This window comes from Lolium rigidum, chromosome 5 (genome assembly GCF_022539505.1).
Source record: "Lolium rigidum isolate FL_2022 chromosome 5, APGP_CSIRO_Lrig_0.1, whole genome shotgun sequence".
In the NCBI taxonomy this organism is placed as follows: domain Eukaryota; kingdom Viridiplantae; phylum Streptophyta; class Magnoliopsida; order Poales; family Poaceae; genus Lolium; species Lolium rigidum.
The window spans coordinates 156,345,647-156,417,735 of record NC_061512.1 but is presented as its reverse complement, the minus strand read 5'-3'; the positions used below and the strand labels follow the sequence as shown (position 1 = coordinate 156,417,735).

Here is a 72,089-nt window from a genome sequence, read left to right as displayed (position 1 = left end):
AGCGGCTCTATATTATATTCTCTAAATAAATAGACAACCCCAGCGGTCATTGGCTGCGGAGGCCCCACAGAGCGGCAATATATGATTTTCTATAAATAAATAGACGACCCCACTGGTCATTGGCTGCGGCAGCCCCACAGAGCGGCAAATATATGTCTTTTCCTGAAAAATAGACGACCCCACTGGTCATTGGCTGCGGCAGCCCCTCAGAGCGGCAATATATGACTTTTCCTGAAAAATAGATGACCCCACTGGTCATTGGCTGCGGCAGCCCTATAGAGCGGCCCCATTTGTCAGCACGAGACGGGTCAGAGAGGAACTGCCCTCTGTGCAGCCCCACCCGTCAGATTAACGGTAACGGTAAGACCTCTGACCTGACGGCAACCCTCCCGTCCGAGCGTCTGCGAGGGGTTTCAAACTAAAGGGAGGGGAAAACTAAGGAAAAACTAACGAGCTGGGGAAAACTGAGCACAACTAAGGACCCAAGGGAACGAAAATAGAAATCCCTATTTTTAATGCTATGGAAAAGTCTAAGCTTGTGGAAGCTGGTTGTGATATTTTTAGTCCCCCAAGCATGGAGGAGAAAATTTACTTTGATGATACTTTACCTCCTATATATGATGATTACAATGATGACTATCATATTTTTAGTCCACCTACTATTGAGGAGAAAATTAATTATAATTACAATATGCCTCCTATATATGATGATTATGGTGATGAGAATAATAATGATAGCTATCTTATTGAATTTGCTCCCACTACAATTAATAGTAATGACTATGCTTATGTGGAGAGTAATAATTTTATGCATGTAGCTCATGATAAGAATGTTTCATGTGATAGTTATATTGTTGAGTTTGTTCATGATGCTACTGAAAATCTTTATGGGAGAGGACAATATGGTTGTAGGGATTTTCATGTTACTAAAACACCTCTCTTTTTGCTTAAAATCTTGAAGTTGCGCTTGTCTTGTTTTCCTATGCTTATTGCATTATGCTTACATGACTTGTTTATTTACAAGATTCCTTTTCATAGGAAGTGGGTTAGACTTAAAAGTGTTTCTTATTTGCTTTTGATGCTCTCTTTTGTTTCAACTCTTATTTCTTGCGAGAGCATCATTAAAATTACTGAGCCCATCTTAATGGCTATAAAGAAAGCACTTCTTGGGAGATAACCCATGTTTTTATTTTGCTACTGTTTTGTTGTGTCTTGGAAGTTGTTACTACTGTAGCAATCTCTCCTTATCATGGTTATTTCGTTTTTGTGCCAAGTAAAGACTTTGATAGAAAAGTTGATACTAGATTTGGATTTCTGCGCAGAAACAGATTTTTAGCTGTCACGAATTTGAGTTGATCTCTCTGTAGCAAACTCGTAAAATGCTGAAAAAATTCATGCGTGATCCTCAGATACGTACACAACTTTCGTTCAATTTGAGCTTTTTCATCTAAGCCTGTTAGGTGCCTCGAAAAAATTCGTCTTTACGGACTGTTCTGTTTTGACAGATTCTGCATTTTATTTCGCATTGCCTCTTTTACTGTGTTGAGTGGATTTCTTTTCTCCATTAACTTTCAGTATGTTTGGGTAATATCCAGAAGTGTTGGGAATGATTGTGTCCTCGCTGAACATGTGAATTTTTGATTATGCACTAACCCTCTAATGAGATTGTTTTGAGTCTGGTGTGAAGGAAGTTTTCAAGGATCAAGAGAGGAGGATGATATGATATGATCAAGAAGAGTGAAAAGTCTAAGCTTGGGGATGCCCCCGTGGTTCATCCCTGCATATTTCAAGAAGACTCAAGCATCTAAGCTTGGGGATGCCCAAGGCATCCCCTTCTTCATCAACAACTTATCAGGTCACCTCTAGTGAAACTATATTTTTATTCCGTCACATCTTATGTTCTTTACTTGGAGCGTCTGTTTGTTTTTATTTTTGTTTATGTTTGAATAAAATAGGATCCTAGCAATCCTTGTGTTGGAGAAAGACACGCTTCGCTTTTTTATTTTAACACTTGTGTTCTTCGTTTTTAATATTCATGGCGAAAGTTGAAAGTCGCTTCATTTATTGCTATTTGGTTGGAAACAGAAAATGCTTCATGTGGTAATTGGTATATTGTCTTGAATAATTTGATACTTGGCAATTGTTTTAAGCTCTCAAGTAGATCATGTTTAACCTTTTGCATCATGTAGTTTAAACCTATTAGTGGAGAACTACTATAGAGCTTGTTGAAATTTGGTTTGCATGATTGGTCTCTCTAAAGTCTAGATATTTTCTGGTAAAAGTGTTTGAGCAACAAGGAAGACAGTGTAGAGTCTTATAATGCTTGCAATATGTTCTTATGTAAGTTTTGCTGTACCGGTTCATACTTGTGCTTGCTTCAAACAACCTTGCTAGCCAAAGCCTTGTACTGAGAGGGAATGCTTCTCGTGCATCCAAAACCTTGAGCCAAAACTTATGCCAATTGTGTCCACCATAACTACCTACTATGTGGTATTTCTCTGCCATTCCAAAGTAAATTGCTTGCGTGCTACCTTTAAAAATTTCATTCCTTGTCTTTGCAATACATAGCTCATGGGAAATTAGCCTAAAAAACTATTGTGGTAATGAATATGTCGCTTATGTATCTTAGTTCTTATAAGTTGCTTGTTGAGCGGTAACCATGTTTCTGGGGACGCCATCAACCTGTTACACCTTTGTTGAATATCATGTGAGTTGCTATGCATGTTCGTCTTGTCTGAAGTAAGGGAGATTTCTCATGATTAAATGGTTTGAGTATGCATATTGTTAGAGAAGAACATTGGGCCTCCGACCAAAGCCATGTATCTTGGTGGAAGTTTCAGCTTGGACATTAATCCTCAAATCTCTTATGAGAATATTACCTGTTGTTGAATGCTTAAAGCATAAAAGAGGAGTCCATTATCTGTTTTCTATGTTGTCCCGGTATGGATGTCCACAAGTTGAGATCTATCAAAATTTAGAAATCAAATGCGATCTATCTCCTTGGGCCTTTGTACAGGTGGCATAGAGGTACCCCTTTGTGACACTTGGTTGAAACATATGTAATGCAATGATAATCCATGGAAGTCCGAGCTAATTAGGACAAGGTGCAGGCACTATTGATATTCGATGCATGAGGCTTGCAACTTATAGGAGGTTTTATGCATAACACATATGAATTATTACTACCGTTGACAAAATTGTTTCCACGTTTTTAAAATAAAAAGCTCTAGCACATGAGTAATCCCTGCTTCCCTCTGCGAAGGGCCTTTCTTTTACTTTATGTTGAGTCGGTTTACCTACTTCTTTCTATCTTAGAAGCAAACACTTGTGTCAACTGTGTGCACTGATTCTTACATGTTTACTTATTGCACTTGTTATATTACTTTATGTTGACAACTATCCATGAGATATACATGTTACAAGTTGAAAGCAATTGCTGAAACTTAAATCATCCTTTGTGTTGCTTCAACACCTTCTATTAAGAATCTATTGCTTTATGAGTTAACTCTTATGCAATACTTGTTGATGCTTGTCTTGAAAGTACTATTCATGAAAAGTCTTTGCTATATGTTTCAGTTGTTTAGTCATTACCTATTTGTTAACAAACTATAGACCATTGCTTCGAATCACTTCATTCATCTCATATGCTTTACAATAGTATTGATCAAGATTATGATAGTAGCATGTCACTTCAGAAATTATCCTTGTTATCGTTTACCTACTCGAGGGCGAGTAGGAACTAAGCTTGGGGATGCTTGATACGTCTCAAACGTATCTATAATTTCTTATGTTCCATGCTAGTTTTATGACAATACTCACATGTTTTATATACACTTTACATCATTTTGATGCATTTTCCGGTACTAACCTATTAACAAGATGCCGAACCGCCGGCTCCGTTTCTCGCTGTTTTTGGTTTCAGTAATCCTACACAGGAAATATTCTCGGAATTGGACGAAACAAAAGCCCACGGTCTTATTTTCCACGGAGCCTTCCAGAACACCGAAGAGGAGACGAAGAGGGGCCATGAGGTGGCCACCCCACATGGCGGCGCGGTGGGGCCCCTGGCCGCGCCGGCCTATGGGGTGGGCCCCTCGGGCGCCCCCGACTCTGCCCCTTCGCCTATTTATTCCTTCCGTCGCGAAAACCCTAGTACCGAGAGCCACAATACGAGAAAAGTTCCAGAGACGCCGCCGCCGTCAACCCTACCTCGGGGGGTTCTGAAGATCGCCTTCGGCACCCTGCCGGAGAGGGGAATCATCACCGGAGGGCTCTACATCACCATGCCCGCCTCCGGACTGATGCGTGAGTAGTTCATCCTTGGACTATGGGTCCATAGCAGTAGCTAGATGGTTGTCTTCTCCTCTTGTGCTATCATGTTTAGATCTTGTGAGCTGCCTATCATGATCAAGATCATCTATTTGTAATGCTACATGTTGTGTTTGTTGGGATCCGATGAGTATGGAATACTATGTCAAGTTGATTATTGATCTATCATATATGTGTTGTTTATGATCTTGCATGCTCTCCGTTGCTAGTAGAGGCTCTGGCCAAGTTGATACTTGTGACTCCAAGAGGGAGTATTTATGCTCGATAGTGGGTTCATGCCTCCATTGAATCCGGGACGATGACGTAAAGTTCTAAGGTTGTGGATGTGCTGTTGCCACTAGGGATAAAACATCAATGCTTTGTCTAAGGATATTTGTATTGTTTATATTACGCACAGTACTTAATGCAATTGTCTGTTGTTTGCAACTTAATACTGGAAGGGGTGTGGATGCTAACCCGAAGGTGCACTTTTTAGGCATAGATGCATGCTGGATAGCGGTCTATGTTCTTTGTCGTAATGCCCTAAGTAAATCTCATAGTAGTCATCATGATATGTATGCTCATTGTTATGCCCTCTCTATTTGTCAATTGCCCAACTGTAATTTATTCACCCAACATGCTATTTATTTTATTGGAGAGACACCACTAGTGAACTGTGGACCCCGGTCCATTCTTTTACATCTGAAATACAACCTACTGCAATCATTGTTCTCTCGTTGTTCTTTGCAAACAAACATCATTCTCCACACCATACGTTTAATCCTTTGTTTACAGCAAGCCGGTGAGATTGACAACCTCACTGTTAAGTTGGGGCAAAGTATTTTGATTGTGTTGTGCAGGTTCCACGTTGGCGCCGGAATCCCTGGTGTTGCGCCGTGATACGTCTCAAACGTATCTATAATTTCTTATGTTCCATGCTAGTTTTATGACAATACCTACATGTTTTGTTCACACTTTATGTCATTATTATGCATTTTCCGGAACTAACCTATTAACGAGATGCCGAAGTGCCAGTTCCTGTTTTCTCGCTGTTTTTGGTTTCAGAAATCCTAGTAAGGAAATATTCTCGAATCGGACGAAATCAACGCCGCAGCATCTTATAATTGCACGAAGCTTCCAGAACACCCGAGAGGGACCGAGAGGAGAGCCACAGGGGGCCCACACGGAGGTGGCGGCGCGGCCCAAGGGGCGCCCCTATTGTGTGGCGGCTCCGTAACCCCTCCGACTCCGCCTCTTCGCCTATAAGAAGCCCCCTGACCTAAATCTTCGATACGGAAAAGCCACGGTACGATAAACCTTCCTGAGCCGCCGCCATCGCGAAGCCAAGATCTGGGGACAGGAGTCTCTGTTCCGGCACGCCGCCGGGACGGGGAAGTGCCCCCGGAAGGCTTCTCCATCGACACCACCGCCATCTTCATCACCGCTGCTGTCTCCCATGAGGGGGGAGTAGTTCTCCATCGAGGCTAAGGGCTGTACCGGTAGCTATGTGGTTAATCTCTCTCCTATGTACTTCAATACAATGATCTCATGAGCTGCCTTACATGATTGAGATTCATATGAGCTTTGTATCACTATTCATCTATGTGTTACTCTGGTAATGTTATTAAAGTACTCTATTCCTCCTTCATGATGTAATGGTGACAGTGTGTGCATCATGTAGTTCTTGGCGTAGGTTATGATTGTAATCTCTTGTAGATTATGAAGTTAACTATTACTGTGATAGTATTGATGCGATCTATTCCTCCTTCATAGTGTGATGGTGACAGTGTGCATACTATGTTAGTACTTGGTATAATTGCAATGATCTATTATGCACTCTAAGGTTATTTAAATATGAACATCGAATGTTGTGGAGCTTGTTAACTCCGGCATTGAGGTGCTCTTGTAGCCCTACACAATGAATGGTGTTCATCATCCAACAAGAGAGTGTAGAGTGGTTTTATTATGTGATCAAAGTTGAGAGTGTCCACTAGTGAAAGTATGATCCCTAGGCCTTGTTTCCAAGCACTGAAACTCCGTTTATTTACTGTTCTGTTGCATGTTTACTCGCTGCCATATTTTATTCAGATTGCTATTACCACTCATATACATCCATACTACTTGTATTTCACTATCTCTTCGCCGAACTAGTGCACCTATACATCCGACAAGTGTATTAGGTGTGTTGGGGACACAAGAGACTTCTTGTATCGTGATTGCGGTGGTTGCTTGAGAGGGATATCTTTGACCTCTTCCTCCCCGAGTTCGATAAACCTTGGGTGATCCACTTAAGGGAAACTTACTGCTGTTCTACAAACCTCTGCTCTTGGAGGCCCAACACTGTCTACAAGAATAGAAGCACCCGTAGACATCAAGCACTTTTCTGGCGCCGTTGCCGGGGAGGAAAGGTAAAAAGCACTCATACTCCGGTCCCAGGTAACTAAGTACTTTTCTGTTGCTGTTGTGTGTGTGTGCTCGAAGCTATTTCCTTTAGATCCTGCAATTGCATCTTTTTGTTTCTTGTTAAACACTAGTAAGGCATAATGGAAAACATCTGTGAGCTTTTTAAACTATTTCCTGAGTCAAGACATGAATGGTTTAATGCGAAAATTAAAAAAACCTATGGAACCTTATTTGCATGCTAGTAGTAATATTAGTATGAACGCTTTGAACACCATTGTTGATAATGATATAGAAAATTCTAAGCTTGGGGAGGTCGGTTTTGATGAAAATGATCTCTTTAGCCCTCCGGGTATTGAGGAGAAAGTTTATGTTGATTATGATATGCCTCCCATATATGATGATTATAATGATAGTGGTCTTCTGGTGCCGCCTACTATGGAGGATAAAGTTTATTATGATGATACTATACCTCCTATATTTGATGATGAGAATAATAATGATAGCTACTTTGTTGAATTTGCTCCCACTACAACTAATAAAATTGATTATGCTTATGTTGGGAGTAGTAATAATTTTATGCATGAGACTCATGATAAGAATGTTTCATTTGATAGTTATATTGTTGAGTTTGTTCATGATGCTACTGAAAATCATTATGAGAGAGGAAAATATGGTTGTAGAAGTTTTCATGTTACTAAAACACCTCTCTATATGCTGAAAATCTTGAAGTTGCGCTTGTCTAGTTTTCCTATGCTTGTTGCATTATGCCTACATGACTTGTTTATTTACAAGATTCCTTTTCATAGGAAGTGGGTTAGGCTTAAATTTGTTTTGAATTTGCTTCTTGATGCTCTCTTTTGCTTCAACTCTTATTTCTTGCGAGTGCATCATTAAAACTGCTAAGCCCATCTTAATGGCTATAAAGAAAGCACTTCTTGGGAGATAACCCATGTTTTTATTTTGCTACAGTACTTTTGTTTTATATTTGAGTCCTGGAAGTTGTTACTACTGTAGCAACCTCTCCTTATCTTTATTTTATTGCATTGTTGTGCCAAGTAAAGTCTTTGATAGCAAGGTTCATACTAGATTTGGATTATTGCGCGTAAACAGATTTCTGCTGTCACGAACTTGGGCAGGGTTCTCTCGTAGGTAACTCAGAAAAATCTGCCAATTTACGTGCGTGATCCTCAGATATGTACGCAACTTTCATTCAATTTGAGAATTTTCATCTGAGCAAGTACAGTGCCTCTAAAAAATTCGTCTTTACGGACTGTTCTGTTTTGACAGATTCTGCCTTTTATTTCGCATTGCCTCTTTTGCTGTGTTGGATGGATTTCTTTGTTCCATTGAATTCCAGTAGCTTTGGGCAATATCCAGAAGTATTAAGAATGATTGTGTCACCTCTGAACATGTGAAATTTTGATTATGCACTAACCCTCTAATGAGTTGTTTCGAGTTTAGTGTGGAGGAAGTTTTCAAGGGTCAAGAGAGGAGGATGATATATGATCAAGAAGAGTGAAAAGTCTAAGCTTGGGGATGCCCCCGTGGTTCATCCCTGCATATTTCAAGAAGACTCAAGCGTCTAAGCTAGGGGATGCCCAAGACAGCCCCTTCTTCATCAACTTATCAGGTTTCTTCTATTGAAACTATATTTTTATTCGGTCACATCTTATATACTTTACTTGGAGCGTCTGTTTGTTTTTGTTTTGTTTGAATAAATTCATGCTTGTGTGGGAGAGAGACACGCTCCGCTGTTGCGTATGAACACATGTGTTCTTAGCTTTATTCTTAATGTTCATTGCGAAGGTTGAACTGCTTCATTCATTGTTATATGGTTGGAAACAGAAAATGCTGCATGTGGTAATTGGTATAATGTCTTGAATATTGATACTTGGCAATTGTTGTGCTCATATAGATCATGTTTAAGCTCTTGCATCATGTACTTTGTACCCATTAATGAAGAACTACATAGAGCTTGTTAAAATTTGGTTTGCATGATTAGTTTCTCTAGAGTCTAGATATTTTCTGGTTAAGGTGTTTGAACAACAAGGAAGACGATGTAAAGTCTTATAATGCTTACAATATGTTCATATGTGAGTCTTGCTGCACCGTTTTATACTTGAGTTTTCTTCAAACAACCTTGCTAGCCAAAGCCTTGTACTGAGAGGGAATTCTTCTCGTGCATCCAAATCCTTGAGCCAAAACATATGCCATTTGTGTCCACCATATCTACCTACTATGTGGTATTTTCTGCCATTCCAAGTAAATACTTCATGTGCTACCTTTAAATAATTCAAAAGCTATTATCTCTTATTTGTGTCAATGTTTTATAGCTCATGAGGAAGTATGTGGTGTTTATCTTTCAACCTTGTCATTTACTTCTGACAGACTTTCACCAATGGACTAGTGGCATATCCGCTTATCCAATAATTTTGCAAAAAGAGCTGGCAATGGGGTGCCCAGCCCCAATTAATTAACTTGCATTAATAATTCTCTTCACATGCTTTGCCCTGATCTATCGTTAAGCAACTTAATTTTGCAAATAGACACTCCTCCATGGTATGTGAATGTTGGAAGGCACCCGAGGATTCGGTTAGCCATGGTTTGTGTAAGCAAAAGGTTGGGAGGAGTGTCATTCATCAATAATGAAACTAAAATACATGTGTAAACAAAAGAGAAGAGGGATGATCTACCTTGCTGGTAGAGATAACGTCCTTCATGGGAGCCGCTCTTGAAAGTCTCGGTTGATAAGGTAGTTAGAGTACCCATTACCATTCGTTGACAACAACAAACACCTCTCAAAACTTTACTTTTATGCTCTCTATATGATTTCAAAACTTAAAAAGCTCTAGCACATGATTTAATCCCTCGCTTCCTCTCGCGAAGGGCCTATCTTCTACTTTATTGTTGAGTCAGTTTACCTACTTCTTTCTATCTTAGAAGCAAACACTTGTGTCAATCGTGCATTGATTCTTACATGTTTACCTATTGCACTTGTTATATTGCTTTATGTTGACAACTATCCATGAGATATACATGTTACAAGTTGAAAGCAATTGCTGAAACTTAATCATCCTTTGTGTTGCTTCAATGCCTTCTACTTTGAATCTATTGCTTTATGAGTAACTCTTATGCAAGTCCTATTGATGCTTGTCTTGAAAGTACTATTCATGAAAAGTCTTTGTTATATGATTCAGTTGTTTACTCATTGTCTTCATCATTGCTTCGAATCGCTGCATTCATCTCATGTGCTTTTGTTGACGTCAGAAACCCCCTGGCGGGCAGAGACGGGCAACACAGTAGAGCCGGGAACAACTAGGGCTGCGGCTGGCCCCAGTCCCTCAGAGCGACGGCCCGCAAAGCCTCCTGGTCGCACGTCCGATGCTATCGCAAGGGCGTGCCACCTGACCTATACCCGGTCGTGAAGGTGTGGATGATGCCTCGCTTAGTTTCCTGCATGGCATACACGTAAACATTAAATACGAGCCTCGATCGGCTCTCGAGTTATCTCGTGAATCGGCTCAAAGAGCCGATCCACCCATGATTCGAACGAGGTGTCCGAATATATGGTGGTCTTGCTTGATCAAGATAAAGCTAATTAGATCTACGACGATTTAGGGTTTTCACCGCATAATTGGATCATCCTACTCACGATTGGGCCTCGCGCTCGCGCACGGTGACCGTAAGCCGATCCTAGACAGGGCCTAAAAACCAACACGAGGTTGATCCCCGGAACATCCTTTCTAGGGCTAGCAAACGTCACCCTACACGCCGCTGGATCCTCCAACCCTTTGTAAGGCCTAACTATTGCGGATGTTAAACTAATCCTTGATGAAACAAGGAGCAATCGTAACGGATCAGATCTACTAAACTATGATCAAGCGGGTGCCGCCCCTACACCTAAGATAGGTGTAAGGGCGGCTAGATGTGCAAGGGTTGCATAACGAAAGCATGTAATTCGAAGAACAATGCTAACCCTAACGCATCTAAGATAACTACGTTGCTCGCCATCAAAAAGGCTTCAGCATGAGCAACGCATGAACAACGTGGGCAGGCTTGTGCTGCCTAGATCGCAAGATGCGATCTAGGCAGCATGGTGCTTACCGGAGAAACCCTCGAGACGAAGGAGTTGGCGATGCGCCGAGATTTGTTTGTGTTGAACGTTGGTTGTTGTTTATTCCATAAACCCTAGATACATATTTATAGTCCAAGGGACTTTCTAACGTGGGTGTGCACCTAACCGTGCACGGGTAAAACTCTAACTCTTAACCGACACGTAATCTAATATGTTACGTATACAAGGGCAAACTAGCCCAAACTTTGCATGTAAGGCCGATTCACGTATTTCTTCCATATATATATTCTTCGAGTCCATCTTGATCGCGGCCCACCTCTCGACTCGGTCAAATTCTCGGTGATAACACATGCTCCCCTCGGTTTTGGAAATGACATTTCCAAAATCATTATGCTCTTCTTTCGTCGGGTCATGTCGTGGCGGAGCGGAACTGCCGCAGAATCTTCCATCATTACGCCTCGCCTCCCGGGCTTCTCCGTACGAATTGACAATTTCGGCATCACGTCCTCGAGAACCGTCATGGCATTAAATCTCCACTACACTCTCTTTATTTATCTGTGCCAAACGGTTCACCACTCCATCCCCTTGCTCTGTTCTGTTCACCAAACCAAAAAACCCTCTTCCCCTGCGGCCATGTCTTCCTCTTCCTCCTCCGCTTCAGGCCTCTCTCTCCAATCGTCGCCGAAGAACAAGGAAGAGGACGATCCCCGCTCCGGGGCGAACCCCATATCCTCTGTCAAGGAGAAGAAAGAAGGAGAAGCGGAGAGGACCAAGGCCTCCCCCTCCACCAGGCTTCCGCCGAAGAAGCGCTCCCGCATGTGGGCGGACAGCGAGGACGACGATGACGACGAGGAAGAAGAAGATGAGGAGGAGGAAGATGATTCCTCCTCCTCCGCTGGGTATCCTCCAACGAATCGCTTCCGCAGCTCGGGCGGATAGCGAGGATGATGATGATGACGAGGAGGAGGAGGAAGCTCCAGCCGACGGCCGGGGCAGCAGCGGCGAGGAGCTTCCGGGAGCAGCGCCGACGACCTCGACGACGGCGATGATGAGGACAGCGACGACTAGTAGAGTAGGACTAGCAGTAGCAGTGCACTAGGTACCAGATCCCTCTTTTGAGAGCCATCGGCTCTTCTTGTAAAGCCGCTCCTTTGAATTAATGAGAATTGTTCTTTCAATTTCTCCTTCCATTAATCCAATTTCCATCCTTCCGCTTGCCACACCAAGACCGATAGCAACGAATCGGACTATTATTGTTTTTCTTGACCGTGGTATTTTGCAGTCCCGCAGCCGATGACTGTTCATCGGCTAATTTGAGAAACCAGTCTCCTTCCTTTTCTTGCAGCACCAGCGCGGTCCAAACCTCGTACAAGACGACGGCTTTTCCTTCCCAGCTCCTCCCTGAGAAGATCATGATGCAGTGTCAGCCAACGCAACTCCAATTGGCTCTCAAAAATAGCACCTCCCAAGTTAGTGGCCCTCCGAGCCTTAGTCAAGGCGAGAAAGGTAGCGAAATAGCCAATCATGTCGCCATTAACCTCACGTCACAGCCAGCCGATTCCAACAAAATCGGCTCCCCAGAGCAGAGAACCTTCAGGGTGAGCTGCCCCCCGAGCTTCTTCAGTGTACCCCTTGCGCCTTGTTGATTAGATCGGCTCCTTTCCTTCGGTGGATCCGAGGCAACCCACCCTTGGCCTGATCTGCGCATCCACGCTGCTCTCGGCATTGTTCTTGAAGAGAAGATCCGAGCCATTGAACCATTGAACCACTCCATTGAGGAGTTCTCCCATCATAGTCTCTCTTCGTGGTCCACTTCCTGCTCCATTGATCCCCTGATCGTAACAGTTATTCCTCTTGAGTCGATAGCCATGCATCGGCTTTTAATTTTTCGAATTTTTTGCATTTTTTTTACGGCCGACTTATGCCTCGGCCCCCATACTTCAATACCCATCACCAAAGGATGAGACGCTTCCACTGCATATCCTCGTGTTTTATCCACCTGGGTGCCCCCCGAGCCGATTCTGTCAAGAGAATTGATGGTATCGGCTCGTTGGATTACATGTTGAACCCGAGCGTGAATGAGTGGTGAGGATAATTTTGGCCGATTGCTGGAGTCGGCCTCCGCGTTGCTTGCTCGGTGAAGGTTTTGTGAGGTCCCTTCATAAATTTTTTGGGGCCGATCACAAGGATCAGCCTCGCCACGTTTGCTCATTGACGTGTTCTTGCTACTCGTTCAGGCCGGTAGATAAAACCAGCCCAATCTCTGACTTTATCATGTTGGTGGGCTTGCTGTCGTCCACCTTGAGTGCATCGTATAATCGTGGAGCACTAAGCTTCATCGGAAGAACGAGCACCATGTTTGTGCCAGCCGATGTTTCATCATCGGCTTTCCTTTGCTTGGGGCGCCACTCCATTTTCCGTGGACGACCCTCTTCATCCAGGGTTCGCTGAACCTTCGCAGCCAGATCAGGCCTTGCTTTCCTCAATGTGTGCAAGTATAACCTCTCGGCTTCCTCCAGGCCGCGCAATCGCTGAACCCTGCGTTTCTGGGAACGGCTGAGTCCATCAGGGCACCACCTTGGCCGGTGGTACCTGTCTTCTTCTTCTCCCTCGTCTTCTGAATCTTCGAGATCTTTCAACCGAGGGGACTCAGCTCGCTTGCTTTGTGGCGGGAGAGGCCCTAGGCGCTTGAATACGGACATGTTGGCTGCCTCCTTTTTCTTCTGGTTGCATTCTGGGCAATTGCCGATTGTGGGCAATCGGCTCATTCCTGAATCCCAGCAGTGCCTAAAGAAGGGACAGTCCCAGTGCCTATCCTCGTCGACTCGCTCCCCCAACTTTTCCTTGGCACGGCGCTCGTGCTCCTCCTCATCACGATCATGCTGACGACGTCTCCTGTCGTCCCTAGCCAGACGATCCTCTTCATCATCGCCGTTGTATCGCCGGCGTTGGTCATACTGACTCACATACTTGTTGAGGAGGTGGTCAGAGAGAGGTCGTTGATACCTTATGTTTTTCACCTCTCCCTCTGTGACGTAGCGCTTGCCGTCTTGGCGGAGCCGATCGCGTGGAGCGGCTTCCTCTCGTATCTTTGCTATGAGAGCAGCTGCCCTCATCTCCGTCCTTACCAGAGTGGTGTCCAGGTCCTACCATGTTGATATTGCACGAGAAATCCGGCTGGCACCTTCCATGGTAAGTATACTCCACCATGTTTACGGCGGGGAAGGGGTGTGTGTCGACCTTCATGGCGTATTGGTTGAAAATCAACCGTCCGTTTTCTATCGCCATTTGGATCCGCTGCCGCCACACCCTGCAGTCGTTGGTGGTGTGGGTGAACGTGTTATGCCACTTGCAGTATGGCTTTCCGTTCAGCTCTTGCACCGTGGGGATCTTGTGGCCTTCGGGTACCTTTATATGCTTCTCCGTGAGTAAGAGATCGAAAATCTGCTCGGCCTTGGTCACGTCGAAGTCGAACCCTTTTGGAGGGCCTTGTGGCTTCACCCATTTGCAGGTCACGGGGCCTGTCGCTCGAGTCCATTCAGCCACCGCTACCTCTCGATCTCCCGCAGCACCTTCATCCTCGTCTGCCTCAACCAGGGTCACCGCACGCTTGAATTTGTCCTGGTAAACATCTGGGTGGCGCCGCTCATATGCCGACAGCCTCTCGCACCATGTGCGCCAATGAAGGGTAGTCTGCTTGGGAGGCCACGTCCTTAATCGATGATGAGAGACCCACCACCGCCAACTCGACTGCTTCTTTTTCACTTATATGAGCCGAAAAGCATCGGTTCCTAATGGTCCTGAAGCGCTGGACGTATTCTGACACCGTCTCCCCGCGCTTCTGTCGTACTTGCGCTAGATCGGCAATACCAACATCGGAAGCCTCTGAGTGATACCGCTCATGGAACCGCTCTTCCAACCGCTTCCAAGTCCGGATGGAGTTCGGTGGCAGCGATGTGTACCACCCGAAAGCCGATCCCGTGAGGGACCGTGCGAAGAACCTCACACGCAACTCGTCTGATGCTGAGATCGTGCCCAGCTGTGCCAAATATCGGCTCACATGCTCGATGGAGCTGGAACCATCTGATCCACTAAACTTTGTGAAGTCCGGGAGCCGATATTTGGGTGGTAGCGGGATCAGTTCGTAGTCGTTGGGGTACGGCTTGGTGTAGCCGAACGTCTTCCTTTTCGGCATCATGCCGAACTGATCTTTCAGGATTGCACAAATCTGATCCGCTGTGATGGCTGAAGGTGTCGAACCCTGAAGATTCGTCGGGGTGGCATACTTAACCAGCCATGCTTGCTTTTCCGGTTCTAAGCCAACTGCAGGAGCTGCGCTCTGGAGGTTTGACGGAGTGGCGTACTTAGCTAGCCACGTTTGCTTCTCAGGATCGGCTCCCGACGTTCCTCCAGCCGTTCCAGAGGCCCCTGATGTTGCAGCCTGGTTCGAGAGTGCCCAGGTGTTGCAGTCCGGTACGTATGCGCACGCGTATCCGTGCGGGATCTCCTTGGGTGCCTCAGGTAGGAATTGGTAGTCGCTAGGATCACCACCAATCTTGTAGACGACGTATGCCGATGAGTTCGGCAGTTCCGGTGCTGCCCATGCGAACGGCCGGGGCCGGAGTGGCATCTCTCCTTTGAAAGTCCCCGCAGCTGGTCCCGACGGAGAATACCGGTGGCTCATGATTTCTCGGACCACGCGCGAGCGACACGCTCCAAAGTGTTCACCAGGCTCTCGCAGTGGCGGTGCAGCGAATGAGCCACCATGTAGTTGATTTCCTGCCGCAGCCGACTCGGTGCGTTCTTCCGACGGGGCGGACAGGTCCACTCCATCGAGTGCGCCTTCAGAGTGAAACCCTTCCACCTGACGCCATGGGAGCGGGTTCGGTGGAAAGAGCCGATGAGTTCGACTTCGAGGGTTGCCTTGATCTCGTCATGTTTCTTCTTGAGCTCATCGGGCAGATCCTTGTACTTGACCGGAGTGCCTTCCGCCATCTCGGATGTAGATGGCGATGTTGCGGATGTCGAAGGTTGTCCCACCGGGCGTGCCAGAATGTGTTGACGTCAGAAACCCCCTGGCGGGCAGAGACGGGCAACACAAGAGAGCCGGGAACAACTAGGGCTGCGGCTGGCCCCGGTCCCTCGGAGCGACGGCCCGCAAAGCCTCCCCGGTCGCACGTCCGATGCTATCGCAAGGGCGTGCCACCCGACTATACCTGGTCGGGAAGGTGTGGATGATGCCTCGCTTAGTTTCCTGCATGGCATACACGTAAACATTAAATACGAGCCTCGATCGGCTCTCAGGTTATCCTGTGAATCGGCTCAAAGAGCCGATCCACCCATGATTCGAACGAGGTGTCCGAATATATGGTGAACCTGCTTGATCAAGATAAAGCTAATTAGATCTACGACGATTTAGGGTTTTCACCGCATAATCGGATCATCCTACTCACGATTGGGCCTCGCGCTCGCGCACGGTGACCGTAAGCCGATCCTAGACAGGGCCTAAAAACCAACACGAGGTTGATCCCCGGAACATCCTTTCTAGGGCTAGCAAACGTCACCCTACACGCCGCCGGATCCTCCAACCCTTTGTAAGGCCTAACTATTGCGGATGTTAAACTAATCCTTGATGAAACAAGGAGCAATCGTAACGGATCAGATCTACTAAACTATGATCAAGCGGGGTGCCGCCCCTACACCTAAGATAGGTGTAAGGGCGGCTAGATGTGCAAGGGTTGCATAACGAAAGCATGTAATTCGAAGAACAATGCTAACCCTAACGCATCTAAGATAACTACGTTGCTCGCCATCAAAAAGGCTTCAGCACGAGCAATGCATGAACAACGTGGGCAGGCTTGTGCTGCCTAGATCGCAAGATGCGATCTAGGCAGCATGGTGCTTACCGGAGAAACCCTCGAGACGAAGGAGTTGGCGATGCGCCGAGATTTGTTTGTGTTGAACGTTGGTTGTTGTTTATTCCATAAACCCTAGATACATATTTATAGTCCAAGGGACTTTCTAACGTGGGTGTGCACCTAACCGTGCACGGGTAAAACTCTAACTCTTAACCGACACGTAATCTAATATGTTACAGATACAAGGGCAAACTAGCCCAAACTTTGCATGTAAGGCTGATTCACGTATTTCTTCCATATATATATTCTTCGAGTCCATCTTGATCGCGGCCCACCTCTGACTCGGTCAAATTCTGGTGATAACAGCTTTACAATAGTATTGATTAAGATCATGTTGAGAAATTATCTTTGTTATCGTTTACCTACTCGAGGGCGAGTAGGAACTAAGCTTGGGGATGCTTGATACGTCTCAAACGTATCTATAATTTCTTATGTTCCATGCTAGTTTTATGACAATACCTACATGTTTTGTTCACACTTTATGTCATTATTATGCATTTTCCGGAACTAACCTATTAACGAGATGCCGAAGTGTGAGTTCCTGTTTTCTGCTGTTTTTGGTTTCAGAAATCCTAGTAAGGAAATATTCTCGGAATTGGACGAAATCAACGCCCAGCATCTTATAATTGCACGAAGCTTCTAGAACACCCGAGAGGGACCAGAGGAGAGCCACAGGGGGCCCACACAGGGTGGCGGCACGGCCCAAGGGGGGGGCGCCCCCCTATTGTGTGGCGGCTCCGTAACCCATCAGACTCCGCCTCTTCGCCTATAACAAGCCCCCTGACCTAAATCTTCGATACGGAAAAGCCACGGTACGAGAAACCTTCCAGAGCCGCCGCCATCGCGAAGCCAAGATCTGGGGGACAGGAGTCTCTGTTCCGGCACGCCGCCGGGACGGGGAAGTGCCCCGGAAGGCTTCTCCATCGACACCACCGCCATCTTCATCACCGCTCGCTGTCTCCCATGAGGGGGGAGTAGTTCTCCATCGAGGCTAAGGGCTGTACCGGTAGCTATGTGGTTAATCTCTCTCCTATGTACTTCAATACAATGATCTCATGAGCTGCCTTACATGATTGAGATTCATATGAGCTTTGTATCACTATTCATCTATGTGTTACTCGGTAATGTTATTAAAGTACTCTATTCCTCCTTCATGATGTAATGGTGACGAGTGTGTGCATCATGTAGTTCTTGGCGTAGGTTATGATTGTAATCTCTTGTAGATTATGAAGTTAACTATTACCGTGATAGTATTGATGCGATCTATTCCTCCTTCATAGTGTGATGGTGACAGTGTGCATACTATGTTAGTACTTGGTATAATTGCAATGATCTATTATGCACTCTAAGGTTATTTAAATATGAACATCGAATGTTGTGGAGCTTGTTAACTCCGGCATTGAGGTGCTCTTGTAGCCCTACACAATGAATGGTGTTCATCATCCAACAAGAGAGTGTAGAGTGGTTTTATTATGTGATCAAAGTTGAGAGTGTCCACTAGTGAAAGTATGATCCCTAGGCCTTGTTTCCAAGCACTGAAACTCCGTTTATTTACTGTTCTGTTGCATGTTTACTCGCTGCCATATTTTATTCAGATTGCTATTACCACTCATATACATCCATACTACTTGTATTTCACTATCTCTTCGCCGAACTAGTGCACCTATAAATCTTACAAGTGTATTAGGTGTGTTGGGGACACAAGAGACTTCTTGTATCGTGATTGCAGGGTTGCTTGAGAGGGATATCTTTGACCTCTTCCTCCCTGAGTTCGATAAACCTTGGGTGATCCACTTAAGGGAAACTTGCTGCTCTTCTACAAACCTCTGCTCTTGGAGGCCGAACACTGTCTACAAGAATAGAAGCACCCGTAGACATCACACCGCACTACTCTCCTTCACCAACAACCTTCACGTGGCCTTCATCTCCTACTGGTTCGATAACCTTGGTTTCTTACTGAGGGAAAACTTGCTGCTGTACGCATCACACCTTCCTCTTGGGGTTCCCAACGGACGTGTGCTTCACGCGTCATCAGTGCGGTTATGAATTCATTGTCTTCACAACCTACAACATTTTCACCGATTTCAACTTCATCTTCCCCACCGTCGACCGCATGCACACCCTCCCCTACCCCAAGTACACCACGCCAGATGAGTGAATATGGTGGCCGTGCTCAGGAGGGAGTGCAGATGAAGAAGGCAGTGAGGTGGTGAAGAAGATGCTTGTGTCGTCTTGTCCTTTTTACTATCGTATTTCCTTATTTCGTGCCTTGTAATGTTTTACTATCGTAGTTGCTTATTTCGTGTCGTGTCATGAACTTTATGTCTATGTAATGGTTCTACTCATGTAGTCGTCGAGGCTACTCATGTCGTAATGGTTCTTATTTTATCTTAATGGTCCTTATTTTATATATGTAATGGTGCTTATTTTATCGCCGGGGCTACTCATGTCGCATGTTTTTAGGTATAACTGAGTTGTTTCTAGTTTGACCAATACACTACGAAAATAATAACAAAACTACCACAAAATAAATAAAATGTATTGGTGTTTCTTTGGTAGTTATAGGACACTATCACTCCAAAAATTAGTTGTCATATTTTTGAACCATAAAAGATGCAAGTTCGTTTCATATTAAACATCAAAAAACCATGGGTGGAGCCAGCCATTGTGCCCCTTGCCCTGGACACCCAGATATTTTGTCAAAACTTTAGGATCAACTGATCTATACTAAAAGAAAAGTTCAGAAAAAATTGTCAAATTACTTTCTGTTAAATATTATGACGTGTTAGGTGTTAGCAATATTGTAAAACTGCAATAGCCTCTATTTTTTCTGGTAATTTTTGTATTATATGTGATGACATATTTTTTTAGAGGGTGGCACAACGTCAAAAATTTTCTAGCTCGGCCGAAGCTTTAATGGTCAATAGATAAAATGTTTAAAGAAATTTCCAAATCAATTAGAGGGAATAGAAAACCACACATGCCTACTACCCAACTTACAACCCATTACTTACGACCCAATGGCGGAACAAGGTATCCTGTGTGATCACAATCCTCCACAGCCCACGGCCCAACCCGATCATATGGTTAACTGACGAAATGGGCCAAGGGCAACAATTACCTTTTTTCGAAACGCTACAGTTCTTCGTTAACTGACGAAACTGAAAAAAAACTTAGAAAATTTTGGCCGAATTTGCTGCCACATTTGATTCATTACGAAAATCCAGCTCCCAAGTTATGCATCTCATTGAGCGTACATTCAAACATAGACTAACATAACCAGCTGATCCAAATTATTAACATAACCATATTAAAAATCACTTCTAACGACTCATCAACGGAATGTAAAGAAATCCTAGAGAAATTACACAAAAATAAAATACTAAAGGGATCACATTTGCCTGCTTCTTCAAACCAACCATCTATTTTAGATGCTTGTTCAGTTTCTTCAGTTCCCCAATTAGTTCCCCATCACCCGTGGCAGCTGACATAGGCATCCCCAATGGGCCTGCCAACGATGGTACCCGGGGTTTACTGAAGGCCCACTACCCGAAGAATAAGAAGATTCGGAAGTCCAAGACATTGTTAAGGAAAACTAGAGTTGTAATAGGAAGCATTATTTGTAATCTTGCGGGAGGAGTTAGAAACCTACCCGGACTCTGTAACTTGTACAATACGAAACCCTCGGCTCCACCTCCTATATAAGGGGGAGTCTAGGGACGCAAAAAGTATCGAATCATTGCCTTTCAAACCTTAGTTTTTACATCGTCGAGTACTTTTTGGCTGAAACCTTCGAGATCTACTTGCCCTCTACATCTAACAAAACCCTAGTCTACAATCCGTAGGCATTGACAAGTTAATCCCTTGTCAATTGGCGCCGTCTGTGGGATCTAGAGGTTGCAAGGAGCTGATCTCGATGGCACGTCCAGAATCGTCGACTTCGTCGGTAGCAAGCAATGCGATGGATCGAGGTAAACAGGAAAAAACTGATCTAGTCGATTTTATTCCTCACCCGCCCTCCCGTATGGATGCATGTGCCTATCTGGAGGAGCCCATCGTCATGATATTTGGAGAATTCCGATTTGGCGTCAATAAGGAAGGATCCTACCGTCTCGAAGTTCCGATCTCGTCGGAATTTTCAGCGGACGATTCTGACTTTTCGTCGAGTGATGAAGAGTTTTCGTCGCCACGTTTCTTCGACACCAAGGCAAGCGAAAAGTTCGTCAAGATCTTCAGCGACACATCTTTCGGGTCGACTGCGGACTCCTTTATAAGCAGCGACTCCGACAGCATCGACAGCTTCATCGACAAATCCGCTCGCCATCGAAAGGTCTTCACCAATCTATACGATGGTGTCACCAATCCCGACAAAAATCAATACTCAAAATATCATCAAGTGTATGCAATTGAGGAGGCAAGCCGAGCAGAACCAGAGACGTCAGAGGCTTTCGATGATCTGGGAAACCCATACGTCGATCCCGCTAATCTCAGAAGAGGCTTAGGCACCAAGTATGTCGGGACCGCACCTCGCGAAAGAGTCCAACTCCCGCAAGCAGCGTGGGATAGGGCTGCAAGAGCCATGGATGGTTCAGAACCAATGACCACCACCGCTACTGCCGAGGAATTACAAGCCTATCAATATAGACTTGCTCGTGTGAGTAGGGAGTTGGAAAAAGAAACAAGATCCCTGAATAGAAGAAAAGAGGCAGCATCCGCGTCAAGCAGGCGTCGAGCAGAGCTCAGTCGACAATCAGAAACTTCGGGAGATAGTCACAGAGAAGCTCGGAGGAGGGCAATATCTCGGCTGCAAAATATACCTGAAGCAGAGAGAGGCAACATAATTCAAAATCTCGACATGTCTTTCATGTCGATTGATACAAGGGGAAATATCATCCCGAAAACGCCAGAAGCAGGATACATGGCAACGCAAGCTTACATCCTCGCGTCCGCACCACCCCCGGAGACCCGAGAGAAGCATTGTTCAATATGGCAATGGCTGGAGTTGGAGTCATGGGGACAGCATTCACAGCCTACACCTCCCGAAGGAACCGCAAGGCAAAATAGTCCACGACCTACTCGCTGCAAGTGCAAGATCCACCAAGAACAAGTGGGGCAAGAGATACGGCGGCTCAAGCAAGGGTAGACAGAGCGCGGCAAGAAAGAAGAGAACATCGGCATTCACCAGAAGTTGCCGATGAAGACCTGTGCGGGCTTCCGTGCTTTACGAGACGAGTCCGAAAAACTCGAGTACCAAAAGGGTTTAAGTTACCCGAGAATTTCAAAAAATTCGACGGTCTGCAGGATCCCGAGGATTGGCTCGTTGATTATCTCGAGATGGTGAAGCTGGTAGGAGGAACCAGAGCAACAGCCATGCAAAGTATCCAAGTCCACCTGAGTCGTGCCCCTCGGGACATCACATATGAAAAAAGAAAGGCAATAAAATCGCAGGTCTTACCGGATTTCATCGCAGAGTGGATGGAGCTACAAAACACAGGGCCTCCAGACTTATCGAGAACCTGGACTATGAACTTTGACGGGTCTAAAAGGCTAGAAGGCGCTGGAGCAGGCGTGATATTGGTATCACCTGAAGGCGACAAATTGAAGTATGTCTTGCGGATGACGTTCCCAAACGCATCTAACAATGAAGCCGAATACGAAGCCCTCATACATGGAATGAAGATGGCAAAGGCTTGCGGTGCAACCCGGCTGAAAATTTTCGGCGACTCACAGTTGGTAGCACAGCAAGTTATGAACCAATGTGATGCAGTCAATGAGAGCATGATAGCGTACAAGGAGATGTATAATGAGCTGGAAAAACTGTTTGATGGATGCGAGGTAAACCACATCAGCAGATTGAGTAATGATGAAGCCGATGTCCTTGCAAACATCGGGTCACAATGTCTCGCGATCCCTCCAGGCGTGTTTTGGGAAGAAATAAGCGAGAGATCAACAAAGCCAATGAAAACAAAGAAGAAGGAGAAGGAAGAGAAACCTTCGGGTATCACCAAAAAATCACTGGAAGAAGAAGAAGAGGAACAGGAGCTAGTCATGATGGTGCAAATTCCATGGATGCAGGCATACATATCATACATCCTAAGGAAAACAATACCAGACGATCCAGTTGAAGCAAGGCGAATAATTAGGCGATCTAAAGCCTTTACTGTGGTAAAAGGGGAGCTGTACAAGCGAAGTATCTCGGGTGTGCTACAGAGATGTGTCACACCCGAAGAAGGACGGATTATCCTGAAAGATGTACACGAAGGAATATGCGGGCATCACGCAAGCAGCCGCGCTATCGCGGCGAAAGTCTTCAGAGCAGGATTTTATTGGTTAACTGCAATTGAGGACGCGAAGGAAATAGTGCGAACTTGCGACGCGTGTCAAAGATTCGCCGCCAAACCTCATTCTCCGGCAGCAGAACTGATGCCAATCCCATTGTCTTGGCCCTTTGCTCAGTGGGGCCTCGATATGGTGGGAAAACTACACAAAGCTTCGCCAGGTGGATATGAGTATATGCTCGTTGTCGTCGACAAATTTACTAAATGGATAGAAGCAAAGCCGATAAATTCACCGGACGGCGCGTCGGCAATTAAGTTTGTAAAAAGCATCGTCTTTCGATTTGGAGTACCTCACAGCATCGTCACAGACAACGGCAGTAACTTTACTTCCAAGGAGTTCAAAGCATATTGTGCAGAAGTAGGCATCAAACTGAGTTTTGCGTCTGTCGCACATCCACAGACCAATGGTCAAGTCGAGAAAGCCAATGGCATTATCTGCAATGGCATCAAGAAGCGCTTGTTGGGACCATTGGAAAAAGCTCGGCATACTTGGCCAGAGGAGTTGCCAAGTGTATTGTGGAGTATTCGCACAACACCGAACACGGCGACGCAGGAGACACCGTTTTTCCTGGTCCATGGAGCTGAAGCAGTATTGCCGATAGAAATAGAACATGATGCTCCAAGAATTACAGAATACAATGAAGAAACTTCGAGAAAAGCTTTAGAAGATGATGTCGACGCACTTGATGAAGCTCGGGATGAAGTCCTGTCACGAGTCGCCAAATATCAACAGGACCTGAAAAACTACCATAGTCGACGACTGCGTCCAAGGTCTTTCCAAGTTGGCGACTTGGTTTTACTACTAAATCAAAAAAGTCATGAAAAACTCGAGTCACCATGGCTTGGACCTTACATCGTCACAGAGGTAATCGAAGGAGGAGCATACAGACTCAAGGACAAGAAGACGGGGATTGCTGAGCCAAATCCTTGGAACGTGGAAAAGCTCAGGCGTTTCTACGCCTAGATACCGAAATATAGTCTCCTCTGTAGCCAGCAGCTAATTGGGCTCGCACAAATCCATGGATTCGAGGAGCATCTCGAAATTGTTCCATCAGAGCGGGAAGCGTCTCTGGCATCTTATTACGTGGAAACATGGTCCCGTAAACCAAAGACAAGGTCCTCGTGCAAACGTCGAGAAAATCGCGGACCTGAAGCGCACGATCTTGAAATCTGACGATTTGGCGAGTCCGTTCAGGTGTGCCCCAAAAATTTGAACCATGATCACGTGCAAGCCTCAGAAGAGCATTGGAACGAGCTTCAACACGTTCATCTTCCGTAGCAGCATTCAAAAAGGCACCTATTTTGAAAAAATCAGCAGGCAACAAGAAGACAAGGAAAAAAGAAAGATAAAGTGTGATAAAGATACCGAAGCATACCTGCCATATCCAAGCTAGCATCTGTTAGCAGCTGAAGCATAAAATTTTCTCGAGACGTAGCTGTAGCAGCTTCAGCAATGGCGGCATCTTTTTCGATTATAGCATCTTGAGCTTGTTGGAGTGCTACCTTTTCCTTCTCGGAGGATTTTTGAGACTGTTCCATAAGCATAAGTGATTGCTTCTTCACAGACTGGAGCTGCTGCTGAAGTTCTTTCAAATCTTCTGCCGAATTCTTACTTACAGAATCTTCGACAAAATTAACAGCGACAGGGGTTTTGTTCAAAGGAGGCGAAGGAAAAACCTCAGAAGGACCAGGAGTTGACGTATAGTTGTCAAAAATTAACTGGAAAAAAGAGAAATTTCGACATCAATCATTGAGCAAAGATAGATTTTCATTCATTCCCATAATATATACATGTCTGTTACAAAATAAGGACCTCTAGAGATCTACTGAAGCAGTCATCGCCAAGAACATTATGGCAACAGTGCCAAAAGAAGGACATAAGCTAAAAGAGGAAAAAGCAAAGGGGCATTCAACTAGACCTCTGGCTTTGATGAGCTAGGAGTCGAAGATGGCTTGATTCCGAGATAGGACAAGATCTTCTTCGTATTGGGCTTCGCCGCCTTGATCAGCGATCGCCATTTTTGCTGTTCTATCTGCTCCGTGTCGCCTACTTTCGCCTCGGCCGATAGTTTGTCGGCTATCAGCAACCAAGGCAACAGGTGTTTTCAACAGCGACCTTCATATTCTCCTCGGCGCATCTTCAGCCCAAGATCTTCTGGTGGATTAAAGCACTTGGCCAGGTTAAGGAAAGTTGCGGGTTCCTCTTTCTTTGGGAAGAAATAGGGGAAGAGCCGCGACAGCCCTGCTTTAGCTTGATCAATGCCCTCGCGTGCTTCTGTTCCATGAAACTCAAGGAACGAAACGGCGTCAAGAAGAGGATCATTCTCGGGGTCTTCAAGTTCAAATTCTTGAGCTGTTCTATCTGTCAAGATAAAAACTTATTGAGAAACAAACGAGTGAAGAAAAGAAAGTACAAAGGATATGAAATGGCTCAAATACTTACTGACAAAGCGACGATTTTGCGTCCTTATGCGCTTAAGGACCGCTTCTTCGCGAGCAGATTGTGCAGCTATATGCTCGCTCAGCGAAGTCTCGGCATCGTGAAGTCTCTTCCTAAGATCTTCGATACCAGCAGCATCAGTCTTGGCCTTGTCAGCCTCTGCTCTAGCTTGAATAGCATCTGATTCGGCCTTCTTACGAGCCTCTTCACTATGCTCTAATTTTTGAGCAAGTGTATTGGCACGCTCGTTGACCTCCGCCAGTTTTTCTGCCAAGAAAGTTAAAACTTAGTTAAAAACATCGACAGCAAAGGAGTAAAAAAGCAGGCGCAAAAAGAAGCAGCAAGGCCTTACCTTCAGTTTTACTGGCATATTCACGGTACCCAATGAATTGGGCACCGATACGAATAAGTTCCTTGATCATAGGCTGATAAAAAAAAAGAGACAAAGAAAGAAAATGTCGGTATGAGAAAAATATAATAGCACACAGAAGCAAACAGAGGAAGCACAGACAGGGACAAGAATATTAAGAACTTACATCATCCAAGAGAGGGTTAGAGGAGCTACTCAGTTGGAGAGTAGGCTCCGGGATTGTTTCAATCCTTGCCCTTTTTGGTGAAGGGACAAGGGGGCTTGAAGGAGGAGTAGAAGCGCCGACGTTATGTTGAGGAGGCGAGGATTCCTCTCCTTCAACTGGCGGCTCCGAAACAACTAGAGTATGTGACGTACTCGTTCGAGCAGCCACATCCAAAGTTGGTGTTTCTTCTTCATCATCACTGCGGTGAAAGGATGACAACATAAAAAGTAAGACAGACAAAATTCTTCGAGTATAAAAATAAAAAGAAAGAGAAGGAACTCACGAACTGATGAGGCTCTCAAGGTATGGATCATAAGCTGCCTTCTGATGTGAAGGAACAGCTTCTTCGGGTTTGGAGGTACCGGAATCTTCGACATCATTCCTCTTCCTTTTGTTCTTTGGAGAAACAGCAGGAGGAGGAGATTGTGCCGATGCAGTACCTTCAGAGGCAGCCTCCTTTTCAATAGATCCCGCAGATTTTCGAGAATCTGCGGGTTCATTCGCAAAAGAAGGGGCATCTTGGTTGTCGTCGGTGACAACGGCCCTTTCCTGGACTTCTCCACCCTCAGGAAGGGGAGGAAGTGAGACAAGATTTGGATGTTCCTATACAAAAACAGAGGAAGATGTCAACAAAGGAGTTAAGAAAAAAAAATGGCAAGGCAATAATAAATCAATCGACAAATTTACCTTGGGAAGCGCATTGTCGGCGCTGTACGGTTTTACACGGCAAGAAGAAGGGACAGAATCCTTTTTGCTGAGAGAGGATATTTTTCGGACAAGATTTTCTAAATCCTTGACCTCCAAATCCACCGACAACCGATCTGCGTCCTCGTCGCCAGCATACTTCCAGAGAGGATTTTTGCGAGCCTGAAGAGGCTGCACTCTGATTCTAAGAAAATACGATGTGATTTGGATACCTGACAATTCTTCGCCGCGAGTATTTTGCAACTCATGGATGCGAGTCATCAAGGCCTCTGTCGACGCTCTTTCTTCTTCGGTAGCCTCTGCATCCCAAGAACGGCGACGAAGGATTTTCTCGGCACCATCAAACGGAGGGATGTTGTCCTCAGCACATCCATGGTTCTCCTCCTGAATGTACAACCACTTCTTGCTCCACCCTTGAACTGAGTCAGGGAGTTTGACGTCGAAGTAATCGACTGTGGGGCGAACAGAAATAACAACGCCGCCTATATTATAGGCGACATTGGGAGAGCCATTGCGGCGACAAAAGAAAATGCGCTTCCATAGCGCCCAGTTAGGCGAGACACCAAGGAAGGCTTCACAGAGGGTGATGAAAATGGAAATATGGAGGATAGAATTCGGCGTGAGGTGGTGAAGTTGAAGACCATAAACAAAAAGCAATCCGCGGAGAAAAGGATGAATGGGGGCGGAAAGACCGCGGATAAGATGGTCGACGAAACTTACCCGATACCCCATTGGAGGGGTTGGGTAGCTTTCTTCACTAGGGAAGCACAGCGCCTTAGGCTTCTTGCTAATCCCTAGTTTCTTCAACAGATTGAGATCCTGAGTGGAAATCTTGGACCTTTCCCACTCCGCCGTTCCCAGATCCACGGCAGCCATTGACGATTCAGAGTACTCGTGCTCGGTTGATCGACGCGGTGGCATCAACAATGGCGCAGGAGTACAGCTTGGAGGAGATGAGCTTAGGAAACCGTGGGGCGCGGGAGGAGGTTTTGCGAGAGGAGAGTAGGAGAACGGCGTGAGCGGAAGTGCTCGAGGAAGAAGAAGGAGATCTTATATAGAGGAGAGGCGAAGTGGCGGACCGTTGGATGGAAAAGAGGTGCGACAGATGATAGCCACGAAGACATAAGGGTAAAGAAGTATTTTCATACTGGAGAAGTTACGGCACGTACGCCAGGAAAAGCGGAGGACGTGTGTCTGATGGCGTGTATTTCACACGTTCGTTGGGCAACCCCAAGAGGAAGGTATGATGCGCACAGCAGCAAGTTTTCTCTCAGAAAGAAACCAAGGTTTATCGAACCAGGAGGAGCCAAGAAGCACGTTGAAGGTTGATGGCGGCGGGATGTAGTGCGGCGCAACACCAGGGATTCCGGCGCCAACGTGGAACCTGCACAACACAACCAAAGTACTTTGCCCCAACGAAACAGGTGAGGTTGTCAATCTCACCGGCTTGCTGTAACAAAGGATTAACCGTATTGTGTGGAAGATGATTGTTTGCAAGAAAACAAGTAAAAACAAGTATTGCAGCAGATTTGTATTTCAAGTATTAAAAGAATGGACCGGGGTCCACAGCTCACTAGAGGTGTCTCTCCCATAAGATAAAAGCATGTTGGGTGAACAAATTACAGTCGGGCAATTGACAAATAGAGAGGGCATAACAATGCACATACATGCCATGATAAGTATAGTGAGATTTAATTGGGCATTACGACAAAGTACATAGACCGCCATCCAACCGCATCTATGCCTAAAAAGTCCACCTTCGAAGTTATTGTCCGAACCCCTTCCAGTATTAAGTTGCAAAGCAACAGTACAATTGCATTAAGTATGGTGCGTAATGTAATCAACAACTACATCCTCGGACATAGCGCCAATGTTTTATCCCTAGTGGCAACAAGCACAACACAACCTTAGAACTTTCCGTCACTCGTCCCAGGTGTCAATGCAGGCATGAACCCACTATCGAGCATAAATACTCCCTCTTGGAGTTAAAAGCAAAAACTTGGCCGGAGCCTCTACTAGTAACGGAGAGCATGCAAGATCATAAACAACACATATGTAATAACTTGATAATTAACATAACATGGTATTCTCTATCCATCGGATCCCGACAAACACAACATAGAGTATTACGGATAGATGATCTTGATCATGTTAGGCAGCTCACAAGATCCAACAATGAAGCACAATGAGGAGAAGACGACCATCTAGCTACCGCTATGGACCCATAGTCCAGGGGTGAACTACTCACTCATCACTCCGGAGGCGACCATGGCGGTGTAGAGTCCTCCGGGAGATGAATCCCCTCTCCGGCAGGGTGCCGGAGGAGATCTCCGGAATCCCCCGAGATGGGATCGGCGGCGGCGGCGTCTCGATAAGGTTTTCCGTATCGTGGTTTTTCGCCTCGGGGTTTCGCGACGGAGGCTTTAAGTAGGCGGAAGGGCGAGTCGGGGGGCTGACGAGGGGCCCACACCACAGGGCGGCGCGGCCCCCCTTGGCCGCGCCGCCATGTGGTTTGGCCACCTCGTGGCCCCACTTCGTATGCTCTTCGGTCTTCTGGAAGGTTCGTGGCGAAATAGGCCCCTGGGTCTTCGTTTCGTCCAATTCCGAGAATATTCTGAAACCAAAAATAGCAGAAAACAGCAACTGGCACTTCGGCATCTTGTTAATAGGTTAGTTCCAGAAAATGCACGAATATGACATAAAGTGTGCATAAAACATGTAGGTATCATCAATAATATGGCATAGAACATAAGAAATTATCGATACGTCGGAGACGTATCAAGCATCCCTAAGCTTAGTTCTGCTCGTCCCGAGCAGGTAAAACGATAACAAAGATAATTTCTGAAGTGATATGCCATCATAACCTTGATCATACTATTTGTAAACATATGTAGTGGATGCAGCGATCAAAACAATGGTAATGACATGAGTAACCAAGTGAATCATAAAGCAAAGACTTTTCATGAATAGTACTTCAAGACAAGCATCAATAAGTCTTGCATAAGAGTTAACTCATAAAGCAATAAATCAAAGTAAAGGTATTGAAGCAACACAAAGGAAGATTAAGTTTCAGCGGTTGCTTTCAACTTGTAACATGTATATCTCATGGATAATTGTCGACATAGAGTAATATAACAAGTGCAATATGCAAGTATGTAGGAATCAATGCACAGTTCACACAAGTGTTTGCCTCTTGAGGTGGAGAGAGATAGGTGAACTGACTCAACATAAAAGTAAAAAGAATGGTCCTTCAAAGAGGAAAGCATCGATTGCTATATTTGTGCTAGAGCTTTTATTTTGAAAACATGAAACAATTTTGTCAACGGTAGTAATAAAGCATATGAGTTATGAAAGTTATATCTTACAAGTTGCAAGCCTCATGCATAGTATACTAATAGTGCCCGCACCTTGTCCTAATTAGCTTGGACTACCGGATCTTTGCAATGCACATGTTTTAACCAAGTGTCACAATGGGGTACCTCCATGCCGCCTCGTACAAAGGTCTAAGGAGAAAGCTCGCATTTTGGATTTCTCGCTTTTGATTATTCTCAACTTAGACATCCATACCGGGACAACATGGATAACAGATAATGGACTCCTCTTTAATGCATAAGCATGTGGCAACAATTATTATTCTCATATGAGATTGAGGATATGTGTCCAAAACTGAAACTTCCACCATGAATCATGGCTTTAGTTAGCGGCCCAATGTTCTTCTCTAACAATATGCATGCTCCAACCATAAAGGTGGTAGATCTCTCTTACTTCGGACAAGACGGACATGCATAGCAACTCACATGATATTCAACAAAGAATAGTTGATGGCGTCCCCGAAGCATGGTTATCGCACAACAAGCAACTTAATAAGAGATAAAGTGCATAAGTACATATTCAATACCACAATAGTTTTTAAGCTATTTGTCCCATGAGCTATATATTGCAAAGGTGAATGATGGAATTTTAAAGGTAGCACTCAAGCAATTTACTTTGGAATGGCGGATAAATACCATGTAGTAGGTAGGTATGGTGGACACAAATGGCATAGTGGTTGGCTCAAGTATTTTGGATGCATGAGAAGTATTCCCTCTCGATACAAGGTTTAGGCTAGCAAGGTTATTTGAAACAAACACAAGGATGAACGGTACAGCAAAACTCACATAAAAGACATATTGTAAACATTATAAGACTCCATACCGTCTTCCTTGTTGTTCAAAACTCAATACTAGATATTATCTAGACTCTAGAGAAACCAAATATGCAAACCAAATTAGCAAGCTCTAAGTATTTCTTCATTAATGGGTGCAAAGTATATGATGCAAGAGCTTAAACATGAGCACAACAATTGCCAAGTATCAAATTATCCAAGACATTTTAGAGTTACTACATGTAGCATTTTCCAATTCCAACCATATAACAATTTAACGAAGATGAAACTTCGCCATGAATACTATGAGTAGAGCCTAAGGACATACTTGTCCATATGCTACAGCGGAGCGTGTCTCTCTCCCATAAAGCGAATGCTAGGATCCATTTTATTCAAACAAAACAAAAAACAAAAACAAACCGACGCTCCAATCAAAGTACATAAGATGTGACGGAATAAAAATATAGTTTCAGGGGAGGAACCTGATAATGTTGTCGATGAAGAAGGGGATGCCTTGGGCATCCCCAAGCTTAGACGCTTGAGTCTTCTTAGAATATGCAGGGGTGAACCACCGGGGCATCCCCAAGCTTAGAGCTTTCACTCTCCTTAATCATATTGCATCATACTCCTCTCTTGATCCTTGAAAACTTCCTCCACACCAAACTCGAAACAACTCATTAGAGGGTTAGTGCATAATAAAAATTCACATGTTCAGAGGTGACACAATCATTCTTAACACTTCTGGACATTGCATAAAGCTACTGGACATTAATGGATCAAAGAAATTCATCCAACATAGCGAAAGAGGCAATGCGAAATAAAAGGCAGAATCTGTCAAAACAGAACAGTCCGTAAAGATGGATTTTATTAGGCCACAGACTTGCTCAAATGAAAATGCTCAAATTGAATGAAAGTTGCGTACATATCTGAGGATCATGCACGTAAATTGGCTTAATTTTCTGAGCTACCTACAGGGAGGTAGATCCAGATTCGTGACAGCAAAGAAATCTGGAACTGCGCAGTAATCCAAATCTAGTACTTACTTTACTATCAAAGACTTTACTTGGCACAACAAAACTCAAAACTAAGATAAGAAGAGGTTGCTACAGTAGTAAACAACTTCCAAGACACAAATATAAAACAAAAATACTGTAGTAAAAACATGGGTTGTCTCCCATAAGCGCTTTTCTTTAACGCCTTTCAGCCTAGGCGCGAAAGTGTAACTCAAGTAACATCAAGAGACGAAGCATCAACATCATAATTTGTTCTAATAATAGAATCATAAGGTAACTTCATTCTATTTCTAGGGAAGTGTTCCATACCTTTCTTGAGAGGAAATTGATATTTAATATTACCTTCCTTCATATCAATAGTAGCACCAATGGTTCGAAGAAAATGTCTTCCCAATATAATGGGGCAAGATGCATTGCATTCAATATCCAAGACAACAAAATCAACGGGGACAAGGTTATTGTTAACCATAATATGAACATTATGAACTTTACCCAAAGGTTTTTTTTAGCATTATCAGCGAGATTAACATCCAGATAACAATTTTTCAATGGTGGCAAGTCAAGCATATCATAGACTTTTTTAGGCATAACAGAAATACTTGCACCAAGATCACATAAGGCATTACAATCAAAATCTTTGACTCTCATTTTAATGATGGGCTCCCAACCATCCTCTAGCTTTCTAGGAATAGAAGTTTCAAGTTTTAGTTTCTCTTCTCTAGCTTTTATGAGAGCATTTGTAATATGTTTTGTGAAAGCCAAGTTTACAGCGCTAGCATTGGGACTCTTAGCAAGTTTTTGTAAGAACTTTATAACTTCAGAGATGTGGCAATCATCAAAATCTAAATCATTACAATCTAAAGCAATGGGATTATCATCCCCAAGGTTGGAAAAAATTTCAGCAGCTTTATCACAAGCAGCTTTCAGCAGCTTTTAGCAAGCTTCGTGTAATTTTGCGCGCTTTGCACTAGGAGTAGAAGCATTGCCAACACCAATTATTTTACCATTAATAGTAGGAGGTGCAGCAACATGTGAAGAATTAGCATTGCTAGTGGTGGTAATAGTCCAAACTTTAACTACATTTTCCTCTTTAGCTAGTTTTTCATTTTCTTCTCTATCCCACCTAGCACGCAGTTCAGCCATTAATCTTATATTCTCATTAATTCTAACTTGGATGGCATTTGCTGTAGTAACAATTTTATTTTCAATATCCCTATTAGGCATAACTTTCGATTTCAAAAGATCAACATCGGAGGCAAGACTATCAACTCTAGAAACAAGAATATCAATTTTATTGAGCTTTTCCTCAACAGATTTGTTAAAGGCAGTTTGTGTACTAATAAATTCTTTCAGCATGGCTTCAAGTCCAGGGGGTGTATTCCTATTATTGTTGTAAGATTCCCATAAGAATTAGCATAACCGTTACCATTATTATAAGGATATGGCCTATAGTTATTACTAGAATTGTTCCGATAAGCATTGTTGTTGAAATTATTATTTTTAATGAAGTTTACATCAACATGTTCTTCTTGGGCAACCAATGAAGCTAATGGAACATTATTAGTATCAACATTAGTCCTATCATTCGCAAGCATAGACATAATAGCATCAACCTTATCATTCAAGGAAGAGGATTCTTCAACAGAATTTACCTTCTTACCTTGTGGAGCTCTTTCCGTGTGCCATTCAGAGTAATTAACCATCATATTATCAAGAAGCTTTGTTGCTTCACCAAGAGTGATGGACATAAAGGTACCTCCAGCAGCTGAATCCAATAAATTTCGCGAAGAAAAATTTAGTCCTCGTATAGAAGGTTTGGATGATCATCCAAGTAGTCGACTCCATGGGTTGGGCAATTTTTAACCAAAGATTTCATTCTTTCCCAAGCTTGAGCAACATGTTCATTATCCAATTGTTTAAAATTCATTATGCTACTCCTCAAAGATATAATTTTAGCAGGGGGATAATATCTACCAATAAAAGCATCCTTGCATTTAGTCCATGAATAAATACTATTCTTAGGCAGAGATAGCAACCAATCTTTAGCTCTTCCTCTTAATGAGAAAGGAAACAATTTTAATTTTATAATGTCACCATCTACATCTTTATATTTTTGCATTTCACACAATTCAACAAAATTATTGAGATGGGCAGCAGCATCATCGTAACTAACACCTGAAAATTGCTCTCGCATAACAAGATTCAAGTAAAGCAGGTTTAATTTCAAAGAATTCTACCGTAGTAGCAGGTGGAGCAATAGGTGTGCATAAGAAATCATTATTATTTGTGCTAGTGAAGTCACACAACTTAGTATTTTCAGGGTTGGCCATTTTAGCAGTAGTAAATAAAGCAAACTAGATAAAGTAAATGCAAGTAAACTAATTTTTTGTGTTTTTGATATAGAGTGCAAGACAGTAAATAAAGTAAAACTAGCAACTAATTTTTTTGTGTTTTGATATAAGTGCAGCAAACAAAGTAGTAAATAAAATAAAGCAAGACAAAAACAAAGTAAAGAGATTGAGAAGTGGAGACTCCCCTTGCAGCGTGTCTTGATCTCCCCGCAACGGCGCCGTAAAATATGCTTGATGGCGTGTATTTCACACGTTCGTTGGGCAACCCCAAGAGGAAGGTATGATGCGCACAGCAGCAAGTTTTCCCTCAAAGAAACCAAGGTTTATCGAACCAGGAGGAGCCAAGAAGCACGTTGAAGGTTGATGGCGGCGGGATGTAGTGCGGCGCAACACCAGGGATTCCGGCGCCAACGTGGAACCTGCACAACACAACCAAAGTACTTTGCCCCAACGAAACGAGTGAGGTTGTCAATCTCACCGGCTTGCTGTAACAAAGGATTAACCGTATTGTGTGGAAGATGATTGTTTGCAAGAAAACAAGTAAAAACAAGTATTGCAGCAGATTTGTATTTCAGTATTAAAAGAATGGACCGGGGTCCACAGCTCACTAGAGGTGTCTCTCCCATAAGATAAAAGCATGTTGGGTGAACAAATTACAGTCGGGCAATTGACAAATAGAGAGGGCATAACAATGCACATACATGTCATGATAAGTATAGTGAGATTTAATTGGGCATTACGACAAAGTACATAGACCGCCATCCAACCGCATCTATGCCTAAAAAGTCCACCTTCAGGTTATCGTCCGAACCCCTTCCAGTATTAAGTTGCAAAGCAACAGACAATTGCATTAAGTATGGTGCGTAATGTAATCAACAACTACATCCTCGGACATAGCGCCAATGTTTTATCCCTAGTGGCAACAAGCACAACACAACCTTAGAACTTTCTCGTCACCGTCCCGGTGTCAATGCAGCATGAACCCACTATCGAGCATAAATACTCCCTCTTGGAGTTAAAAGCAAAAAACTTGGCCGCAGCCTCTACTAGTAACGGAGAGCATGCAAGATCATAAACAACACATATGTAATAACTTGATAATTAACATAACATGGTATTCTCTATCCATCGGATCCCGATAAACACAACATAGAGTATTACGTATAGATGATCTTGATCATGTTAGGCAGCTCACAAGATCCAACAATGAAGCACAATGAGGAGAAGACGACCATCTAGCTACTGCTATGGACCCATAGTCCAGGGGTGAACTACTCACTCATCACTCCGGAGGCGACCATGGCGGTGTAGAGTCCTCCGGGAGATGAATCCCCTCTCCGGCAGGGTGCCGGAGGAGATCTCCGTAATCCCCCGAGATGGGATCGGCGGCGGCGGCGTCTCGCAAGGTTTTCCGTATCGTGGTTTTTCGCCTCGGGGTTTCGCGACGGAGGCTTTAAGTAGGCGGAAGGGCAGAGTCGGGGGGCTGACGAGGGGCCCACACCACAGGGCGGCGCGGGCCCCCCTTGGTCGTGCCGCCATGTGGTTTGGCCACCTCGTGGCCCCACTTCGTATGCTCTTCGGTCTTCTGGAAGGTTCGTGGCGAAATAGGCCCTCGGGTCTTCGTTTCGTCCAATTCCGAGAATATTTTGTTACTAGGATTTCTGAAACCAAAAACAGCAGAAAACAAAGAATCGGCACTTCGGCATCTTGTTAATAGGTTAGTTCCAGAAAATGCACGAATATGACATAAAGTGTGCATAAAACATGTAGGTATCATCAATAATATGGCATAGAACATAAGAAATTATCGATACGTCGGAGACATATCAGTGTCACCCACTTACACGACGTGTCAAGACAATGGATAATTTGGGCCCGCAAGGCAGTGAGAGAAAACTTCTCGCCATTTTCGGAGTCGCAATCGTGGCTATCGTCAGCAATAACGTCACCTTGTCAGAGAGAAAAAAATCGACTCAACAGCGGCATAAAAAGGCGACATGAAAAAGTATCGGAGAGCCTTTGATCAAATACAAGTTTTTGCTCAAATGCTCGGGGGCTACTTTGAAAAAATGAAAAGATCAAAAAAGTCAAAAAAGTAATGACATGAGCCTATGATCAAATACAAATATTTGTTCATAGCCTCGGGGGCTACTCCCATCGGGAGCGCTGTTCGCGCACCCGAGAAATTATAAAACTTCGGGAGAGAACGAGAATATAGCGGCATAAAGCGTGGAGCCTACAACCAAGCACAAGTCCTTGGCTGTAGCCTCGGGGGCTACTCCCATCGGGAACGCCGTTCGCGTGCCCGATGAAATCATAAAGAAGAAAAGACAAAAGAGCAACAAAGTATATTTCGAGTTACAAGTAACTCGCATATACTCCCATCGGGAGAGCAATATAAGTCATCTTTGACTCAATAAAATGTGCCATTCCAACAGCCGAATAAGCACTCGACAATATATTCTCAGAACGCCAAAGTTGCGATTAATTTCTGAATGCCGCAAAAATTTGCGAAGGTAAGACCCCATATCCGTTCTGTGCGGCGTGGCGCCGTCTCTGACGTCGGTTTGCTACTTTTATCCGTATCAACAGATACGAAGAAAAATCCTAACGGACGCGTTAGGTACCCAATAAATATAACTGGGACTCGACAGAATGGTAAGACCTTAAGCGGCACTCCGTCGAAGTTTACACCAGTATCCCGAGATCATGTCCAGGGACGTGATTTTGAAATAGGTTTTTGCGGATTGCCACTAGAGCAGTTAACTAGTACCTGATCCGTCAGATGAACTAGCCCCAACTACCATTATCCATGTACAATATAGAAATTTATGTAAAGAAATATAGAAAGATATTGCATTGTCAAATAAAAATAAACAGTGGAGATTTTCCCTGATTCTGCGATTCAAGCAAAATCTTGGGGGCTACTGACATAGGCATCCCCAATGGGCCTGCCAACGATGGTACCCGGGGTTTACTGAAGGCCCACTACCCGAAGAATAAGAAGATTCGGAAGTCCAAGACATTGTTAAGGAAAACTAGAGTTGTAATAGGAAGCATTATTTGTAATCTTGCGGGAGGAGTTAGAAACCTACCCGGACTCTGTAACTTGTACAATACGAAACCCTCGGCTCCACCTCCTATATAAGGGGGAGTCAAGGGACGCAAAAAGTATCGAATCATTGCCTTTCAAACCTTAGTTTTTACATCGTCGAGTACTTTTCGGCTGAAACCTTCGAGATCTACTTGCCCTCTACATCTAACAAAACCCTAGTCTACAATCCGTAGGAATTGACAAGTTAATCCCTTGTCAGCAGCAGAGCCCAATTTCTCCACCGCCGGCGCTTCATTGATCTCCCGGGTTGCGCCCCTACTGATACCCTCCACTTCAAGCCTCTCAACATACGCATCCATCCACTCAAAATGGCTACAATTTTTCAGATTCTGAAAAGGAACACATGAACCCTAAATCCCAAATCGGAGACAAATCATAGAATATGCACACATTAGAGCAAAAAAGGCCGACGGATAACTCAGATCTAACCTTTCTCGGCTCGGGCTTGCTCTCGCACTTCACAAATTCTCACACATAGTTCCCATTCTTCTTCGTCGATGTGACCAATCGCTTCAATCACATGGTGCGTGGACAGTCAGGACATGATGTCATGGGCACTTCACCATACCTAGGCCATGCGGGGCGGGAGGCTGAAATAAAGGTCGACATAGTCGCGCGCCGAAGGAGAAATGGGGGCGGCAGGCAAGCGGGCACGGGTGCGGGCGACCGGAGAGATCTGACTCCCATCTTGTATGAACTGGCAAGTTGTGGGTCCCGCAGTAGGTGGGTGTAGCACCCTACCTTTTAATAAAGATAAGATACCTGTGTATAGTGCTATTCCCGGGATCACTGATAGCACACACATTACAAAATATAGTAATCATCGCAATAGCATCAAATTATTACAACGTAGATCCTCAGGAGATAAACAAAGTCTTACAAACTGCATAGTCACTTGGACTAGCTCACATAAAAGAGTTCAATCAAACACAACGGAAACTATAAACTTCAATGAGCCTTCATTATCTTCATGTGCCACAGGCAGACATGTTGGAATGTAGACTCGAGATCCTATTAGTACTCATCTTCCGAAGAACCTGCACGTTTGAATATGCAGCCCCACGAATGGAGGTCAGTACAATGATGTACTGGCAAATGACACTTATTTGGTGGCAGTTTTAGGCATGACTATCTACATGATATTTGGCTTGTGGAGTCTTAGGCTAATTTGCATAAAGCCAATTTTATCCTATATTTTATTTAAAACAAAACATTTTGAAAATCTTTGAATGACATTATGAAATCACACCATGGTTAAATCCTCCATGGGTTTTAGAATAATCACATGGTTACATCTCCCATGAGTGTTACAAGGTTGTTCAAATTTTAAATACTTCAGAAAAGATGATGAGATTCTTCCATACATTCCTTGCCTAGAAGCTCAAATTGTCCATAACCGGGGACACGGCTAAGATCTTAGGTTTAACTCTTGAGAGGTTGTGCACTTTCACCTTACGACCCACCCTTCCCAAGAGAAGAATGAGACAAGATCTTTCAGAATAAGAATTCAACCATACAAACTAGACCCGTTCCCTTGGCCGTCGCCTCCACCCACTGTCTAGCCACAAGTTGAATCCTCACAACTTAATTAATCTTGGCAAAGCCCATAATACCATAAGGCTGCACTGGAAGCTATCTAAAACATGGACGACATGGTAATCTCTTTAATCCTGGGTGGCCAACCACAAGTGGAACTCACAAGCTTAAAACCCATCCCAGGTAATAAACCCCCACACGATCCCCTGGTGAAAACCAGGTGTGCAGTCAAAAGCGACCACTCTACAAATGCGAACTCTCAGGGATTCACCACTTTAGCCCACTAGCTACGACTAGGAGCGTGGACCTGAGCAGTCGCCCACCAATCAACCAATCCACCCAGGTGTTTCATTAGGGTTGTTACTTTTAAATTTCCAAAGATTCTCATCCAATAACAAAACAACACTTGGCATTTGATGTTGCAAGAAAAAGTGAAGCATCCTAGCAATGGGTTCAGGAGTAGCTACACACTACTAGGGTTTGCTAAGCATAGCATGATACTTTACTTTTGAATTCAAAATCCTAACATGCATACTAGTTTCAAAAACACTAATGCATAATTAAAATAGATAGAATTTGAATGTCACTTGCATTGATCAACGCAACCAGCACAAACACTGCAACCGCAAGCGTAACCTTGATCTTCTTCACAATCTAAACAAACAAACAAACAAACAAACAATCCAAAATAAACATAACATTCTAGATGAACAACCATAGACATGTATGCATGCATGATATGCACGATTTAATTTCACTCAATTAATTGAAGTGAAAATGTTGTAAGAGTGTTTCTCTGATGTTTAGGAGGTTGGTAAAGTTCTCTGGAAATAAAAGTTTTATTGGGTTTTTCTTAATTATCAAAACTAGTGATTTGCATCGCACATAAACCACTAACAATTAGCTACATCAAGTTTTATGTTTGGTAAAGTCTTAAATTAACATATATGGATAGGTTACAGTAATACAAGGCCATAGCAATTGGATTCACTCAAAAATAATTTATAGATTCTGAATTATCGACAAAATACAGATTTACACATAAATTGATAAAGCAAGTTTGTGCACGTATCAAAGTTGATCGAATCTGGTTCCATGGTGTTCTAAATGTTCTAAGGATTTCAGAGAGTACAAAATTGTAAAATTTGGCCCACTGTATTAATTTACACAATTTTTATAGTGCCAAAGGTTGAATTCTCTGTTTTGAATTATGGTGCAAACCTTTCTACAGAACCTACACTATGTTACTGCATGGTTGTATTCTACATATTACAAGCTGCAACCATGAAAAGGATCCTTCACACCTTTTGTTCCATGTCAGGACAAACTCCCAATTGGTCAAAATCAGGCATCATCTTTAGCAAACATGTTCAGCCAAATACAATAGCAGCCATTAAACATATCTTCCCAGTACCAAATATTGATACATCCTTTATTCACCTCGGACATCCTCTTATTCTTCCAGGCAAAGATAGAGCTTCAGCTTACAACTTCGTCTTAGACAAATTCAAAAACAAGTTGAGCACTTATAAGGCAGACAAGCTTTCTCATGCGGCCAGACTTGAGCTAATCCAATCTGTTTTTGCCTCAATCCCTGTCTACTATATGTCCAACATTTTGTTCTCAAAAAAGTTTATCTCCAAACTCACAGCCATTATTAGATCCTTCTGGTGGACAGGAGTAAGAGAAGAAAGAACTAGTCGAGCCCTTTGTTTAAGGGCTTGGAAAGATATTTGCACTCCAAAGAAAGAGGGAGGTTTAGGCATCCGTAATCTGCAAGCGGTGAATCAAAGTCTCATTCTTATGGCGGCTTGGCGCATTGCTCAAAATCCTGATGACATGCTTCACAAGGTTCTCAAAGCTAAGTATTTCCAAGACTCCTCTATTTGGCGGCCCAAACCCAATGCTCCTAAATCAGCATTTTGGGCTTCGATTCTGAAGGTTCTCCCGCTTCTAAAAGTCCACTCTTTTTACCAAATTACTCAAGGAAATATTTCTATATGGAGCTCTCCTTGGTGCCAATCGTGGAACACTATTTATGACGACTTAATTATTCAGACAGATAACTTTGTCTATCCTGCGCTAGTTAGTGATCTTTGGCTTCCCAATCAGAAAGTGTGGAATGAGAACCTTATTGACTCACTTTTCAGTCAGCCAACAGCACAGGTTATAAAGCAAACTTCTATTATACCCTCTCAGGATCAAGATCTTCTTTGCTGGAATCTTACTACTAATGGCAAATGCACATCCAAATCTGCATATTATGCTTGCTTACAGGGGCTATATGACTCAGGGGAACCAAGACCAAGGGAAGTTTCGCTGGCTACTAAGCAAGTGCTCAATCAGGTATGGAAGAATAAGCAAATTATTCCTAGAATCAAGGCTTTCGCTTGGCGCTTCCTTCGAAGGGCAATTCCTACAGGGGCTAGAGCAGGGAAATATTCCAAACACATTAGCAAGCTCTGTTGCAGGTGTGGGCTTGAGGAGGATGATATTCATTTGTTTTTCACTTGCCCATTTGTCAAAGCAGCATGGTTTATTGCTCCTTGGTATATTCGAACTGATCTGCTTATTCAAAATTGCAGCTCTTCAACCCAAATCATCCTAAACTTGCTAAAAATGAATCATCCACATGCTTCACTAAATAATATATTAACGTTTATGTGGTGTACTTGGAAGTCTAGGAATGATGCTCTTTTTGATAGGAAAAAAGGAGAGCCTTATCAGATTAATCTAAATGCTCAGGCTCTTCATAACAATCTTGAATTATATGCTCCACTTGATTCTAAGCTGCAGGACAATCTACCACAGGAGCCAGACATGATGACGGCGGATCCAGAACAGGGTAGCACACTCAGGACTGATCTATTAATTACAGGTGCAACTATATTCAGCGACGCCTCATGGAAATGTAAGAAGATCCCAGGTGCTAAAGGAACCATGGCAACGGGGATAGGAGTTTTCATCCGTTACAAGGCCGGCGCACGACAATTTGTTATAATGATTCAAGCATCCACATCCCTAACTTCATCGGTGCTACAAGCTGAAGCAAAAGCACTGCTACTAGCTGCAAAACTGACGAAGCTACTCAACATCAACAGGCCGACCTTTTTAACTGACAATCAAATTCTCGCCAAGGCAGCAGCAAGTCGAAGGCTTGATCACCCTCTACTACACTGGAATACCAGGCACACAATGGCCAGCTTTTTTGACATCTCAGCCGCATTAGCACCACAGGTATTCCATATTAAAAGGGACCTAAATGGTGTAGCTCATGACTGTGCGCATCAGGTACTTAGGCAGAGCCTAAGTCAGCCTATTTTTAGTTGTATCTGTCCAGCTCATTCATCTCCAACTTGTCCTGCTATTTCTACTTTGGAAAATTTTGTATGCCAGGACTTTGTAATCAACGCTGTATGGTGTGTTTTGAGATGAATGAAATTGGCGCCTCAGGCGCCTCTCTTTGTTCAAAAAAAAATACATATTACAAGCTTTCCAACGATATAACATTTGCTAAATTTGAACCTACGGTTGAGTTTATATGGATTTTACAAGTTAGACATCAAATCTGATATTTAAAAATGAATCTGAAACTAGTTTGACTATTTTGACTGGGGCAGGCTGACTGGGCAGGACACGTGGCGATTCCCTATTGGCTAATACCGGTTCGGCCGGATCAGCCTTATGGGCCATTGGATCCAATCCTATGGTCTAAAACTAAAAAGCAAAAAGAAAAGAATAAAAGAAAAAGAAAAAGGGGAAGAGCTCACCTTGCCGGCCGGCGGTGCTGGCGCGGCGGCGGCTCAGACGGTGAGGGCGCGGCGGCTACGGCGGTCTCTGGCGTCGACGAAGGCGACCACGCGAGGAGGCGCGCCGAGGTGAGGCGGATGGTGGCGGTGGCGCTGCGAGCCGCTGCTCCGGGTGGCCGTGGGGTGCGGCCGGAGCTCGGTCGGGGTCGGGCGGTGGAGGCGCGGCGACTACTGCGGGTTCGGGCGACGGCGAAGGAGCGGACGGGGTCGGCCGCGTCGAGTCCGACGCGCGGGCGGGGGTTGCGTGGCCGGGGGAGGTCGCGGGCGGCCGGGGACGGTCGCCGAAGGTGGCGGCCGGGGACTTGCTCCGGCGAGCAATTACCTCAGCCTGGCGGCGCGATAGAGAGAAATGAGTGGCGCAAAAGAGAGAGGAGGGCCGGGGCTATTTATAGGAGGCTTAGGGAGGGCAGGGGGCGGACGGTTTGATGGGGGAGAGTTACTCCGGCGATCGCCGGTTTTGTAACGGAAGCTTTCAAGAGCGTTAATGGCTTTGATGGCTGTTGAATGGAGGTTGAAGACGACCTGGTGGGGACCACCTTGTCAGCTCGTGGGGGAGAAGAAAAGAGCAGGGTGCGGCTGGGCTGGCTCCGGCCGGGTTGGGCTGGCGCGGCTCGGTCGGCCCAACTCGGCCGGTTTCCTCTTTTTTTTTTCTATTTCTCTCTTTTTGTTTCTCGCATAATTTTTAAACCGTAGCTCCGAATTAACTCAAATTTGTTTCTAAATTTTTGTAAAAATAAGAGAATTAATTTGGGACTATAGTAGAGGTGTTTTAAACAAACTTGAAAGCTCAATAAAATAAAATGGTACCAAGACCATAAGGCGACAAATCGATGATTTAGGGTTTCCGGTGCTTGACCGCATGTGTTTGTTATTTTATGTGATGCACTTAATGCAAGAATGATATGAATGCATGAACTTTTAACTTTTGAAAATATTGGGATGTTACAGTGGGTCTCATGCTAACTGACATAGTAAGGGTAAGCGCTAAGGTGGATAAGTTGTGTCGGTACCGCTTAGTTCACATAATCCAAACGAATAACGATCTCTACTACGATTAAGGCCCATGTCGCATGAGAGCAATTTGGGCTGCGGGAAACGCCACACAGAAGCCATTCTTGCGAACAATATTGCGTTTCAGACAATTCCACGGAAAGACGTCGCATAGGAGCTATTTACCCCTTCAAACGTTAGTGCTATCAACATGTAAAATCCCACCGCATAAGGATATATGGCTACCTATCGATGATTTCCTATTGAGTTCTTGCAGAGGATAGACCACGTGTGTTCCAAATATTTTGAAATTCAGTAGAGAATACATCGCTCGCATCACATGTTTGTGGAACCATTCAAGAATTTGCACCTGCCTGTTTGAATTTGCACCTCTGCATACAAGCGTAGTGAATTTGCACCTCTGCATTTCTCAAAAAAAAAAAAATATTTTGCACCTCTGCACACAAGTGGAGTACATGGGTTAAAAAGATTTTTAAATAAGCTTGTCTCATTGTCTGTATTCTTATCTTTAGAGTGATGCAATTATTAGGCCATGGATTTGGTTGCCTGAGATCGATTATAGAGGGGACGCTCTCTGGCATTCAGGATATGCATTACCATGTTACGCTGAATCAAAGTTATCTTTTCCCGAGCTAGCTAGGTCATCTACTCAATCGCGAAACGCCCACGGGTTCTCCCTTCGGTTCTTCTCCTCCTCCTCCGGCGTGTAGTCGTTCTTGATGTTGAGCGTCTTCCGAATCTCCTCAGCCGACTTACCCTTGATCATGTCGGCGACCCTCTGGCTGCTGAGGTCCAGGAGCCCCTTGATTTCCAGATAGTTGGCGGCGAGGATGATGTCGAACAGCGTGTCCGGATCCACCTTGATAAAGCTCTCGTCGAAGCTCTTGAGGCCCTCCTCGTCGGCACTGTCGGCGACGTGCTTGTTGCAGTACTCCATGACCATGGCAAGGGTTTTAGAGTCGACGTTGGGGAGAGGGACGCCGTTGTCGATGCAGTTGTTCTCGATCAGGTGCTGGATGGTCTGCGACATCGCCGCCGCCTCGCGGGTCGTCTCGAATTGCTCACCGTCGGAGCTCTTCAGCGTGATCATCTTGCTCTTCTCGCCGCCCAGGGCCTCGTCGGCCTTATTCCCGTCCGCCGTCGTCGCAGCCATGGCGCTCTTGCTTGGGCTCTCGTATGTGGAAAGAATCGGTCAGGTTTCGATTGGAACGCTCGATCTCGATCGTTGCGATATTTTGATCGACCACCTCGGGGCCTCCATATTTGAAGGGCCAGACCGGCGCCACGCAAGGAAAGATGAGACCGACTCGATATACTATCCTGGTTCCGATTGTTCTCCTGGCAGACAAAAATGAGCACGTATACATTACGATGCATCAGGATACACGTGTACATGATTTGCATCGGAACAACTCCTCCTACGCTTACGAACCCAAATCCACGATGATTACGAGGCTTACTTAAAGGAAAAAATGGCATCCAAGTGAACTCCATTTGCTCATATTGCTCACGAAAAATTAATATTTGCATGACTCTAAAATTATCGCATGATTCAGTCCGATGTTCGATGAGAAAGGAAAGCAAGCCATGTTCAGCACGGAGGATAATAGCAGACAGGAAGAAAAAGAAGCTAAAGACTGGACCTCTCTTATCCCCTCCTACAGTGATAAGGTGATTTCTTGAACCCTTCCTCCGCTCCCACCTCGCCGGCGTCGATCCGGCCGATTCCTCACCCTCCGGCGGCCGCTTCGGCGGCAGGAGGATGGGGATTCGACGGATCTCGCCGTGTACATAGTGTAGGTAGCGGTGGTTTGCCTGCTGGCGGCGCTGAGGAAGCGGCGGTGGCGTCGGTGAGGCGTTTTGAGGATGGCGGTCCCTTCCTTCGCCCTGGTGTTCCGGTGGAGCTCCATGGCGTATCCTCTGTCCTTTGGCGTCCGCGGTTCGGTGGAGCTGCGGGTCACGCTTTCCCCTTGCCGGAGGCCGTGCTGGCGGCTCCGGTGGTCGAAGATCTGGAGCGAGCGGCTGATGTTGACCAAGCTTTCGTCGTCCGATGTGGTGTAGGATGGAGGTGCTCAGGTGCCGAGGGACGTCGACTTCCCGGCCGGTCGGGGGAGCCTCCCAGTCCAAGCTTTGTGTGGAGGTGTGGCGGCGGGTTTCGCCGGCGTGATGTGCTGCGCGACGAAGACGATGATAGGGCTCAGTTGGACCTCTTTGTAATTTTCTTCGCTTTCTGGGCTTCTCTGTAAAAGAGTCTAGTCTTGGTCAATATTATCTGTTCTCTCTGCGCAAAAAAAAAAAAAGCTAAAGAATATTGTAAGAAAATTGAAACCGGATGGATGAAGTTGCATTGTAGCGCAAGTTTTTCTCAAGAAGGGAAGAAGGGTTCATGGAAGATAGAGGGGCTATCATTTTTTTCCTCACCGTTCTACTGCAGAAGTGATTTTTGTATTCATGTTTCCCAGTCCAACCAATGTTTTGCTGTTCGGTCTCTGGTGATCAAACAGCATTATCAGTTGTTGCAACTATATACGACTGGATACAAATAGTTTCAATGTGTGTGACCGCATACATCAATCGCGCTTGCGAGTCGGTGGAGGCTTCGCGAGCGGTGGCGGCGCCCCTCACCACCGAAGTTGGCTGGGGGAGAGCCGCGGTGGACGCGCTTAAGGCCTGGGATCCGCTCCTGCCTGCTCCGTCACGCGCGGCGGCCGGACGGCAGGGATCTGCGGGCGCTGGGGAGTGGCGGCGGCGGGCTTGGTGGCTTGGCGGGCGGCGGCGATGCCCCTACCGTGCTGCTGCGGGCGTTGGTCCAGCCAGGGCCCAATCTGGGCCTAGATGGGTCCGATCTAGACCCGTTTGGGCTTGGAGGCTCGCCGGCGCTGGCAAGCCGGGGCGGCGGCCCCGGGGACGCGGTGGTGACGGGTGGTGTGGCCCAACTTCTCCTCTGCGCGGAGGTCGCGTGGAGGCCGTGGACCATGGCCCCCGCGCCCAGATCTGTCGGTGTTCGGGCTGGCTGCGGAGGGCCACCGTGTATGGCTGGCTGGGGCGCGGCCCTCTCGTCGGGGACCTCGGTGGCGGCGCCTAGCCTCAGCTCGGTGACGGCATGACGGACGACGAGGCGGTGGTGTGCCCTGCCGGCGGCGGAGGGAGGGGTGGGGGCGGACTGCAAGGGGTAACCCTAGGTCCCCTTCTCCTCGCCTATCGGCGGCCGGAGGGCTGGCTCTCGGTTGCGGTGTCTCCGGACTACGCGATCTGCTTGGTGTCTCTGGCGGCAACCATGGCCACCCTGGGGTGGTCGCCGGCGTGGGGGCCTGACCTGAATAAAGGCGGCGGTCCTAGGGTCCATCTTGGGCGAAGATGAAGACCTGCCAGAGGCCTGCCCTTCATGATCTGGCCGGTGTGTTGAGTTCCGGAAGGCGCCACCGGCGAATGTAACAGTGCTTCTATTGCCTAGAGTTTGCTGGATCGGTGGTATTCGGTCGTGCGCACCCATGTTTTTATTCCGGCCATTTGGTTCTGGAGGATGCTGCGTGAAGCTCTTTTCTGTGTTGACACCAAGTGACAGTTGATCCATGGTGAAGTCAGAAGAAGAGAATATCATGAAGCCCGGATTGAAGGACTAGCTAATGGAGGTTCAAGTCTTTGCGTTGTTGAGGGGCTTGCTTGGTGTTCCGGACTTCGAAAACAGTGGTATGAAAGTGGGGCGGCAGCACATATGAAGTTCGGAGTCTTACCTTTCAGGATGAAAACCCAAGGTCTAGCCTTAACTGGTTGTGCCTGAAAATGTCCTTGTTGAAGGCATTGTTTTAAGAGCGGAGACTATCTTTAGGGTGAAAACCTAAAATCTTTGATCGGGCGACGACGGCGCTGGTACACTGTTCCCTTCTTGGAGGCGTCGCTTTTGAAGAGTCTAAATTGCAGGTGTTGTCTTGGTGGTGGATGTATTACTGTTGCTACGACTGGGATAATGTAGCGGGACTTTTATTTCTTAGTTTTTTTCTTCTCTTTTTTTGACTGTGTGCATCCGTAATGTTATTAGAGCAGTGCATTGTTGCAGAGGTTAGGTGTAATTGGTATCATTTGATATTAATATATTCCCTTTATCGAAAAAAAAAATTCAATGTGGGTGGGTGTGGCACCATTCAGGCCTTGTTTACTTCTAGGGTATTTATGGGGATGGGAGGGGATTATTTTGTATCCCGGAAAATCCCCACTAGTCCGTTTACTTCTCCGGTTTTGAACGACATAATCCCGAGATATCCCCTCCCATCCCCTTCCATCCCCACATTTTTTACCTAAATCAAAAACTCTCCATCATACTAGTGTATTTTTGGGGAGGGGTATTTGAGGGGATTGGGTGAACACCAAATCCCCTCTCATCCCCATACCCATTGGGAAGAAAAATACGAGAGAAGTAAACAAGGCCTCAGGAATTTTCACCTGCATGTTTGAATTTGCACCTCTGCACAAAGTGGCAGATGTTACAGTTTTTCCTCCCGAACATTGATACATGGGTTAAAAGAGATTTTTAAATAGAATGTCTGTATTTTTATCTTTAACCTGATGCAATTATTATGCCATGGATTTGGTTGCCTGAGATCGATCATAGAGGGGACGCTCTCTGGGCATTCAGGATGTGCAGTACCATGTTACGCTGAATCGAGGTTTTCTTTTCCCGAGGATCAGTATATAGGTCAAACTCTCCTATTTTAAAGAAATTAACTTAATTCTTGCTCATCTTTCTTTGTCGCTGATTGCCCAGCCTGAACTATAGGGACTGTCGACCAGTCGGTGTGCCATGTGTATTGAGTATGAGAAACCTCGCATAGTTCTGTGTATGTTGGCCAAATTTACGTAGAGTGCTGTTAAGGAATTACTCTTTTCTTCTTGGAATCCTTCCTATTTCGTGGAAGTTTATAGGTTGCTCGACAGTTTGGTGGGTCAAACTAAGCAGGTACTTTGGATTAATTGTACGGCTTTGTGGTGCGCTTTGTGAAATATTAGGAACAAGTTTACGATTGAAGGGATCTTTTCCTCCCAACTTGCTAATGACTTATATAAAATATTGATGTATTTGCAGGTGTGAAAGTCAGTGACTAGGATACAGAATCGGGAGATGTTGGAGCTGGAGATTGGCAGGATGCATACGCTCCATGCCAGCATCAAGGACTGTCCGGAGTGATCACCGTCGTTGTTCTTGCTTCCTGCCATTATCGGTGTTGCTGTTTGTTGCTTGGTTTAGTTCTTGGAGCTGGTTAGGTGTTTGCGTTGGGGGCGCGACTTCCTTCTGTGTGTTGGTGTTTCAGCAACCTAGTTTGTTGTCGGGATCGTAGATTCGTGATTTGCAATATGTTGTTGTGAACTGTTGTGCGTCTTCGTTGTACTTTGACGGTTGAGGTTTTATTAATTTAAAGTTGGGTTCGTCTTGAGCCTCCCGTCTAAACTTGCATCATCTATGGTTTGCATCAAGCGGAGTTTCCAACCAACAAATAAAAGTACAGAATTAATTTTGTTGGAATATCTAAATATAGGTAAACCGAAAAGCATATAGTTTTCGCCGATGTGGATGATAAAGTAGACTATGTTAACCAAAAAAGAATTGAATTAAAGAAGGAAAATGTTGAAATAGTAATTAATCTGCCAGAATTTTTTTTTTTAATGAAACATTGTCCTAGCTAGGTCATCTACTCGAAAGCCCACGGGTTCTCCCTTCGGATCTCCTCCTCCTCTTCCGGCGTGTAGTCGTTCTTGATGTTAAAGGTCTTCCGAATCTCCTTGACTGACTTGCCCTTCATCATGTCAGCGACCATCTGGCAGCCGAGGTCCAGAAGCCCCTTGATGTCCAGATAGTTGACGGCGAGGATCATGTCGAACAGCATGGAAGCTCTCGTCGAAGCTCTTGAGGTCCTCCTTCTCACTGGGCATTGTCGGAGCTTGCCTTGTTGCAGTACTCGGCCATGGCCAGGATCTTGGAGCCGACGTTGGGGAGAGGGACGCAGTCATCCTCGATCATGTGTTGGATGGTTTGCGAGACTGCAACATCACCGCCGCCTCGCGGGTCATCTCGAATTGATCGCCATCAGAGCTCTTCAAGGTGATCGTCTTGCTCTTCTCGCCACCCACCACCTTGTTGACCTTGTTTCCGTCCGCTATAGTCACCGCCATGGCTCTTTCTTGATCTCGTGTCAAAACACTCGTTCACGTGTCTAGATGAATGTCATATCTTTTTCACCAAGGAAGCATCTCTTAGTTGTATAAGCAAGACAATTCTCCTTTTTACCGTTTTTCTTACCTCGACATTCAACCAAGTATTGGTTTCTCACTTGTCTTCTCTTTTTTTTCATTTTGGATTTCCAACGAGTAATACCCATAGAAATGATAATTATTATCACACACTATAATATAACCATTTTTGTATACAAGGCCACAACGCATTTCAACTTTCAAGGCAAAACTTTGGTGACACATAGCACATATTTCGAAGTAAAGAGGGACGGAGTATTTGACAAAAATGTCTCAACATCACATAACAAATTATTTTTTTCATTACATTCTGTTTTCGCTGTAGCTAAGTAACAGGAGTAAAGAGCCAAATGGTCTCATCAATGAAACAATGAAATAATTGACGAATAGTTTGACATCGTTCGCATGAACTACTGAACAACAACTTTGAATGGGTGACAGTCTCCCTTGTACAACAGTTGGTTGAGATCACATGAAACTACGACCAGAATGGCCAGATAACAGACTACTTTCTCTTCTCCCCGTCAGCTGTATCGGGGCTCCTTGAATGGTACCAAACAAGCATAAATCTATAGTAATGGATCATGTTGCTGAATAATGTCAGCTTCGCAAATTAGCGAGTGGCTCACATTCATAACGTTCACAGATGCACAAGGCTAAAAATGGTTGAGTTGGCGACAGCAACTTATTGCTCAGTGATCCATTTTCAGGTCAGTGATCTTCTGGCAGGGTCTCCTCTATGTACCTTTTTAACTCTCATAACGCTCCTATGCGTCATCTGCAGCTGCAGACGCTTGACCCTTTTTATTCCTGGTAACTTTGCTTGCTGGAAAGTGAAGCCTCGCGTACAGTGGTCTTGGTGCTCTAGATATCCTGTCAAAGCCCCTAACGCACACAAATCCTGCACATGTTCAGAACACAAATTAAGCACCTACAACAATACAACAATAATCGTGAGTAAAATTGTTACTGGAACCATCCCAATTGAACTAAAAAGAAATTACAATAGCATTCTACCCCATCATAGCCTCGTCCAACATCCCTCATGGATGAATACGCTTTCTACACCTGCAGATTTCCTATACTTGTCTACTTCCAATATGAAAATCCTCAACAACAAATAATTCCCAAACTTTTCTTTTGTTGACAAATAAAGCCGATATGTAAGATAATTATATCCTTTTGGGAGCAGACAAAGCATCAGACCATACAATACTTGCTACTGTCTGGTGCGACAAAGTAAATCGTATTTGGCCAATATTATATTTTAATTAATGTATTTATATTTGTTGGGTAATTTAGTACAAGTAGGTTTTGTATGAAAATATTTCCGCAATGCTATGCAGTTATGGACTACGCTTTTTCTTTTGCAAATAATAGGTATTTAGATATCCACCCTGGGGCATGAAAAGGTCAAGAAATTCAAAAAAAATGTCAGCAAACAAATGGAAATAATTTTTTACTCTAGGAAATAGTTTTGATCACACCCATTCCCATTATGCAAGACAAATGTCACACGACAGCATATGTTATATCCATTTGTAGTAACAGACTTTGCAAGCCAACCACTTCAGCAATGGAAATACGGAAATAAAACTAGTGTTTGTGAAATTAACAAATTTAAAAAGGTAAAGTAAAAAACTTAAAATATATATATATATACTCTCTGATTCTCTCCTTCAAAGATGCTACGCCCTCCAATCCATAATAAGTGTCAGGGCTTTAGTTCAAATTTAAATTCGAACGAAACCCCCGACACTTAATGTGGATTGGAGGGAGTACAAAACCTTTTGTGTGCAATCGTTTCCTATGTGTTCAAGCTATCACAAACAGGTATCTGTCCATTTCTTCATGTTTCTTTTTACTGGATATCACACAGTAATAAAAAAACATTTAGATGATTACCTTTCCAAAAGCAATGTTGTATCTCTTCAGTTGTTAAACCTGCAAAAGAAATATGTAAGTCATAATCGGCTGCACAACCTTGATGAGGCAATCTATCATTAACCATTGCCTTTTTTTAGTGTTTGTCCAGTACATCATAATCCGCCAAAGATAGATTGCTTATAAGGCTGATACAGTTAGTAACTTAGTATGAAACTCCACTTGACACAAGACAAAGCGATGTGGGAGTACATTCTGGTGCTTAACAAACACGATCTGCCAATCTCCCGTACGTGAATATGAAACCAGGTGAAAACTGATTCTCTAGGGGGCAACATTAGATTTTGCTAAATGGGCCACTTCTTTCAACATCTAGTCTTTCCCAATTCCCAAGTTTTTGGTGTAATTAGCATTTTTTTTAGCAAATGTTAACGTTTAAAGGATTTTATCAACAATTGCTAAGTGATTTGTTCATTTGAATTCAATTCAAGAACTCATAGAGCCTACCTCCCTCGCTTACACATTTTGTAGTTAAAACTCTAGGCTCCCACGCCGCTAAAACCGTCACGAATGTCTCATTGCACTTATCTTGTATTTAAAACTCCATCAACGAAGGTTTTAATGACTCTAACATCACCACCTAATGTATCCAGACCTGCGCTAATCATGCATGCAAACATATTTCCACATACCTATTTAGACGAGTGCAAATGAGTAACTATCGAGGTTTGCTTGGGAGTAAGGTCTCATCTAATAAGCACAAATGAGATCTTCATATCGAGTTTGGTCAGGTGACTTCATAGCTTGAGCACCATTTGGTAACATTGACCCTAGGCACGTGGTCTACTCTGGCTTATTCGAGCTCAGCTCATTGACAGCCCTACTTACTGAAATGTGTTGTTTGCACAACATTTTTGAAGCAACAGTACGGATTGCAGGTGGGAGCTTGGGGGTGGTAGTCTGGATATGAGGAGGGAGCATTGGCCGCCGGCCAGCAAGGGGGATGCCATAGCCAGAGTGGGTAGTTGTCCAGCATGTGGTGAATGGAAAGGTCCTGTCGTATAGGTTGGTGCTGCATCTTTTAGATCTCCGTAAGATGGGACTTGGCAATTGACGTTAGCGGGGGCGGATCTATGTGAGTGTTTCCTGGTGAGAACAGGGCGTCGACCTGTTGGTTAGCACAGCGAGAGCGCGTGCTGCCCACCCGGGCTCGAATTCTCGGATTGACGGGTGCTCGCGGAGCTTTTCTTCTATAAAGCAAAGCCAGCCAGGGCTTAGGGGTGGACTTGAAGCTCGAGGCTCGAGGCTCGGCTCGGGCTCGACAAGGCTTGGCTCGGGCTCGACTTGGCTCGAAGGTCGGACAAGCCAAGCCTAAACCTTCCGATCAAGGCTCGAGGCTCGACAAGCCTGCTCGATGAAGCTTGCAAGCCGGCTCGAAGGCTCGATGTTATAAAAAAGAAAAACCACACCTTTTACTAAAAATTTAACATTTCACAATTGTAAACAACAATTGCTTCAGGTTTTATGTTGTACACGACATGCCAGCAACTAAAGTGACCAAACAAGTTAAATTAATTTGCATCTGCCTGGATAATATTTCAGACAAGCAAGTTATGTAAATAATTTATGCTATTTCTTTGTCACTAAATTGATTTTCGACTGATCTGAGCATTCAATAATTTGTGAACCGATCAAGATCTATCAACTGTGTGTCTTCAGTACGAGAGAATATCAAAGATTGAATTGACCGATATATGAAATCTATTCTAGCAGGAGACTAGCACATACCAGATTCTAGTACACCTCTGGCCAGAATCGATCTAGAACTCAGCTCTGAACATATTACTCCAAAAAGCAGAGCAAAGAAGAGCGGAGACCAAATAAGCTCTGAACTAGACTAGTACGTCTCTGGCAAGCGGAGGGAAGGCGCGCGGGCCGAACCGCGGAGGGCCGGCCAGCGGCAAGCGGCAGACGCCCCTAACAATTGCAGCAGCGCGCATCCTAGGCGAAGTCCGGGAAAGGGTGTAGGATCGGATCCATGGGAGACGGAGTCGGAGATGGGGGCAGTGGTGGCCAGCATTGGTAGTGGAGGGCGGCGGCGCCGCCGGCTAACCCTAGCCACCAGTCGAGTCTCAAGGTCATGGAGCAGAGAGGAAGACTCCATTGGGGGTCGGGGAATCGCTGGCACGCGGGGATGGGGAGAGACAAGTTGGACTGCTGTGTATTTTGCTGACGGCTCGCGAGCCGTACGAGCCGAGCCTCGAGCCCTCCGAGCCAAGCCTCGAGCCTGCTTTTCAGTTTCCAATTAGCAGCAAGCCGAGCCAGGCTCGGCTCGATTTTCTTCGAGCCTTACCGAGCCGAGCCTCGAGCCGGCTCGGCTCGGCTCGATTCCACCGCAGGGCTCCTGGCTGGTCTCATTTTTTTTGTGAGTGTTTCCTGGTGCACAGGCATCCAGGCCCAAAAAAAAATAGTGATTACGTATTGGGTTGCCCACCAGGTCTAAAGAATATCTCACTGCATCCAAGCCCAGCGACAATCCGCGTGGCATTGTCAGTTAGAGGAATTAAGGCATGGCTCATCATTAATTGGATGCTGATAATCTGAAGTCAAATTGTTAACTTTAAAGGTTATCCAGGATTCCAGGTCAGATGACATATTTTGCAAATGTCAATTGATATGCCGAATTATATATGCCAAGAATTTCCTAACACATTACGGTTAGTACACTTTTTTAGTTGAAATTACATACACTGCTGCATCGATGTCGAAGCTGTGCAACTGGATTATTCTTCTCTACCCACGCCCTAGACAGTAGTATTGCACCGATGGCCAGCTAGATGCTCATATATGCTCCAACCAATCTCATGCCATATTAGCATCACTAAAAAATTTAATAAGTACTGTCATGGCTCGCTGTTGTCAGGCCAGACGGGGACTGACCATTGCTGCTTTCAGCTGGTGTCTCTGTTGTGTTTGTAACTATGGTGTAATAAGCGAAAACTGTTGGGCTGCTGCCTGTAGCAGTTAAAATTCAGGTGGGGAATTCGTTGACACCCCCCTCCCCCTCCCCCTCCCCCTCCCCCTCCCCCCAGTGAGTTTTCGAAAAAAAACAGCACTAAAAATATTCCAACAAACTAGTAAGTGGGAACATAATAATAGTCAGACAAGAACTGGAGTTACGTTGCCAGTACTTTATTTTGTCTATCTCAAACCTTCTTGGTCCAACTTTATGGTTTAAAAGATAGGAGCACACTCGGTTGTCATTTATTATGGAAATACCTTTAAAGATTGAAGGAGTTGAAGTTCCAAAGTAAACTGTTCTCTTAGGAAGGTCCCATATCCAGCTCCTTGGAACATCAACTGGGTTTCGGCTTGAGTCATGATCAGCAAATACCTGCAGTATAACATTTGAATAGTTATAAGTAAATTTGATATCAGGAATATTTGCAATTTCTATAAAATGGTTTAAACCACTTAAACTAAAGTCAGCTGTAAGTACTTTCAACCATTACCTCATTTACTTGAAAATATGTCCCATTGAGTGGAAAACTTCCTCTCATAGCTGTTCGGCATGGTACCTATTTGAGTTAATCAACAAAACAAAGATAGTTAGACGCTACCATTTTGAAGATAATAATACATAGCCTCATTGAATCAATGATAATTGCATACTGAACTTCTGTACATACTACGGTGGATAATGTATGTAATTTCAGTTTCATTGTAGTGTGGATAGTATGTACAACCAGATACCATCCAACTACAACATGTTTAAAATATATTCAGTTTCATCGTAGTGTGGATAGTATGTACAACATGGGACATGGCGGGTCAACCAAATGCAATTTAAGCAATGGCAATAATTCTTGACTTCCACACGGCACAATGCAAGGTCACAATGAGCGAAGTCATTAGTTTACTTCTCACGCACTCCAAAGGACCAGAACAATCAATCTCACTGTGTCATGCACAAACACCAAAACTGTACACCAACTAATACATCACACTATTAGTCGAGACAGGAAGGATTTGACATAAGCCATTTCGTCTCCGTTATAACACTTGACATCTATCAGGTGTTCAGGATTTTAAGACTACTAAGAATCATCTTCTAGTCTCTTTTTATTCTTCTCCCTGGAATATAACTTGTACACCAATTCCTACAGGACATCTTACTGGTCGGCCACTAGTATGGATCTTTGATCTGCCCCCGCAATGTACTTGCTGCTACCGGACCAAGCTATGTGCACAAGCTGACCTGATCAACCAGCTAAAACATTTTAACATGGTATGACCGTGCTGCCAATTGAAATGCTTGTTTGAATAAGAAACAAGGGAGTCAGCTGGTTCCTGGTTGGTAGTAAAACAAAGAAAGAATAGCACATCTTATTTCAAACAATATAAAGCCTAAGGCTCTGTTTGGCATCCAAGTTTTTCTAAAACCAAAGTACTATAAAACTGCGCGTCCGTTTGGAATACTTCAAAAAAAAGTTGCTGCCAAACGCACCCTGAGTAAGAAACATGGTTACTAGCTAAAACCATGAAATTTCAATAGCACATCATAACTGGTACAACTGTCTGGCTTAGACAACAGATGTTCAACCAAAAGTTAAGTTCAACTTGCTATAAAAAAATCATCTTGTCTATCAGATTATGTGTGCTTGCACGATAAATAAAAACTGATTATCAGAATAGCCTTTCCAATGAATACTTCATCTCAACAACTTATCTACCAACTATGAATGGTCCAATTGGATTTGAATCTTTGGTTCTACAGACCAGTTGGATACTGGGCCAAGGCGGTTCGAAGAACTTTCTTCCATGTTTTTTCTCTGTATTTTTTCTTTAGGGATTCTTTGGGACAGAGGATAGGAAATTTTGGAATATGGAAAACAGAGCAAGAAGATGTCACATACTATGGATTCCCACAGGATTGTAAAACATAGGAAGTTTACAAACGCTGTTTTGGATTGTTTTTAGGAACCAGCACCAAATTTTGGAGGAAACAAGTTCTTGGAGAGAGAGGATGCCTCAGATTTCTATAAGTACAATAAAATGAGGTTTGAGCTCAACTTGACTTTATTATGGAATCAGGGAATAGGAATGCAATCCATAGGAATTTGACAATTCTAAACTATGTTCCAAAGGGCCTAGCGGGGAAAAAACCGAAAACTCCATCATTCAGAATACCTAAGGAAGTCATACAATCCTGATAGGCCTTTAAACGGTCACAGCGAACTCGATAAAACATGGGTAAACTGGCCGTACATTACTAGTTCCCACTAGTTGGATCCCACAAGGACGTATAGTTAGACAGTTATCATTCTTTACTCTGGCAAATATTGCATAAATTAACAACGTACCAAAATTGTTCCTCTCACTTTCTGAGCCTGCGCCTCCCGTATACTGTTGCAACTAAAGCATGCACTGCTGTCACATAGTTCACCGCTCTCATATGAGTTGCAAGATGTCTTAGGCGCATCAGTCGACTGAGCCGTTTCACCTGTTTTATATTTAAATAAACATCAAGAACCCTTGTTCGTACAGGAGTATGGAAGCCATATACTTTTCAACTTATATGTGCTTCTTACCTGGGGTCCATATAGAGAGCAGATATGGGCAAGGATCGTCAGGCTCTCTTTGGTCATACTGCACAAAGTAAGGAAATATCGTCATTATGATCTTAATTCCCGATTAGTAGAGTTTAATTTCAACAATGTGTTATGAACTCACTCCTTCCAGAAGTGGATGTGAGTCTGGCAGTTCATAGCTGCAGCCACGTAGAAGTAGAGATGTCAAATAATAACATTTCAGGTATAGATCATGCGTAAACTTCTCGAATATGACAAAACATGAGGGTACTATAATTATCATCAATGCTACTGGATTTATGGAAGACGGGACATACACTTGATGCTCTGTTCTTAGGCGACTAATATTCTTAAGCTTAGGAGTTGGAATAGACGCAGCTTCCGGAGTTATAGCAACCAAGGCATTTGACATATCAGCATCTTCAATTTCAATGTTATTGACTTGCATATAATTCTTGAGATTCTGTGCAAACTCCTCGAAATTAAGCTTGATTGTAGGAATTTCTTCAGGATCGTCAAAGAAAAGATCCTCTATGGCGCTCTCTTTAATCTCTGCTGTCTCTGGTTCTGGTTCCGGACTTGCTGGCTCTTCAATGATTGGCTGGCGATTATCCAAAACATGGTCATGGGCATGGGAATTCCACTCAAGTTGATTTACAGGCCTAGAACTTATATATGGCTGGTGGCAGCTCTCTGCAGCGATTGGCTTTCCTGTCGTAACTAAACTCTTCTCTTCAGGTCCAGGAAGAGCAAGCCTAGCACTGTATAAAAAATAGAACTTGTTAGCGACGTGCAGCCATCCACTAGCGTTTCATTTCTTCTATTGAAAGAGCTAATAGCTCCACCGGATTTGTCAGAACTATTGAACTGGAATGAATTTTCTTCTCCAGCAACCCAAGTTTACGCAGGGGGTTATTATCAGTAGATGCCGTCAAGCAAGTAAATAGATTGTTATCCACGAGGGAGGTATTGTAGCTACCAAATTTGTTTCCAGGTAGTAAATAGATTGTTATCCACGAGGGAGGTATTGTAGCTACCAAATTTGTTTCCAGGTGACTGTAACTACCAAATAACACACTGCAATACATACTTACACACAAAAAAAAAACTCCCACAAATATTTGATTACCCTAGTAGAATGTATATCAACATACAAGTATCTTAAGACATTACCTCGCAAACGCACTCGCAAAGTGCTTACATTCAGCTCTCATTGGGCACGCATTGCAGTTTGGCTTACTTTTTGTACAGAACACCTGACAAGGAAAACAAAGTAAAACTATTTTAATAATACACAGTAAGCCAATTACTAAATTTTGCTTTAATAAATTTGATATATCTCATGTTTACCTTACCAAACGTTATCATTTGATAGTGAAGCTCGTACCTGCACAATGTAAATTGTCACTATATACCTGCAGATAATTGACCTTTTCCAAAGTAAATATTTAACAGTGTTTCTGGAACTTACAATGTCCTCTGATCAAGCTTGCATAATCGAGGCCAGAGGTATTTCTGTATGTTCTCCAGCATCGGATACCTTCAGCAGTGGATGATCATACTCAGTCATTTGTGTATATACTAATCAAACCAACTGTAAAGATTGAGGACACTTACAGCTCCAACAGATGCAACTGAAGAGACTCGGGGAGCGGTTGAAGTGGCACCCATCCCAGCCTCACACAAATTCGACCAACGTTTGTGTCCACCTACACATATAATTAAAAGATGCAGATAAATCTCCAGAATTAAATGAATAATTATTAGAAAAATTAGGAAAAGAATAACATACAGGGAAAGCCATATGATGGAGTGTCAAAAGACGCACACACTCTACACTCTTGAGTCCAAGTCCTCTAATACTTAAGAGGTACTCCCTGAAATAGACACAATAAGAATGTTTTAAATGTCAAAACCATTCAACAATAGAATTTTACATGCATTTAGCCTATCGCCACAACGCCACAAAATATAAAGATGGGGTGCACTGTGCAAACATCTAATCAGTCGATCATGTAAACTTCCCACCTGAACAGCCGTGCAAGACAACTGGATGAACTACATTCATCTAATAAGGTTGAGGTCACATGGGTCAATAAATTTTAGAATAACCACGTATGGGTCCATGCATCTAAAGTATTGAATTGTTTCTTCCACCTCCAATTGAGTTCCTTCTTATTAAGCTTCTAATTTTGTTTAAAAAGAGGATAAAGAGGACCAGATACTACTTCTGACCCAAAACAAAAATGACTAGTCCATACTTTGCAGTCCCCAAAATAGGACTTCAGTTATTAATGTCAAGATGATATGTTAGTTAAAGTCTATAAAGCATTTCGTAAAGATATGACAGTTATTTTTCTTGTGCCTGGTATATCTGTAATCTTATCTGTGGCTAAATATAATAGGATTTCAGTGTAGAGCCTTAGTCCAGATTCTAATTTGATATGACAGCTACACGAGCACCCTACAGTATTCTAATTTGATCAATCAAGCCCCTTAGTCCAGATTCTGTTCAAGTAGAGCCATTTATACATAATACAGTCAACGGCGCCCTTTTAAGAGTCACAGCTAATTTGACATACTAACTACAATTCAATCAGACACCTATACTTCTGCGTACGTTAGCATATTGCATCAAACCAATATCAGATGCATTGCGGCCAGCTGGCTAGCAAGACAGGGATATGCTGTGGTGTGTGAATCCTGTCCAGGGAAGACACCTAGGAGGATTCCTAGTTAAACAAAATAAGTCAAATAAAGAGGTAGGAGTACTATTTAGGTGTTGCCTGTGTAACTTCTGAGGGAATCAAGCAAGAAAAAGTTATCTATTTTCTCAATGTTATTCTCTCTCTCTCAACCCAATTGTTCACAGCATGTTCGATAACTTTTGAGGAAATCGAGCAACAAGAATAAATATGTTCTCTTGTCTCAACCTTAGAAATGAAGTGTTAGTTTGGTAACTTAGAAATGAAGCCCGATTGAAACAAAAAATCAATGGAAGGCCTCGTATAATTTTTCCTCAAATAGCGATGACGAGACAATGTGTAGAAAAAACAAGTACTGTTATGAATGTTAGCTCATATATAATGATTTAGCTTACTTTGCTTTGTCTGGATCCACATAGCGCAACCATTCAAGATCAATGGCCCCATGGTCTGTCACCAACCGGTTTAGAAATGCCTACAATACAAATTGATAGAGATGAGCATACATGACTGGACAATGATATTCCACCAAATAGGAAAATCTAGATTTAATTGGACGTGTTCATACAACTAGAGGTATACCGTACTTCATTTAATAATTAATTTCTGACATACTTACTTTTATGCGCTCCGACAGCATGTTATTCATCCCTCGCTCTCTAATCGTGTCAGATATTTCCTTCACATCTATTTGCCTTATTGTTTCCCAATCAAGTGCGTCTTTTGCATTCTGACCTCTTTCTTCATTTCCACGGTTGGCAATAACTTCTTTTCTTAAAATATCCCAGTCATATGTTTTCTTTTTACGAGCCCCAGCTCTTGTCTTCTTTGTTTTTGATTTGTCAGCAGGAACTTCAAGGAAAGCCTTTTTGGTATCTTTGGGTTTCTCTACTGAATCTGAAGCAACATCCTGTAGGAGTGGAGAATTTGATTTCTCGCTTTGATATAAGTTTGAAGAAAAATGACTCCCGTCCTTGTTTTTTAAAAGTCCAACATTATCATACTGTTGGCTACATCCTGACTGATGTTTTTCACCTCCAATTTGCTTTGCTTTGGTAGTAAATTTCTCTTGCAAGTTCAGACTTACATGCTGTTCCACAAATGCAGCTACAGCATCATTTCTTGAAAGATTATTTTGAATGGAGTGCTCCTTAGCAAATGAAACCGTCTCTGAACATGACGGATGAAAATACTTATCCATGATTGGTGAAATGAAGTCAGCTCCTCGTGTTGTCGCAGAAGGGAAATGAATTTTTTCCTGACTTAAAGATCCATCTACATCATATAAAAGGGCAGTTAAAGAATCAGCCATTTTGGTTTTATCAGAGTCAATTCCAGGAGTAGGTAAAGGACCATTAAATATAGTCTCAGCTCGTGTGTCATTGGAATGAAATCCATTGTATGCTGAGCGCTCTAAATAACTGACATGTGTAAGATCTGGCAGATGAGCTTGGCCATTGTGGTGACGAGAGACAGAAGCATGAAGTGGTTGATGCTTGCTGCTGAGATGATGTACTTCGCTGGGCATTGACCCCTTGTTTGCACATGGCTCTGGAAATCGATCATATTCCGATAAACCAATTTTTTCATTAAACTTGCTTTTTAGCTCTTGCATCCTTAGAAGTTCTGTATATGTGGTGGAATTGCTCGTACCATTGGGCATATTTCTGCCAACAGAATCTTCTGCTGTAAAATTTACATATGTACTAGGAAACATGTGATCGGTCATGTTAAACAGATAATCTGGGGAACTTTGAGATGAAATGGCAGAGTCTTGTGACGAAACAACATCCTCCAGTGCCACATCTTCAGCTTCAACAACACTTTTAGTACCCGCGGCCAGTGTCTTGCTCTCATGCAGTCTAACCGGCAGTGTCCCATAAGAATTACAATAAACTCCAGCTGCACAGTCCACTCCATCTCCAGGAGAATTTTCGAACAATCCAACACTGTTGCTTCCTTCTTCTTCTGTTATAACTAATGAGCCTGTTGTATGACTCGCCTCTTCAACAAGGATACCGCCCTGCAACTTGACAGAATCACCAAACAATCCAGAACAATCTCCATTCTCTTCTGACATGGCATGAAACATCCTACTTGCAGGTATTCTAGAGACTTCTGGCTTTGCAGGAAATTTTGCAGCGAGAGCCATAAAAGCAGAGCTGCAAAAAGTATAAATAAACAGTCAGACAAACAACACAACCTCAGAATGCTAGTCACAAACGGCTTCTAATCAAATAGGTTGTAAGCTTTAATTCACCTAGAAAGATGGTCTGAGACATTCTGAGTAAGAAAAACACCCACAACTGAATCCACAACAGATCCTTTCCAAGGAGAAAAACGTCGATCTCCTGCAAATACACAGAGGTCATTCAAGAGTTAAAGCCTTAAAAGTGTCCTCCTGCAAATCCGTAAACACAAAACTACATCGAACACAGTGCAACCCAACCCATTAATGATCATCCCATTAACACAAACTCAGAAGTTAGAACATTAGACCATGTCAGGTTTTGGAATCCTATACATGGACTCTATCTATATGTAAAAGAGTATATATAAGGCCCTATCGGGAGTAATCATTTGAAATAGCAGCAATACCTTGAACTAGATGCATGCGAGCAATGAATGAATCAATACGTCCTCGGAATATTTTTCTCTCTTCATCGAGCCATTTCTCCTTGTCCTTGTCCATCTCTTCAGAACCATCAACCATATCCGGTTCCATTAATAACTTCCACATTAGGGCAGTTACTGGATCAAGGTTCACTTTGACCCGAGCATGTTTTCTTTTCACTTTCCCCTCATATGGAACAATTGCACCAGATTCTCCTTTATAAGGGACAAGAGCACCATGTGGCTCAGGTGTCCCAGTGTCATCTGATTTGCTTATGTGTAAGACTTTTATCTTTTGAATTATGAGATCCAAAGGATCCAGATCCGCCAGGGGTGCTATAGCTCCAGGAAAGCTTTCTCTACTTCTTTCTGTATTAAGCCCTTTGAAACAAGGAGCCTCAACCACACGATGTCCAGAGACACTACAAATACCCTCATTTTGTAATTGATCAGTATGGCTATCTTTGGACATAAGCTCTGTACCAGCCACCTTTTCTTTCCTTGGACGACCTCTAGGCTTTGGAATCTCACCAGGTTTTATTTCTTTTCTGGGCCGTCCTACTTTTCGCTTCTCACTGGTTTTAGCTGCAGTGGTTTCTCCACAAACCTCCACTTGATGATTCTCATTTCTCAGAACATCAGTACCTGGTGATGAATTTATTGGATTAGTAAAGAGCCTAATAACTTCTCCAGAACTCTCCAGTGGGCAACTATTTTTTTCCAAAGTGTCATTATCCTTTGACTGGGTTGTTGGAATGACAGGGGAACTATTTTTTTTCCCACTGATACTTCTACCAACCTCGTGAGAAGCACCAATGCAGAAGCTATTGCAAGTATCATCTTGAGAGGGAGTGTTGTGCTTATTCAGTTCAACCGGCAAATCTGACCCTTTAACTGTGTTGCCTTCCAAAAACTGATGTTGATGACTTCCAGTTCTCGGATTAAAGCTTTGGCTTCTAAGGGTGTTTACATTACTAGGAAACTGTGTGAACTTTTCTGTTATGAGCCTGAAATGTTCGTCAGGTGCTTCAACAGAATCCCTGTATGCAGTGCCATGCATAGCAGGTCGGTAATGTTGCTGGATCATTTCTGGTCTTTTAAGCATATTGTGTCTTGATGCTCCAAAACTAATCATTCCTCGGGAAGCTCGTGATTTCTCACGGACTATCAATCTTTGAGCATCAGCTAAGGTAAACACATTAGAGTTGATAGTTGAAACCACATTTGTATTCCGATTGTTGGACAAATGCATAGATGGGGTAGAAATGTTACCCACAGCTCCATTCAGATGGTTACTATGATTATCTGTTCTCATTCTTTTGTAATTTTCAGGAAAATATGAACCCTGAGAGGTTGCAGTATGGCAAGCATCTACAGATGTCCATCCATTCCTTTGCTGGTTGAAATTCACACCTGACAAAATATGAGCACCATTGGAAGCATTATGTTCTCCTCTGGTATCCAGTGCATGCATATGTGATGAACCGCGAGAACCATGAGGTCCAAGTGCACCACCTGTTTGCATGTAAGAACTGGTCGGAAACTTCAAATAGTCTATCGGTGTGAGGTCGTTCAAATTTGCTATCATGGAATGCCCTTCAATGTGCTTGGGCGGTGAGATGGGGTTTTGTGTCGATCTGTAGCCATGAGACATTTGGTCGGTTGCCCAAGCCTCTCTTAAATAAGGATTGGTGATGAAATTTTCCCTCATTGCAACCCCTTCAGAACACTGAGCAGTCGTAAATGAATTTTCAGGAATCCTGTGACAATTAAACATCTGTTTGTCCATTTGTGTTTCTCTTACAGAAGCTTGTGGAGAAGAAAGCAAGTATTCAGTAAAATTAGTTGGCATTCCCTGCATTAGACTGATCGAACTGTTGAGATCAGGTAAATTTTTGCCTGGCATGCCAGTACAGGCCTCTAGCAAAGGATCTTGTTGTAATGTTCCCCTTACTACTGACTGAAAAAATTGTGCAGGCCTGTCCACAAAATTAGCACACTCATTTTGCATCTGATCTGTAGAACTATTGAGGTCAAGTAATATTCCTTTGGGTATATAACGTGCAGGTAAAAACTGTGCATTGGCTATTTCATTGGCTGAACTGTAAATTGCTGTTTCTGTATTATCTGCAGGCAGTAACTGTGCACCAGCCATCTGATTGGCCGAACTGTACATTGAACTGGTGGTAAAATCCACATGGCATGGCAACTGGGTTTGGACATTACTTTGACTGGTAGAAGACTCGCATGGTTGATAATCCTTGGGATCGGTAGATCTCAGCTGGGATTGATATCCAAGTTGTGCGCTCTCTCGTAAAGCATCCCCATCAACGTTCAGACGCCGCTTAACCGGTTTGGGCTTGGATCTGCTGAGTGAATCCGCAGTCTGTTCTGGGGGAGGTTGGCCTGCTTGTGTATTCTTGCGGACATATTTTCTTTTGCCAGATGGTTTTTCTTCCTTTGCCTTGGCAGGCTTGGGAGTTGCAGCCTTAGGAGCCTTTGGTGGCTTGAAGACCTTTGGCCTGTGCTTTTTCCTCTTGGCCTTTGGTGGTGGAGTGTTGTTCAAGTCAATGACTTCAGTTGGTCCAGCACCATTCTGAACCTCTTCAATTGCCCCAGAATCATGTCTACTGACTTCAACTGGACCAGCAGCACTTGTAATGCCAAAAGCATGAGCAGATTCTTTCCCCAATAATGCAACCGCGCTACTTCCAGTCTGCATCTCTAAGGAAGTGTCCAACATCAAACTTGAGAAATAAAAATCGCCTGAGCTCTGTGTTTGAGGAAGCCATTGTCCAAAATCCTGCATATTTACTTTGTCTATTTCATCTACCTGGTGTACACAAAAAGCTAACCCACCATAGGTTTCTATCAAGCTTTTTGCCAATTTTCAGGAGCAGCAAGATTGGATCGCCACCTATTTGGTCTCCCAGTCTCCAGTTCTGCACCTGCAAAATATGAAGGCACACTTCATCCACCTTAAATATACACAGACAATGAAGCAACTGTCAGATATGCACGGCCAGCTCATTGTGATTATCCAAAATATGCTAGTACTAAAGGAAGGAGCCAATATTATCACTTTATCAGTGGCCAACGTGAGCCTCCTGGCACTCTTACCAAAACAGAAAAACAAAAACGAACAGATGCAGCTGAGTAATCCAAATTATTTTTGTTAAGGTCCTTTACACACACACACAAAACTCCACCCGCCATCATGTGTGGTGTGGATCCTCCATTTACTCACTCCAAAATTCACATGGCCGCCTTTGTGCTATAGAGCAGAAGCATTGGCGTGCTTTAACTGCCCTGGCGCAAGAAAAAAAACATGGGAACTCATGTGCCCCCCACCGCTCCCAGTTGGAACTATGTGGTTGCAGTTTCTTCTGGCCATAGTCCTCCGAGAATTTTTTTTTTTTTTGTGAACTGGCTCCCAATCAAGAAGAAAAAAAAGATCTCATGCTGAACTCCGAATTACAGTTGATATGCATCCGACGTTACTCAAACAATACTACTAATTTCTATGACATCCAAGTTTCGATGCCACCGATCACAGACTCAATCCAATAAATCTTGATATTTCAGCACCTAAAAAAGCAAACTTTCCACCGATCACGTACCTCCCACTTGCAGCTCCAAGGGGGGAAGGGAAGATAGGCGCCGGTGGCAGTGAACGGCGTGGCGCCGGCAGCGACCCTCGAACCCTACCTCCGTTCGCGCAACCGCGACCTCAGCGACGGAGAGAGCGGGCGGCGCGAGAAAGGTCGAGGGCGGCCGGGCCGCCGGCGATACGGATCGGGAGCCCGCGCGAGGAATCGAGGAGGGGAGAGGAAGGGAGAGTGGGGGGTGGGGGTTCAGGGCGAAGAATCGAGCGAATCCAGTGGGGGAAGGCTGCAGAGACTCGGTCGAGTGTTGGATTCTTCGTTTTCTGGGGAAATGGGAGGGGACAAACGGTGTTATGCTGAGAAGAGAAATAGTACTAGCAGCGAGAAGAAGATGACACCGCGTGATTGACCACGAGGTGGAAAGATCTGGTGCGGCTATAAATAAGCAGCCATTTATGTGCCTCTCCTAGGCCACACTCGTTCCGTAGGAGCCAGTTACTTTTGTGATTTTGTCCTAAAAATAGTGTAGGCTCTTTTTTATGTTACTTTAGCCACAGCTGATCACACTGGTACTGAGACGTCGCTATCGAGCTGTCCGGTCAAATAGATAGTTTGGCGCGCGTACGTTACTTTCAAATTATATTCTAATGTTATTTTCCGCGCCTAGTTTAACGGTCGGCTTTGTTACCGACTTTTCGACCGTTGAAACCAGACAGCTTATCATTGCGAATGATTTGACTAACTATGTTGTCTAGATTTTGGTGGAAGCTATCGATTCTCTTGCTTTAGTTACACCCTTCAGTCTATCGGGGCAGCTGTACTGGTTGGCACACAACCACATTGCTTTCCACCATTATGTTTTGATTTGATATCATTCTTTGTGATCAATTCCATTACCAATTTCTTAAGTTATCATTTTAAATAAGTTTTAAATTTATGTGTACAAAGGTTGATGTGATGCCGGTTTTCAGTTCCATAGGCACACGTGAGTTTATATCTTATAGGAGTTGGCCGGTCAGTTACTTTAGCCACACCTGATCACTTGGATGTCACTGTCGAGCTGATCGGTCAAATAGACGATTGCCGCGCGGACGTTCCTTTCAAATCATATTTTAATATTATTTTCGCGCCTAGCTTAACGGTCGACTTATTTACCGATTTTTCGACCGTTGAAACCAGACGGCTTATCATTGCAAATTATTTAACTAACCATCTTGTTCAAATTTTGATGGAAGCTATATATTCTCTTACTTTAGTTACACCCTTTAAGCTATCGGGCAGCTGTACTAGTTGACACACAAGCACATTGTTTTCCACCATTATGTTTTGATATATTTTTGGTGATCAACTCCATTACTAATTTCTCAAGTTATCATATCAAATGAGTTCTAAATTTACGTGTATAAAGGTTGATGTGATGGTTAAACTAAGACGATAGCTTGAATATATCTTTTGTGTGTCTAGCCGGTTTTCAGTTTCATAGGCACATGTGTTTTATATCTTATAGGAGAAGATTAGTGGCCGATATATATACTATCATAAAAAGTTGCTAGTACAAAATATCATTATGATTCAATATTGTTCTTCGTGACTAATCTTAACGGGCAACTCCATTGCTAATTTGTCGTGTTATTATATCAAGTGAGTTTTAAATTTACATGGATAGAGGTTGATGTGACAATGAAACTAAGTCGATAGCTTGAAGACATCTTTTGGTTGTTTAGCTAATTTTCATTTCCATAGGCAAATGTTTTATATCTTATAGGACAAGATTATTGGTCGTTATATATACTATCATAAAATTTGTGGGTACAAGATGTCATACTAATCTAAACCATCCAGCCATTTATCAGTTGTACTCCTCTAAATTCATCTTAGATGTATATTTAGATCTTCTCTTTTCATTTCTTTTGTCTAAAATCACCTACACTCACACCCTCCTCTCTTCCTTGATATCTGAATTGCCCTTGTTTCGTCGATGTGCCTCACTCCTTCCTCTCTCGGTGTATCCCTCCTCCATATTGTTCCCTCTCTCTCCATTCACCGGTTGTGCCAAGTGGCACTGGTTATCTAGAGTTGCATGTTTGTGCCCAATGTGATTGGTAGAGGTAACCGGTGGCATTGCCATGAATATTGTGACGGTGTTGCTTGTAATTCCAGGGTAACAATGACTATCATCTTATATACTGCGGGTTTTTTTCCTTGAGTTTTGGTGTTTTGTGTTTGCTTTGTGTGTACGTATGGTAATGACATAGAGTGATCACGACTCGGTAGAACAAGATACACATATATTTCTTATAGGCTCGCTGTTAAGAACAACCGAGATCCAATGAGAATTTGCGCGTAGCTTTTTGTCTACGTCTTCTTTCCCTATGTCATGGGGAAAATACCATCACATGTACGTAATGTGGTAGATATGCATTGTCAACATCAACTAATGAAGGGTATATTTGCCAAATTTTCACTTTGATATGATGTATCCATGTTACTTGCATATCAGATGCATCCGCTACAACGATACTCCCTTCTCTAAGTTTACTTATAAATGAGTTATTTTTTTCTCTTGATCCACTCACCCATTTAAATATTATGCTTTTAGAAGTAAGTGTAGTTATAACTACGTCGTAGATAAAGTCAGTCACTCACTCCTTGTCATCTGGAGTTGACATTTAAATAGTTTAGTAGTTTCTTCATGTCTTAAACTGACTCTTTGCGTGAGTAGTTATTATTCAATGAGATGGTGTCCGAGGACTATCTCTTGTTTGAATGTTAGTGAAGATTTAACTTTATTTCATCTTCCCATTTTGTCTCACACACAATACTAACTAGCATACAGGATGAATTAAGAGTGAGCTTTTGTAAAGTCATTGACATAGGCATCCCGAATGGGTCTGCCGAAGAAGGTACCCGGGGATTACTGAAGGCCCACGATCCGAAGATTACAAAGCCCGGAAGCCCAATAAAGCATTGATATGGAAGATAGAGATATATTAGGAATAGAGACTTGTAACTATACGGGACGAACTCAAAGAGTCTCCCGTTGTTTGTAACTTGTACATCACGAAACCCTCGGCTCCGCCTCCTATATAAGAGGGAGTCGAGGAAGAAAGAAAGGATCGATTTATTATCAACACAACCCTAGCTTTTAGCAGTCGAGCACCTTTTCGGCTGAAACCTTCGAGATCTACTTTCCCTCTACTTTCCGCGAAACCCTAGTCTACAACTTGTAGGCATTGACAAGTTAATACCCTGTCAGTCATGTAGGAAAGAGAATGAAATTAACCTTCAATGAAAATCAGATTAAAAGTAATCATATATTTTTATGTTGTCTTATAATAGTTAATTCGTTGCACGGAATCTATTTTAGGTTTGTTTGGAGCAATTTACCGTCAAACAAATGAAGAGAACACCACTAGCATGGCCCAATGCTATTTATCCTTCTCTTTCTAGTATATATTATTTTGAAGTCCAAATCTTAATAAAACTTGACACTATGTGACATCCAATAGTCCGAAATTCATCCGAACTCTGAATTGGAGATACTTATAATTTATCTTGATCGACGAGGTGGTGTTAACAAAAGTCTCAGATTTTCCATCCTTATCATTCCTCGAAAAGTCAAACTTTCAAACATTCGGGGTCATGTGAAAAATTGATATTCATAATTTTGGGGTATTATAACATAGGAGTAAGGTGTCTACTGTGCGCTATTGTCGAGGCCCGAACCTATATAAACTCTTTGTCTCTCTGTGCTACCAGTTTATCACATCGACCGAGTGCTTCTTCCAAACAACAAATCAGCTGACGGGGAAATACCACCACGCTTCTCATGGGCATGATCCTTCACAAGATTCAATTGACCGGATGCCTGGGTGTTGGCAGCCTCACCTTTCACTCTTGATGCATCATCTTTGTCGGCATGATGGATCTGGTTAGCTGGGGTGTTTTGGTCTTCGCTAAGGCATGTGCTTAGTGTTGATAGATCTTCTAGAGTGACTCCAAAAGGATAGTTGTTTGTGCCTTTCTCATCGCTATAAACCTTCTCTGGTGTAGGCTACCAACCCGTACTACCCTCTTTGCCTTGTTTGAACAAACGAATTTTCTTCTTTCCCATGTAGGCCTCCAACGAAGGCACCTACATGAGGACTCCTTTTTCTACCAAGTGGAGGGTAAGTTTGTCATCTACAGGTTATGGCCTCCCTCGTTGAGCCCCCATGTCTCCTTCCTCGTTTGCTAGCAAATCTTTGTTATGTGTTCTCTAAACTCTCTTCCATTTTGAGTTGTTATCTAACATATAGGTTGTAGCAGAGTTGTGGTAGAAATGGAAACATCTTTGATTGGTGCAGCTTTCGTCTTGGTGAGTTCACTTGGTGTAGGGGTTTTAGCAGGGCCGGGTTGTGGAGTCCAAGGTGATCTTGACTACATCATTGCTAGGGGGATGATACGTCTCAAACGTATATATAATTTCTTATGTTCCATGCTAGTTTTATGACAATACTCACATGTTTTATATACACTTTATATCATTTTGATGCATTTTCCGGCACTAACCTATTAACAAGATGCCGAAGCGCCGGTTCTCGTTTTCTGCTGTTTTTGGTTTCGTAAATCCTACACATGAAATATTCTCGGAATTGGACGAAACAAAAGCCCACGGTCTTATTTTCCACGGAGCCTTCCAGAAGTCCGAAGAGGAGATGAAGAGGGGCGACGAGGCGGCCACACCCTAGGGGGGCGCGACCCCACCCATGGCCGCGCCGCCCTATGGGGTGGGCCCCTCGAACGTCCCCCGACTCTGCCCCTTCGCCTATTTAATCTCTCCGTCGCGAAAACCCTAGTACCGAGAGCCACGATACGAGAAAAGTTACTGTGACGCCGCCGCCGCCAATCCCATCTCGGGGGATTCAGGAGATCGCCTCCGGCACCCCGCCGGAGAGGGGAATCATCACCGGAGGGCTCTACATCACCATGCCCGCCTCGGACTGATGCGTGAGTAGTTCATCCTTGGACTATGGGTCCATAGCAGTAGCTAGATGGTTGTCTTCTCCTCTTGTGTTATCATGTTTAGATCTTGTGAGCTGCCTATCATGATCAAGATCATCTATTTGTAATGCTACATGTTGTGTTTTTTGGGATCCAATGAATATGGAATACTATGTCAAGTTGATTATTGATCTATCATATATGTGTTGTTTATGATCTTGCATGCTCTCCGTTGCTAGTAGAGGCTCGGCCAAGTTGATACTTGTAACTCCAAGAGGGAGTATTTATGCTCGATAGTGGGTTCATGCCTCCATTGAATCTGGGACAGTGACAGAAAGTTCTAAGGTTATGGATGTGTTGTTGCCACTAGGGATAAAACAACAATGCTTTGTCTAAGGATATTTGTATTGTTTACATTACGCACAGTACTTAATGCAATTGTCTGTTGTTTGCAACTTAATACTGGAAGGGGTGCGGATGCTAACCCGAAGGTGGACTTTTTAGGCATAGATGCATGTTGGATAGCGGTCTATGTTCTTTGTCGTAATGCCCTAAGTAAATCTCATATTAGTCATCATGATATGTATGTGCATTGCTATGCCCTCTCTATTTGTCAATTGCCCAACTGTAATTTGTTCACCCAACATGCTATTTCTTATTGGAGAGACACCACTAGTGAACTGTGGACCCCGGTCCATTCTTTACATCTGAAATACAACCTACT

At 43.8% G+C, this 72,089-nt stretch overlaps 2 protein-coding genes and 1 pseudogene across 3 annotated transcripts; all 3 read right to left on the bottom strand.

The window, feature by feature from the left end:
- Positions 1 to 44,390: 44,390 nt before the first annotated feature.
- Positions 44,391 to 44,894, bottom strand: LOC124656615 (SKP1-like protein 1). The gene has a single exon (XM_047195327.1). The coding sequence runs from the start codon at positions 44,892 to 44,894 to the stop codon at positions 44,391 to 44,393; it is 504 nt and encodes a 167-aa protein (XP_047051283.1).
- A 4,531-nt stretch (positions 44,895 to 49,425) lies between these two features.
- On the bottom strand, positions 49,426 to 49,906 carry LOC124656569 (annotated as a pseudogene).
- Positions 49,907 to 50,335: 429 nt separating this feature from the next.
- On the bottom strand, positions 50,336 to 65,635 carry LOC124651098 (protein ROS1A-like). Of its 2 annotated transcripts, XM_047190240.1 has the most exons (17): positions 62,763 to 65,635; positions 62,425 to 62,515; positions 60,784 to 62,326; positions 60,560 to 60,639; positions 59,252 to 59,336; positions 59,077 to 59,168; positions 58,931 to 58,999; positions 58,810 to 58,846; positions 58,633 to 58,715; positions 57,777 to 58,220; positions 57,602 to 57,638; positions 57,460 to 57,517; positions 57,232 to 57,371; positions 55,381 to 55,446; positions 55,148 to 55,262; positions 51,890 to 51,928; positions 50,336 to 50,885 (listed from the first exon to the last, which is right to left on the bottom strand). In XM_047190240.1, exons 1-17 carry the CDS (start codon positions 65,584 to 65,586, stop codon positions 50,752 to 50,754), a joined length of 5,937 nt encoding a protein of 1,978 aa, XP_047046196.1. In that variant the 5' UTR covers positions 65,587 to 65,635; the 3' UTR covers positions 50,336 to 50,751. The 2 variants fall into 2 exon arrangements, 1 of the variants encoding a protein (XP_047046196.1); XR_006987274.1 differs by lacking the exons at positions 50,336 to 50,885; positions 51,890 to 51,928; positions 55,148 to 55,262; ... (2 more) ...; positions 57,460 to 57,517; positions 57,602 to 57,638 and having other exon boundaries at positions 58,109 to 58,220; positions 58,815 to 58,846.
- Positions 65,636 to 72,089: the final 6,454 nt, after the last annotated feature.

Bases quoted from the DNA above. Each gene is read 5' to 3' on its own strand.
- LOC124656615 (XM_047195327.1), bottom strand. From the start codon at position 44,894: ATGGCTGCGACGACGGCGGACGGGAATAAGGCCGACGAGGCCCTGGGC.
- LOC124651098 (XM_047190240.1), bottom strand. From the start codon at position 65,586: ATGCAGGATTTTGGACAATGGCTTCCTCAAACACAGAGCTCAGGCGAT. The intron at 60,640-60,783 runs GTAAGTATGTCA...TTTGTATTGTAG, and splicing joins TGCTGTCGGAGCGCATAAAA to GCATTTCTAAACCGGTTGGT. The intron at 59,169-59,251 runs GTATGTTATTCT...TTATATGTGTAG, and splicing joins TCCATCATATGGCTTTCCCT to GTGGACACAAACGTTGGTCG.